The sequence below is a fragment of the Hyperolius riggenbachi genome, chromosome 5, assembly GCF_040937935.1.
Source record: "Hyperolius riggenbachi isolate aHypRig1 chromosome 5, aHypRig1.pri, whole genome shotgun sequence".
NCBI lineage: Eukaryota > Metazoa > Chordata > Amphibia > Anura > Hyperoliidae > Hyperolius > Hyperolius riggenbachi.
In genome coordinates, this window is record NC_090650.1 from 444,421,299 (window position 1) to 444,493,387 (window position 72,089).

General features: G+C 47.0%; 1 protein-coding gene across 1 annotated transcript; it reads right to left on the reverse strand.

Annotated features, from left to right (window-relative positions):
* Positions 1 to 4,438: 4,438 nt before the first annotated feature.
* Positions 4,439 to 31,362, reverse strand: LOC137519494 (ly6/PLAUR domain-containing protein 2-like). Its single transcript, XM_068238450.1, has 3 exons — positions 31,311 to 31,362; positions 9,258 to 9,362; positions 4,439 to 5,999 (listed from the first exon to the last, which is right to left on the reverse strand). The coding sequence occupies exons 1-3, from the start codon at positions 31,360 to 31,362 to the stop codon at positions 5,764 to 5,766; spliced, it is 393 nt and encodes a 130-aa protein (XP_068094551.1). The 3' UTR covers positions 4,439 to 5,763.
* Positions 31,363 to 72,089: the final 40,727 nt, after the last annotated feature.

A 72,089-nucleotide genomic window follows, 5' to 3' on the forward strand; every position in this document is an offset into this window, starting at 1 on the left:
CTCGATGTCGACTTTTGAAACCATGGTACTCAATGACATTAAGAAAATCAATAATACTAAATTTTCCAATCTAACTAAAGGAGAAAAGACAGCCATTAAGGCACTAAAAGAAGACTCAAAAATTATAATACGTCCAGCTGATAAAGGGGGGGAGTGGTTATCATGGACCGTGACAAATACATGAGGGAAGCTAATCGACAGCTTAATGACTCTATGACATACAAACCACTCAAAGGGAACCCTGTTATAGGCTTCCAGAGTGATTTGAAGCTTCTGATCATTGAGGGAATAACGGAGGGAATTTTGACATCTCAGGAAGCTGGTTATATTTTGCAACTCCACCCTAGACTGCCGGTCTACTACCACCTCCCCAAGATACACAAAAGCGTGATTGACCCACCGGGGAGGCCAATTATCTCCGGCATAGGGTCTCTGACTGCCAACTTATCATTGATCACTTTTTACAGCAAGCTGTTATTCAAACCCCAGCATATCTTAAAGACACTGGCCATATTTTGCGTATCTTGGGGGATGTGGAGTGGAAGAGTCATTATACCCTATGTGTGACGGACGTCAGTTCTCTCTACACAATAATCGACCACCAGAAGGGCATCGATGCGGTTGAATTTTTCTTGGCAGAATATACCAATATACCACAGAGTCAAATAGACTTCATTACAAAAGCCATTGGATTTATTTTGTCACATAATTATTTTGAGTTTAATGGTAATTTTTATCTACAGCTGGTCGGTACTGCGATGGGCACGCGCTTCGCACCTGGGTTCGCTAATTTATTTATGGCCCATTGGGAAGAGACAGTCCTGCGGGGCCGGGGGGGGGGGGGGGTCCCGGTGCGGAGCTAGTGCTCTGGAAACGTTATATAGACGACGTGGTTTTTATCTGGGGAGGGGATCAGGTGGGGCTGGAACAGTTCCTATCTTGGCTCAACATTAATGATTTTAATTTAAAATTTACATGCGAGACCAGTGGGTCACAAATCAATTTTTTGGACCTAACGATTTTTGTAGACAATGACCAGCTAAAGACCAAAACCTTTTTTAAGGCAGTTGATATGAACAGCTATATCTTTTTGGATAGCTGTCATCTTTTGAAATGGCTAAGTAATGTCCCGAAGAGTCAATACCTGCGCCTGCGAAAGAACTGCTCCAGCGTTGCCGACTATGAGGTGCAAGCGGGGTTAATCCAACAACGCTTTTTAGATAGGAACTACCCTTTGGGGGATATATTAGAAGTAGAACAAAAAGTTAAACAACTAGATAGAGATGAGTTAATTAAAGAGAAAGTGAAAAGAAGTAGCGATTTTCCATTATGTATCAATATGCAGTATACTCAACAAGCACCTAGGGTGAAGAAGATTATAGATAAATACTGGCACATTTTACAAAATGACAGAACACTAAATGGGATTTTACCAGATAGGCCGAAATTAGTGTATAGACGGGCCAATAATCTGAACAATATGATTGCCCCGACTGTGAACAAGCATAAGGGAGAACACTCCAGTAGTGGCAGCTTTAAGAGATGCACCCTATGTCACCCCTGCAGAAACACTGGGAGAGAAGTAATGAGAGAGACATTTCAGTCCACTAGCACAGGAGAAAGTTTCTCTATACAAGGAAATCTTAATTGTAACAGCAGGGGGGTCATATATGTGATTGAATGTGGATGCCAGAAGCAATATGTGGGCAGAACGAAAAGGAAATTGCTCGATAGAATATCTGAGCATATTAAATATATACAAAAAAAAGACAAAAAGTACCCTTTGGGGAAACATTTTAAATACTGCCAGCAAGGTAGATTGGGACTTCTGAAATTCTATGCAATCCAGAGTGTGGAGCGAGATTGGAGAGGAGGAGATTACATCAAAATGATGTCAAGACGTGAATCCTATTGGATTTTTACTTTGAATTCACTGGCTCCAGCGGGATTGAACCAGGACATAGAGCTTTTTGCCTTCTATGAATGACTCCAAGTGACGGAAAGGAGAGGAGAGGGGAGGAGTTGAGAGAGGATAAAGCACGAACTGTAAGCCAATCACTAAGCCCTGATGAAGAAAGGCGTATCCTTTTGAAACGCGTTGGCGTGATTGGCTCAGACCGTGTGTGACGTCACACAACAGTACTTCCGGCTTACGGGATACCTTCCCGCAACCACCTTTGACTTTCCATCGGACTCTCCAGCTCTGAGCAAGCGGCTGCAGCCAGGCTGGATCGAGCAGACCGCCGGATCCAATTCTCCCTCCATCTCCTCCATCCTGGCCAGTTTGCACTATCGTGACGGCCATTCACTGAAGCACGCTATGGTAGCGTGAGTATTCGCTATTGCTATCTACATAGAAGCTACCACTGTGGGAACTGACTAGTCCAATGAGGACGCTGAACGTCAATATCTGTGGAAATACGGTCTATGGTTGACTGTTCCGCCATACTGTATCAGTATTTTTATCCAACTTTATACATTTTTTACTCTTTTGGTGAGACGCCACCTATTAGCCCTCTATTAGAGATTTCTCATTTTTTAGTGGGGATTTGTTGCCGCATTTTATATATATTCATTCATTTATTCACTGTTGATTCTGTCATTGGACACTGATCATTGCAAGATTCCACTTGCACTGTGCAGCCTGGTTACCAACCAGGACACTGGGGTACGGCCGTTTTCTATTCCATTGAAACGGGCCAATTTGAACCAGTGACCGTGGGATTGGTCGCATGCTGTATATGTGCCATGTGGATTTGCTGGATTTGGATTTAGAGATCAATTTTCTGCTATACAGTGCTCGTTTAATAAATTGTTTCTAGCTTTTTAACAGATGAGGCGCAAGAGTTCTTCTTTACTACTGTGTTTTTATTTTTGGTGGGCCTAGGAATGCCAGCCCACTTTCTCTCTGCAGCCCATCATTTATTTGTCTAAATCCAAGCGCTGTGATCTTCTTGATTTCTGTTTAGTGTGATGTGTGCTTGGCAAATAGTGTTTCACTTGTCACATTAGCAATGCAGGTGTTACCGAGTCCGGGACAACACAAGTCGCGCTATTTGCGCACAGCATGCTACGTTGCCGGGGTAAGTATTAGTGACAATGCCGCCTGCGCACAGACATTTTACCTCTGGATAATAAACATGTCTAATCCTATCTTTGCAGAAACTCACCGCACATTGCTGATAAAAGGAAATCATTGCTTTATTAAAACACTAGGTGACCTCAGCCTGTTTAAAAATGGGCTCCCGGCAGTCTCGTGTACGTAAAGCGCGCAAGACCGCTAGGAACGAGCTCAGAGCTGGAGGAGGACTCAGTGCTGCGCAGCCGCACTGGTGGCTATGAGAACTGCGCAGCCGCGGCCGGACCTGGCGGTCATCTTAATTGGGGAAGCTGAGGAGTACCCGAGGGATCAGGTTGGGACCCCCAACCCCCCCTCTCCCCCGAGCCTGGGAGTTACAATAAAGGCACGGGGGAATGAAACGGGGGGTGCGGATGGCGTCCCCTGAGTCCTTTAATAACAGTATGTTAGTTTAGGCTGAAGTTCCCCTTTTAAGCAGCAAATGGCATGCAGGAGGGGGAATCAACAAAGCTGCACTAGTAGTCCCTTACTCTTCTATATTCAGGGCCGGATTTAGGCCAAGGTCACCTAGGCCATGGCCTAGGGCACCCCAGGAGCAAGGGCACCAAAGCAGCAGGCTAAACTGGTGCATTCTTGCAAATGCTGCAATGCAGGGAGATCAGGCGAGTGCCTGACTGCGGTACTCTGCTGCCAGCCCCCTGTGCTGCAGCCACCTTGCTCTCTGTGCACGTTTGCATTGTGGCCGGCGGCTATGGACTTGGGCAGCATTGGAGACGGAAAGGAAGAGGAAGCTTCTGCACTGGAGAGGAGCGGAGAAATGAGTGACACTGATAGCTGCAGCGGTGTGAAGGCGAGCTGGCTACCTATACTGAAAAGGCAGGGGGGGGGGGAGGGATTAAGGTAGTTATCTGGCTACTTATACTGAAGGAGGGAAAGGGGGAGGGGTCATCTCGCTACCTATACTGGAGGGAAGGGGGAGGGGTCATCTCGCTACATATACTGAAGGCTGCTGACAGTGGCCTTGGGCGGTAAAGACTACAAATCCAGCCCTGTCTATTTTTGTACTTGCATTTCAGGTACTCTTTAGGTCTGTGTCACCTCACCTGTGGTGATGTCACTCAGATCACATGACAGCCAGGAGAATGGCATTTTTATTAAAAGGTAATAAACAAGACAACCTTCATATTCTTGTCCCCTTTGCAGAACACGTGTAACCTGCATACAATAGTGGGTAGTGAGTTCCCCTCAGCCCTAAAGACACAACAAAGTTTGTAAAGGATACACAAATCATTACCAGGCCATTTATACCTCTCTGGCCCATAGTGACTGAGCCCTGAGAACAAACACTTCCAATAACAGTTGTGAGGGGTGTGTATCTACTTTATTAACATTATACTGTTTATGTACAGCCTGGGCCTTTACAGGTTAGAATAGAAATTCAATCAGACTTGCAACAATCAACAAAGTAATGTCCATTAAGCTGGTAAACTAACCATCCATCCCTTTCTTAATGGAACCAGAAGTTGGATATATGAATTCCATAAAGTACAGTGTGCTAAGACTAGCTCTGTGGTGCCCCCAGCCTACAGTCGTCACCCCCAGGCATGTGCCTAGTTTGCCTATGCCAGGAATGGCTCTGACTATTACTTTCCTGTAATCAGACTCTCTCAGTAAAATGAGCAAATCTGTAGTCACAGAATACTAGAGCGAGTAGAGAGAAGGCCTGCAAATTAAGAGGGAAAACAAAATACCAGAGGACTGGAGAGGAGGTCCTAGAAAACAAGTAAGTGAAGAGGATCCTATATTCCTATTGGTTGGAGCCCGCCACCACAGTTCTACAGTCTAACTCAAATTCATGGCGATAACCTCCCGAAGGACTCCATGACATCACAGAAGGAGGAGCTTCAAAGAATATTTGTTAAAGACGCATATAATCAGCTGTGACTGCTCCTGATGTAGGAACAGGTATTTTTTAAAGTGGAGCTGAACTCTTGTACAGGACAGAAGCAAAACATAGAGAAGTGCACCCTGTATGTATTTAGAGAGTTTAGCCTGTTTAATCCCCCCTCATCTGTGTCTAATCACAAGTTGTAATTTGTTCTCTCCCCTGTGTCACATGACTGCCACGGCAGAGATGGCAGAAAAGCTCATTTGAAAGCACAGGCTGTTAATATACCTACTTCCATAAAAGCAGGAAGTAGACACACTGCAGATTTATTTATTTTTTTAGGGTTTGTATCAGCTGTAACAAAGAAATCCTTTTTTAGGGCTTATTCACAGTGGGACGTTGTGTTGTAATGCGACATTAAAGTCACAACGCAGCATTACAATGCAATGCAAAGAAAAGGTGGTAATGTACATTAACTTTAAGTACAGTGAAGCATATAGGCAATGAAAAGTATGCTTCCCTGTACCTGGTAACGTGTGCGTTTAGAGGTAATGCACTGCAGCAGTACAATACTATAACGCTACACGTTACAATGCAGCGCTAACGTCACACTGTGACCGCCCCATAGGGTTAGCATTGCAGTGCGGTGACCTGCTTTATAAGAGTTTATACCGCAGCTCCCCAACGTCCCGCTGTGAATGTGGCCTAACAGTTATTATGCTGTATCTTTCAGAGCAGAGAGAAGGTCTGAGTTCAGGTCCGCTTTATTGAGCAGCAGCATCTGAGCACCATGAGATTACAGGTGGAGCATGACGCCCAGGAGACCGGCAGCAGCGGCCATCAGGAGGAGGCCGCTGGACAAGCTGCTGGCTCCATTGCCGAAGTTGAAGTTGTTGCTGCCCAGCGTCATGGTGTTGCACAGGTTGGTGGAGCAGCAGTTTTCAGTGGCCGAGACGACGGTGAAGTTCTGGTTGGAGGCGAGGCAGGCGGAAGAGCAATACTTGTTCATAAATGTCACTACTGCGGCATTAACTGCAAGAGACAACAGGGAGATCAGCGGTGAGATACGGGGAGAGGCAAGTATTCTTTCTGACATGTTTACTAGCACGTGTATGCCTGCTGGACACTGCACAGGCTGGAGGATAGGTAGGAAAAAATGGCGCACAGCTCCAATGCACCCTTCTGGCGCGCCATACAGAACATCAGTAAATCAGTATTTACCGTTGTTAACTGTAACTTTCTGGCGCGCGGCTGCCCGAAGTGCTTAAAACGCTATTTTGTGTTTTTTAATGTTAAAACATTAAATAGCCTTTTAACATTAAAACGTTATTTAATGTTTTAACATTACAACACAAAATAGCGTTTTAAACTCTTTAGCGGGGGCTCCGTGCGCCATTCTTTCCCCGCCACCGTTTTTGACTGTATGCATCCAGATGTCCCTGTATCAGTAAATAAATGTAAACACTAACACTTCAATAGCAGCACTATTCTCCTATTAGACTCAAAGCCCATTGAGGGTTGCAGTCACTTTGGACATTTACACCATATCACCTATGGGGGGGGGGGTGTAACACTCTAGGGGGCGTGGCCTATGGAAAAGGTGTGAGCCAGTGACATCATTAAAGTGGATCCGAGGTGAACTTTTACTCATTGCATGTTTGTTTTTGAGTTTTGTTTTTTGTTTGTTTGTTTGTTTCTTTTGTTTTTGTTCTTTCTTGCTTGCTGGTGACTTACATTACATTTTATTCATAAGGTGTGAAAATATCACCTGGGAGAAATGTATGAGAAAAAGTGAATTAGAATGGCCCTCTGTATCTTATTGCACACCTCCCAACTATTTGAGATGAGAAAGAGGGACACTTTAGCCACACCCTTTATCACGCCCCCGTCACACCCCTAGTCACGCATACCATAAAGATTCCATAAGAAAAATATGTTGTTTTATAAGTCAAACCACACTGGTCCTTTCTATCCTGGTTCATTTCCTTCATAGTAACATTTTATAATTAGTAATATATCAATTTAAAGGATGGGAATAAAGTTTAAAGTCAAACAAATTTTTTAATATAGAAATATATATATTTACATAGAAAGAGGGACAAAGTCCTGAAAGAGGGACAAATGAGGAGGAGAGAGGGACAGAGGGACAGGGCTCCCAAAGAGGGACAGTTGGAGATATGTGTATTGCAGTTGCACTTCTGACTGGCTGGCCGGTGGGTTTACTGTATGTAATAATTCTCCACCATCTCACTAATCACCTTGCTACTGCATATTATAGATCAGGAGGCTGCATCCATGTGTGTTTTTCAGATATGAATTGCCACCCTCAGCCCTGCATGACCTGTCTGCTATTATAGTGATTATATAAGCAGTGTTGCCCCGCCCTTGCTGTTCTGGTTATTAATATTTTTAATATGTATGCCTGTTTAAATAAAGCTCTGATTATTTTCTGATGGCGTATGGGTCTGGTGCGGTGCTTCGGACTTCCTGGTGCCGTGCTTCGGACTTCCTGTTCTTTGCTTTGTGTATTTGATTGTTTGGGTTTCTTTCTGCACATTCTTTCTCATCATAGATTCGTTATACCACCTAAAAGGTGGCCACACACAATACAGTAAAATGATCCGATTTTACAGAAATTCGATAAATATGATCGGATCTCCCGAAAAAAATCAAAAGCTTTTTTTTCATTCGACTGAAAAATCCGATCGGATTTCCGTTTTTTTTTTTTTCAATTTGTATCAATCCGGAATGCTAGAAATTTTTCTTAAATTTCCCTAAAGACTGTATGGTGTTTGTTAGATTGTCAATTTATTAATATACACACCATAATTGGGGGAAAAGTGAACATAGGTGTGTGCAGACATTTGCACAGGAGGATCTCGGGAAAGGTGGGGTAGGATGGACTGGGGTGGGAGTGTTGGTTGGGGGTAGGAGTGACTGTAGGACAGTGCAGTTTCTAGGCTAAAATGCACCCAGGGCGAGGGTGTAAAAATTGCGCCCCCCCCCCCCCCCCCCGCGAGCAAGGTATGGGTGCCCGCAGTATAGGTTAGCCAGGTCTAGTTGCACTTAGTATAGGTCCCCCCCAGTATAGGTAGCCAAGAATAGGTACCCCAGTATAGGTAGCCAGGCATAGGTGAGCCAGTATAGTTGACCCCGCTATAGGTTAGCCAGGTAGGTGCCTTCAGTATAGGTAGCCAGTATAGTTGCCCCCAGTATAGGTTAGATAGTCAGGCGCCCCCGGTATAAGTTAGATAGGTAGGTGCCCCAGTACAGGTTATTTAGGTAGGTGCCTGCAATATAGGTAGCCAGTATAGTGGCCACCTGTATAGGCTAGCTAGGTAGGTGCCCCCAATACAGGTTAAATAAGTGCCCCCAGTATAGGTTAGATAGGTAGCTGCCCCCCAGTGTAGGTTAGATTAGGTAGCTGCCTCCCAGTGTAGGTTAGATAGGTAGCTGCCCCCAGTGTAGGTTAGATTAGGTAGCTGCCTCCCAGTGTAGGTTAGATAGGTAGCTGCCCCCCAGTGTAGGTTAGATTAGGTAGCTGCCTCCCAGTGTAGGTTAGATAGGTAGGTGCCCCCAGCGTAGGTTAGATTAGGTAGGTGCCCCCAGCGTAGGTTAGATTAGGTAGGTGCCCCCAGGATAGGTTAGATAGCTAGCTGTCCCCTATAGTGGAGGGGGGAGCCGGAGCCGCGGGGAGGACAGCCCGACCTCTCCCTCCCTCTCCCGGGCGCCCTCCGTGCTCCCCCCTCAGATGCAGAGCGAGCAGCCGGGAAGCGCTGTTTGCAACTCACCTGCCTGGCTCCAAGCGCTGCTCTCTCGCCGCTGGTCTGTCTCCTCTCTCTGCATACATGCTGATACATGCGGCTTCCGGCTAAACAGGAAGCAGTGTGTATCCGCAGTATGCAGAGAGAAGAGACAGACCAGCGGCGAGAGAGCAGCGCTTGGAGCCAGGCAGGTGAGTTGCAAACAGCGCTTCCCGGCTGCTCGCTCTGCATCTGAGGGGGGAGCACGGAGGGCGCCCGGGAGAGGGAGGGAGAGGTCGGGCTGTCCTCCCCGCGGCTCCGGCTCCCCCCTCCATTATAGCGCCCCCCTCCCAACAGCGCCCCGGGCGGCGGCACGCCCCGCACGGGGGTAGAAACGGCCCTGCTGTAGGATATGTAGACACTTGCACTGTAGGTTCTCAGAGGTACGATGGACTGTAGGGTATGTAGATATTTGCTCAGTAGGATCTCAGAAGGGGGATGGACTGGGGTGGGGTGGAGGCGTTGGGGTAGGATGGACTGTACTTACCGACTGCTGTTCCACAGTAAGGGGTTGATCCGGTGCAGTTTGTCGTGGACAGGCACTTCTGGTCATCCGTTGCCATAGTACACGTGTAACACTGCAAGCAGAGACCTGGGAAACAAGAAGGTTGTAGTTAGTTGTCATATTCTGTACACTTCTAAAATGGAAGTTGGCCTAGATGCCTTCTCCAGCCCCTGGACCTCCACGTAAGGACACAATGCTGAGGAGGTCCAGCTCATTCCAGAACCTTCTGCTTCTGCAGATATTCAGGGCCGATCAAAAGCAGCATTTACACTTATCCTAGACTGGCTGTCTGCAGGATTAACACCTGTGTCTTCCTACCCGAGACCAAAGGACAGGACCACACGTTTGTTTCCATCTATCCTATACCTGAGTAACCTATACTGTGGCACCTATACCTGGGTAACCTATACTGCGGCACCTATGCCTGGGTGACCTATACTGCAGTATCTATACCTAAGTAATAAATACTGCGGTTTTACGGTTGTGATTCCCACTCGATTCCCCGCACGTGAATCCGGATGTGATTTTTCAGCCTTGTGACGTCAATAAGATGCGTTCAAATTTGCTTTTGAGGAAAACACTTGCAGCATACAATCGCATCATGTATCCGCATGCTATAGCTGTGCATGGCACCACTAGAGGGACTTGGATGCAATCTCCCATCACAGCAAGCGCCGACACTGCACCTCACGCATGCCAGAACCGTGGGATGGGCGTGGCCGGATTTCAGGCAAGGTCACATAGGCCCCAGGACACCAGGAAAGCAAGGGGCGGGCTGTGGGCAGGGTGGCAGTAGTAGTTAGTCTGCCAAACATTCGTCCTGCTACACAGAGTTTGTACATAACGATGGGCGGCTACCAACAGCTGGATCTGGCTGAAGGGGCAGCAAATGGACTGTCACTCATCGAATGTGCCGCTCGCCAAGGAGCTTACAATCGAATCCCTGCCACCATGTGACTAACTGTCCATCTTATAATGTAATCCCTGCCATCATGTCACTAACTGTCCTCACAGCAGTTTAGAATGTAATTTCTGACATCATGTCACTAACTGTCCTCAGAGAACCTCATAATCTAATCACTGCCATCATGTCACTAACTATCCTCAGATGATATTATAATGTAATCCCTGCCATCATGTCACTAACTGTCCTCAGATGAGTTTATAATGTAATCCCTACCATCATGTCACTAACTGTCCTCAGAGGATCATATAATGTAATCCCTGCCATCATGTCACTAACTGTCCTCAGAGGAGTTTATGAAGATAATCCCTGCCATCATGTCACTAACTGTCCTCCAAGGAGCCTAACATAGCTGGTGATAGAAGGCCTTGGGTGGTAAAAAGTGCAAATCCAGCCCTGGGGCTTGGGCCCTAATAGTGGACAGTTTAATGCTTTGTGCCTACTCAAAGTTGTCCACTAGATGGCACTCTAGATAAGGGAAGTTTATACAGCTGTATTGTACAGCAAATAATATAAATTATGCATTTATACAGCACTGACATTTTCCACAGCACTTTACAGGGTATTTTTTAACTATTTGCATCACTATCTGTAACAAAGAGTTGTTCGAAAGTTAATTTCTATCACAACCTTCATCTAATTCCAACTGTGGGCTAAACCAATTAACTTATCAGTATATTTTTGGGATGTTGGAAGAAACCGTTGTCCCCAGAGGAAACCCAGGGAGAATACAAACTCCATGCAGATGGTGTCCTGGCCATGATTAGACACTGGGACTGTAGTGACGCATTGCAGGAGTGTAATCCCTGCGATGCCTCTTTGCTATTATTATTAATTAATCTATATATATAAAATCGAGTGTGTGTGTGTGTGTACAGTGTGTGTGTGTGTACAGTGTGTGCGTGTGGTGTGTGTGTGTGTACTGTGTGTGTGTGTGTGTGTGTGTGTGTGTGTGTATAGTGTGTGTGTGTGTGTGTACAGTGTGTGTGTGTGTGTGTGTGTGTGTACAGTGTGTGTGTGTGTATAGTGTGTGTGTGGTGTGTGTGTGTGTACAGTGTGTGTGCGTGTGGTGTGTGTGTGTGTGTGTGTGGTGTGTGTGTGTGTGTACAGTGTGTGCGTGTGTACAGTGTGTGTGTGCGTGTGGTGTGTGTGTGTGTACAGTGTGTGTGTGTGTGTACAGTGTGTGGTGTGTGTGTGTGTGTGTGTGTGTGTGTACAGTGTGTGTGTGTGTGTGTATAGTGTGTGTGTGTGTGTGTGTGTACAGTGTGTGTGTGTGTGTGTATAGTGTGTGTGTGTGTGTGTGTGTACAGTGTGTGTGTGTGTGTGTGTGTGTGTGTGTACAGTGTGTGTGTGTGTGGTGTGTGTACAGTGTGTGTGTGTGGTGTGTGTGTGTGTGTGTGTGTGTGTGTGTGTGTACTGTGTGTGTGTGTGTGGTGTGTGTGTGTGTGTGTGTGTGTGTCTATGTGCCGCGATCACGCGAAAATGGCTTGACCGATTTGAACGAAACTTGCTACACAGATCCCTTACTACCCGGGATGATATGTTCTGGGGGTCTCGCGGCCCCCCTGCACACATGGGCGGAGCTACAAACAGCAAATCAGATTTCACCCATTCAAGTCAATGGGAAAAGTGTAAAAGGCTGCCATTCTGCCAGTAATCAAGCCAGAGTCCCCACACTTGGCACAGTTGGTCACTTGGTAACCGAGCTTACGAATCCAGGAAAAGTGGGAGGAGCATAACATAGCCAATCAAATTGCAGCTATTCATTTTAAATGGGAAAATGTAAACTGCAACCATTCTTAGACTGTTAATCGCAGGGTTCTCAAACTTGCCACACTTGGTCACTGGGTGAATGAGATTAAGATTCAAGAAAGTGGGTGGAGCCTACAACAGCTAATCAAAATTCACCTATTGATTTTCAAGGGGAATATTTAAATAGAGATGTGGCGAACGGTTCCCGAACCGTTCGCCGGCGAACATCTCTAAATTCATGGGCCTCTTACTACTTCCGGGTCGCAATGACCCGGAGTAGTACGCCTGCGCTGCCCGGCGGAGCGCGTCCTAGATCGCGCTCCCGTTGCCGGGCACTCTCTGCGCATGTGCGTGACGTCATGAGTGACGTCACGCTCATGCGCAGAGAGCGCCCGGCAACAGGAGCGCGATCTAGGACGCGCTCCTCCGGGCAGCGCAGGCGTACTACTCCGGGTCATTGCGACCCGGAAGTAGTAAGAGGCCCAGAGAGGTTCGCCAGGCGAACTGTTCGGCCCAACTCTATATTTAAACTGCTGCTATTCTTACACTTTTAATGGCAGAGGCTTCAAACTTGCTACAGTCGGTCATTGGGTGACTGGGGTTCAAATTCACTAAAGGGGCGGGGCCATAAACAGCCAATCAGATTTCCTTGGTGGATAAACTGCTTTCATTCACACATTTTGGATGCCAGGAACCTGAAAGCTCTCAAACTTGGTCATTGAGTGACTGTGTGTCAAGGTTACAAAAAGTGGGCGGAGCCAAAACAACTTTTACTGGGAAAATATAAACTGCAGCCATTCTTACACCGTTAATGGCAGGGTTCTCAAACTTTGCACAGTTGGTCATTGGGTGACAGATTAAGATTTTGGAAGGTGGGTGGAGCATACAACAGCCAATAAAAATTCACCTTTTGATTTTCAAAGGGAATATTTCATCTGCTACCATTCTCTTATACTGGTAAAAGCAGATGCCTCAAACCTGGTACAGTTGGTCACTGGGTGACTAGGGTCCAAATTCAGGAAGGGGGCGGAGCCACGACAGCCAGATTTGTTTATTTTTAAATGGGAATATACAAAGTATTGATACCAAGGACCCCAAAGCTGATAAATTTGATAATTGAGTGACTGTATGTCAAGGTTAGAAAAAGTGGGCGGTGCCAACAACTTCATTTTTTACATTGCAGGGTTCCCAAACTTTACACAATTGGCTACTGGGTGACTGGGATGAATATTCAGAAATGTGGGTGGAGCCTACAACAGTCAATCAAAATGTACCTATTGATTTTCAAGAGGAATATTCACATTGCTACCATTCTTACACTGTTAGTGGCAGAGGTCTCAAACCTGATACAGTCAGTCATTGGGTGACTGGGGTCCAAATTCACTAAAGGGGTGGAGCCACAAACAGCCAATCAGATTTGTTAGATTGATTTCAGCCATTCTGTTATAGGCAGGGTTCTCAAACGTGACACAGTTGGCCACTGGGTGATTGTGACTAATATTCAGAAAAGTGGGTGGAGCCTACAGCAGCCAATCAAAATTCACCTTTTGATTTTCAAGGGGAATATTTACATTGCTGCCATTCATGCACTCTTAATGGCAGAGGCCTAACATCTGCTACAGTCAGTCACTGGGAGACTGGGGTGAAGGGAGCTGGCCAAAAACAGCCAATCAGATTTGTTTAATTTCAATGGTAAAATGCAACTTATTGATGCCAAAGACCCCAAAGCTCATAAACTTGGTCATTAAGTGACTGTATGTCAAGATTAGAAATAGTGGGCGGAGCCAAAAAAAACCCTTTTTTTACATGGGGAAATGTAAACTGCAGCTTTTCTTACACTGTTAATGGCACGGTTCTCAAACTTCACACAGTTGGTCACTGGGTGACTAGGATTAATATTCGGAAAAGTAGGTGGAGCCTACAAGAGCCAATCAAAATTCACCTATTGATTTTCAAGGGGAATATTGAAACTGCAGCCATTCTCACACTGTTAATAGCAGAGGCCTCAAACCTGCTACAGTCGGTCGTTAAGTGTTTGGGGTTCAAATTCAGTAAAGGGGCGGAGCCAAAAACAGCCAGATTTCTTTGCTGGATAAACTGCTTCCATTAGCACAATTTTGATGCCAGGAACCCAAAAGCTCACAAACTTGGTCATTGAGTAGTGACTGTGTGTCAATGTTACAAAAAGTGGGTGGAGTTAAAAACAGATTTTTCTGGGAAATTATCATGTAGATAGGGCTTAAGCCTTACCAGGGCTGTTGATTTGGTACAAAAATCATGAGCACTGCGCAAGTAGTGTAACATATAACCGCAGTAACAATTGTGTTACCCAGGCACAACAGGTCACGCTCATTTCAGCGGTACATTGCTGGCGTTACTAAATGTTATTTTGCCATGCATTTTGCGCTACTTGTGCACAGCAATATTAATACTGCTTCATGCATCAGCCATTTAAATATACAACCAACAGCCGCCCACATGTAATCTGACTGGACACAGGCTGGCTCAGCCCACGGGATGCCAGACACAATATAAGCATATATCAGCACATAACCCCCTCTACTGACGGGAAGCACACGCAAGTCCTGTACACACGATCGATGATCTGCAGCTGAGACAGTTGTTCAGCACCATCTCAGCAGAGACCGCTATCCTGTAGAATTGAAGAAGTAACCACTGAGCTAGCTCCGACCAGAGACCGCCGCTATCTCACAAAGGTCCATAAGCCATTCACTTTTCTCCTAGGTGATATTTTCACAACTTGTCATAAGATGCCACCAGCAAGCAAAATAACTCAAAATAATTATAGTATTTTTTCACCCACTTTTTGGTACTTTTTCAATTTAAAATGCTTAAAAGCTATTCTAAAGGGAATATGAAAGATAACTCTGGAGAAAAAAGAAATTGAATATGGCCCAATTGTTTATCCTCCACCACAGCGGATTCCTAAAGCAAGCCTGTTTTGCTCATGCTTATCCACCCCACTAGATGGCGCTACCTTGTGCCCAGTCACCCCTCCTCACCACTGAACTGCAACTGGACCACATGTCTATTGGGCGCTTATTCCAAGAAGTGTCAGCCTAACGATCGAGCAACAATCCTGAAAGGAGACAGTCACCAGAACTGTGCAGAGGGCAATTCAGTACACGCTGCAAAGCATCATGAAGGATAATCATAGCACAGCAATTATAATTATGAATAAAATAGTTCAGCACTATAATCTATATATATAAAATCGGATGTATGTATGTGTGTGTGTATGTGCCGCGATCACGCGAAAACGGCTTGACCGATTTGAACGAAACTTGGTATACAGATCCCGTACTACCTGGGATGATCGGTTCTGGGGGTCTCGCGGCCCCCCTGCACACCTGGGCGGAGCTACAAACAGCAAATCAGATTTCACCCATTCAAGTCAATGGAAAAAATGTAAAAAGCTGCCATTCTCACAGTAATCAAGCCAGAGTCCCCACACTTGGCACAGTTGGTCACTTGGTGACTGAGGTTACAAATCCAGGAAAAGTGGGCGGAGCATAAAACAGCCAATCACATTTCAGCCATTCATTTTAAATGGAAAAATGTAAACTGCAGCCCTTCTTCACTGTTAATGGCAGGGTTCTCAAACTTAGCACAGCTGGTTACTGGGTGACTGAGATTAATATTCAGAAAAGTGGGTGGAGCCTAAAAATGCCAATCAAAAATCACATGTCACTTTTCAAGGAGAATATTAAAATTGCTGCCATTCTTGCCCTGTTAATGGCACAAGCCTCAAACCTGGTACAGTTGGTCATTGGGTCACTGGGGTTCAAATTCAGAAAAGGGGACAGAGCCTCAAACAGTGAATCAGATTTGTTTAATTTAATGGGAAAATACAAATTACTGATGCCAAGGACCCCAAAACTCACAAACTTGGGCATTGAGTAGTGACTTTGTGTCCAGGTTACAAAAAGTGGGCGGAGCCAAAAACAAATTTCAATAGGAAAGTGTAAACAAACTGCAGCCCTTCTTACACTGTTTGTTTATTTCAGGGTTCCCAATCTTTGCCCAGATGGTCACTGAGTGACTGAGATTAATATTCAGGGAAGTGGGTGGAGCCTATAATAGCCAATCAAAATTCACCTGTTGATTTTCAAATGGAATATTTAAATTGCTGCCATTTTTACACTGTTAATAGCAGATGCCTCAAACCTGCTACAGTTGGTCATTGGGTGACTGGGGTTCAAATGCTGGAGAGGGGTGGAGCCACAAACAGCCTATCTGATTTGTTTAATTTCTATGGGAATATACAAATTATTGATGCCAAGGACTCCAAAGCTCACAAACCTGGTCATTGAGTGTTTGTGTGTTAGGGTTAGAAAGTGGGCGGAGCCAACACCAGTCGAATACATACCCGGGCAACGCGGAGTCTACAGTGGGTGGAGACAAATACAAATTTCACTGGGAAAATGTAAACTGCAGCCATTCTGTTAATGGCAGGGTTTTTAAACTTTGCACAGTTGGTCACTGGGTGACTGGGATTAATATTCAGAAAAGTGGGGTGAGCCTACAAAAGTGAATCAAACTTCACCTGTTGCTTTTCAAGGGGAATATTTAATTGCTACCATTCTTGAACTGTTAATGGCACAGGCCTCAAACCTGGTACAGTTGGTTATTGGGTGACTGGGGTTCAAATTCAGAAGAGGGGGTGGAGCCACACACAGCCAATCAGATTTGTTTCATTTCAATGCAGATTGATACCAAAGACCGCAAAGCTCACAAACTTGGTTATTGAGTAATTGTGTGTTAGGGTTAGAAAAAGTAGGTGGAGCCAACACCAGCCAAATACATACCCGGGTAACGCTGGGCCATCAGCTAGTAGAGTTATATAATATGAATGATGTTGCGTGTAGACATCTCAGAACTGTCTGGCTGCCAATCCTCTATATGGCCTAGTGCACACCAGAGCGGTTCGGCTGCGTTTTGCGATCCGCTTGCGGATGCGGATCCGCTAGGGTAATGTATCTTAATGGGCTGGTGCACACCAGAGCGGGAGGCGTTTTGCTGAAACGCATACTCCCGGGCTGCTGCAGATTTTGTATTGCGGATGCGTTTCTGCCTCAATGTTAAGTATAGGAAAACCGCAAACCGCTCTGAAAAACGGCAGTTCAGAGCGGTTTTGCAGGCGTTTTTGTTACAGTAGCTGTTCAGTAACAGCTTTATTGTAACAATACATGAAATCTACTACACCAAAACCGCTACACAAAACCGCAAAATGCTAGCTGAAATGCTACAGAAAAATAAGAAAAAGCGTTTCACAATCTGCTAGCATTTTGCGGATCTGCTAGCGGGTTTTGGTGTGCACCGGGCCTATGAGCTTCTGTTTACTTTTTGTCGGAATTGTGTATAAATGATTTTCAGTCAATCCATGATGCTTCCAATTCATTATACATACTTCAGGGTTATCAATAAGTCATTTATCATTCCTTCAAACTCAAACATTACTATAAAGGATTGGCTACGACAAGCTGAAGTAACTACTTAAAGGTCAACTGTATTCAGAGAGATATGGAGGCTGCCATGTTTATTTCCTAACACCTGATCTGCTGCATGCTTGTTCAGGGGCTATGGCTAAGGGCCCGTTTCCACTGTTGCGACGCGATTTCGCCGGCATCCCGACGCTTGTAAAAACGCATGCGGATGCGTTTCCGCATGCGTTTTTACCTGCGATTTCGCGTGCGACCCTGCCATGCGAAATTAACCATGACTCTGCCAGGGCAAAATAACATTGAAAAAGGTGCAAAATCGCAAGCGAATCGCGGGTAAAAACGCATGTAAAAAACGCATGCATTTTTCCTATTAAATACATTAGCGGCGATTCGCATGGATTCCCAACGCAGGCGAATTCTGTGGGTCCCGTCGTGCAGATTTGGCCCGCCGCCAAATCGCTCCCGCACGCCGCACATATGGGAACAGCCCCGGCCACTTCAATGTACCAAGCGAATCCGCATGTCGGCGCCGCATGCGGATTCGCTATGGTGGAAACGAGCCCTAAATGTATTAGAGGCAGAGGAGCAGCAGGGCTGGTCAGCCTCCATATCCCTTTGGTTGCAGTTGTCCTTTCCCAGTAAGACGTTGCAGGCGCACATTAGAGCAGCCAGTAACGCAGCCTAACTCACAGCAATGTAAAATGAATGGGCTGTTCACAGTGCCCACGTTGCGTTACATGTAACGCTACACGTTCCCATAAGGTGCAGCATGCTGTGCGTTCTAGCGGCTTTAGCCGCGTTAGACTGTGTGCACATGCTCAGTGATGTGGGTTTTTTTATTTTTGGGGGCGGAGAGGAGGCGGGGAGAGTCCGCTAATGCGGCCAGCCACATGGCTATTTAATATTCACTGCACTGCAGTGTTTATTTCCTTATTGGCTGGCAGGACCACGTGACGCGGAGTGTTCCGCTCACATGGTCTCCGCAGCACATAGGACAAAACAGGAGCACCAAGAGCTGCTTAACGCAGCTCTAGGTAGCGTCCTGCTCCAACACCACCAGGCATTACGTTAGGGGCACGTTATGCGACCTATAACGTCCCCTAAAACGCAACGTCCTGGTGGGAAAGAGGCCTAAGGTGGCCACAGACGGTATGATTTTTCTGTGCAATTTTACTGCTATTGTACAAAAAAAAGGTTTTTTTTATTATTATTATTCAACAGAGAAGTCTTTGAAATTGAAAGGTTTTTTTGTTTTTTTGGGGGGGTTCTTTCCGATTGGACATGTTGGAAAACTCAGAGCAACTTTATCAAGAATTGTATAGTGTGGGATAAATTGTCAAATTGTATTCAATCTGAATAACTTGTACGTAACTATTCAGTACAAACCAAACTATATTTATTGTTTGTATAAAAAACAATAAAAGATAGAATTATGAAAGAATGTGTGTATATGTATATTGTATTTAAAAAAAATGGAAAGAGTATGGTGGTAGGTAGTGTGTAAATAATACAGGTGGAAAGTGATTGTTAGGTAGAAGGACTTGTTCACACTATCAGTGTTTGCTGATTTTTTTTTTTAAGCGCTGGCGATTGGTGGTGGTTTGATGAATAAATACCTAGATTGTAAGCTCACAAGGGCAGGGACCTCCTCCTAGTGTTTCTCATATTGCTGTAATTTTAACATATGCCCATGTACCAACTACACATCAACTATGTATGTATTTGTATTTCTACTATTCAATGTCATGACTGTACAGTGTCTGGTATTTCTTATGTATATATGTTCCCCATTATTTGTTTGTACTATGTACAGCGCTACAGAAGATGTTGGTGCTATACAAATTAAAAAAAAAAAATAATAATAATAAATACATTGTATGTATTCATTTCCGGGTTAAAGAGTTCACTTCCGGACTGACATCAGCAGGTGAAAGACACATCACGCCACAAAAGCGCTTAGAAAAGTGCTTTTCTAAGTGAAAATTGTTAGGAAAAGCAATGACAAAATCGCTCTATAAATCGCTCAGCGCGTGCGATAGCGCTGGCGATTTATAATGTGAAAAAGGCTTTAACCTCCTTGCCGGTTATCCCGAGCTCAGCTCGGGGTAACCTGCGCAGGAGGATTTCTCAGGCCCCGCTGGGCCGATTTGCATAATTTTTTTCTTCCTACACGCAGCTAGAACTACCCGCCGATTCGCCGCTACCCGCCGTGCCGAGTCGCCCCCCCCCGCCCCAGACCCCTGCGCAGCCTGGCCAATCAGTGCCAGGCAGCGCTGAGGGGCGGATCGGGATTCCCTGTGACGTCCCGACGTCGGTGACGTCATCCCGCCCCGTCGCCATGGCGACCGGGGAAGCCCTGCAGGAAATCCCGTTCTGAACGGGATTTCCTGCTTACTCTGATCGCCGAAGGCGATCGGAGTGGGTGGGGGGATGCTGCCGCTTAGCGGCTATCATGTAGCGAGCCCTGGGCTCGCTACATGATTTTAAAAACAATTTAATTAAAAAAAAGTGCTGCGCTGCCTCCTTGCCGATACACCACACAGTTTTTATATTTCTTTTCAATCAGAATTACAATATATTTTTTTCTGATTGATTGTAACATTTGACAAATCTGCCCACTGTATCACACATTCGTATCACATTTTTACCCAATTATGAAAAAAAAATTGCATGGATTTTAAGGCTGCTTTCACAGTGGGACGTTACAGGCACATGTTAGTGTAGCCTGTAACGCAGCCCAACTCACAGTAATGAAAAATCAATGGGCTGTTCACAGTGCCCACGTTGCGTTACAGTGTAACGCAGCACAGTGCTGCATGCTGTACGTTATACTGGGCTAAGCCACGTTAGACTGTTTGCACATGCTCAGTAGTGTTGGAGGAGGAGGTCTCCCCTCCTCCTCCGCTGCCAGCCACATGGCTAATTAATATTCACTGCATGGTGTGACGTGCAGTGTTTACTTCCTGGAGCACCGCTCTGTGCGGTGATTGGCCGGCGGGACCACGCGGTGATTGACTGGCGGGCGCCCAAGAGTACGCATCACGGCATCACAGGACGCATGAAGAGCTGCATAACGCGGCTCGATCGGATCTGATCCAGCTTCAACCCCACTATGCGTTGCGTTAGGTGCACGTTATGCGACCTTAACGTAGCACATAACGCAACGTCTTAGTGGGAAAGAAGCCTTAATCAAGAAAGTGACAATCTAACCTACACCATTCAATTTTCATAAAAATGTATCAGTAAAATCAGCCACTCCTGATTGCCTCTAGGTAGCCACACACCATACAATAAACTGATCCAATTTTACGGCAATTTGCAATCAATTTGCAACAATCAGTTGTACAGAACAATCAAAACCTTTTTTGTAATCATTTGAGAAATCTGATCAATTTTACATTTTTTTTTCGATTTAAATAAGTAAGTAGTGGTACATTTTTTCTGATCGATTTTTATGAAACTCTAGGATAGATTGTCAATTTCTTAATGTATGGATCCAAGAAATTTTGTTACAATTAATCTGATAAATTGATTGTAATTCTTGATTTGATAAGTGACTACCTTTAAAAAAACAAAACCGGAAATTCTAACATTTCTCACTCAAACAGAAAAAAAGCGTGACTTTTCTGTACAACCAATTGTTCTTTATCAAATTGGTGTAAAATTGGATCTTTTTATTGTATGGTGTGTGGCCACCTTAACTGTACAGTACATTGGTCAGATTTTTTAAATGTTATAATCAATTAGAAAAATTGATTGTAATCATTGGATGGAACAGAAATTTAAAAAAAATGTACGGTGTTACATTTCAAAAATCCATATTAAAAAAGGTGTCTTAAAAATATCAAAAATCTAAAAGATCAAAGGCTGATTATTAAGTGTTTTTTAATCCAACCAATTTTTTCGCCATATATGATGTTTTCTTTTTTTTTCTAAATGAAATCACAGCAATCTCGATCATGTGTGGTACCTGCACAACTTTCTCGGTTCCTTCAAAAAAAAATAAAATGAAAAACTGGATTGTTTATTGGAATTGAAGAAACTATTTAAAGGAATTATAACGTGTGGCCATCTTTAGCTACTCCCGATGCACCTGTATCATTTGCAGGCATCTGGCTGTTAGCACACGTCTAGTAAAAATAAAATCAGTTTCACAAACAATGCTCAGCTTTATTTGAGATATGGGAGGAAACCAGAGTTTCTGGAGGAAACCCATAAAACACAGGCAGGTCATACAAACTACAAGCAGACTGTCTGTTGTCCACAATTCAGAGTGCTGTCCCAGTGTGACTAAAGATCTATATTCAGCACTTGAAGGCCTCGGCAGAGGCACGGAGCTGCCTGTGCAATGCATGGCCACTGCGTGGAGGTGATCTCGCTGCTTCCTGCGCAATGCAGCCGTGGTCATGCACAGAGGGGAGCACGGGTGCAGAGACCGCTCAAGAAGCGCAGCTTAGTGCGGCAGCGCAAGTAACATTTTCAGAGTAGGCATGCTACTGCTGTATCATGCACTACTAACTTACTCGTGCTCCCCCCAAAACGAACGGCCGCTCCAGTTGTCCCACACTGGACCCTGTCAGCTCCAGTGACTTTGTAGGACGAGATCCCTGCACTTTCATTGGCCCAATAGGTTGCCTGTCACTTGACCAAAGTGCAGGGATCTCGTCCTACAAAGTGAATCAACCCCCAAGTCAGCTAGCTAATTGTACAAGCAGTTAGTAGGTATTCCTCCTGTCTGGCTCTCGGGGAAATTGCTGATTTTGCTGAAACCCAAGAGAAGCTGAAGACGTGTCTGACATTTCCGCTGCCCGGCGGATGAACTGTATACACATCACCATGGCAACAGGGATGTGAGCTCTACTGTCCCAGTTTGGAACATATTGTATGGCTCTCACAGAATTACATTTTAAATGATGTAGCGTTCATGGCTCTCTCAGCCAAAAATGTTCCTGACCCCTGATCTGGACTCTTACTGTATAAATAAGACACCAGTGTCAGGAGGTGGCTGGTTTAGGCGATTATATTCCAGACCAGAGGGATAAACAGGTCTGGTCGGTTAAGTCAGATTTTTATACTAGGTGTAAAAACAAAACACAGACTTGTAACAAAAAACACAGTCTATGAACGTTCTGCCTTTAGGTAATGACTCGGAATTCCAGCAGGTTTTCTATTGTTCCTGGTAAATATGTGTGTGGGGGCCTGGGGGGGAGGCAGGTATGGTGCTCAGGGCCTGCTGGAGTAAGCTGCGATTGCTAATATGGGAGAATTATCCCCGCCTGATTAACAGAGTTCTGAATGAGCCCTTAAAAAGAACCTTAACTGAAAATAAAAAGTCAAAATAACCATACACAGGTCATACCTACCTCCTGTGTAGTCTACTCATCAATCTCTTTCTCCTCTCCTGCGTCCCATTTGTCCACTGTGATCAATGGAATTCTCCGTCCTCCATTTTAAAAATGGCCATTACCCCATAACAGCTTTCTGGTCAGCACACTGTTACACTGTAATATCACCCACTGGAGCCATAGGGAAACATGGACATTACCTTGCACTTTAAGTTGTAACTGACAGCAGCTGATACATAACTGACAGCAACTGATATATTTCAGTTCTGAATATTGTCAGAACTGGAAAGGATCACTGTAAGAAGAAAATGGTGAGGTTCTGAGAGGAACTGACTGTGAGGTTAATACTGTATGCAATATTCATTTGCAGCTATGTCATGTGTTTATTTTAACCACTTTATCCACCACTACAGTATATCTACGTCCTCTGTGACTTCATCTAAGCCACGAGTCAGTAGATATACGTCTTGTAGCAGAAGCAGTGCTGTGCAGGACTGGGCTTGCTCCTGTGCACATTTCTGGCACTAAGGGTTACACACAGGATTTAGAAGTTCCCTGCCAGCAAAGCTGGATGTATCTGAAGTGCAGATAATGTTATCTTGTATTTAATTGTATCAAGTGAGGAATGTAAACAAACACTTCTGTGACACTGCAGGCTCTGCTGAACAAAGTCAGGCAATCAGAAAGCATTTCTGCTTACCTAAAGCTGGCCATACACTGGCCCGATTTACAGCCGTTTCGACAGCAGATTCGATCACTGGGATCGAATCTGCTGCCAATCGTTCGCGCTACACGCCGAATTTCGATCCATTTCGTCCGATCGCGCCGTGCGGAAAATAACCGTCGATCGCCCGCGGGTAAAGAGCGCATCGCTAGCGGCGTTCGAGTGCCCGACGACCGACGCAATAGAGCCGCATACATTACCTGCTCCGCCGGCGCGACTGCCCCCGGTCACCGCTGCTCTGTCTCCGCTCTGCTCTGGTCTCCGGCATGCCTTCACTTATTCCTGCCCGGCAGGAAGTTTAAACAGTAGAGGGCGCTCTGTTTAAACTTCCTGCCGGGCAGGAAGAAGTGAAGCATGCTGGAGCCGGAGACCAGAGCGGAGACGAAGAGCGGAGAGAGACCCGGGAGTCGCGCCGGCGGAGCAGGTAATGTATGCGGCGGGGGGGGGGGGAGCGGCGGCAGCACCACCACCACAGATTGTGATCAGTTTCAGGCTGAAATCGGTTCACAATCTGTTTGCAGTAAAGGCAGCCATACGATCCCTCTCTGATCAGATTCCATCAGATAGGGATCTGTCTGTTGGTCGAATCTGATGGCAAATCGACCAGTGTATGGCCACCTTTAGAACATGAATAAAGCAGTTATAAATAAAATGCAAAGTCAGCTCTCAGAGCAAAAAAAGTGTACTTTGGGAACGTATCATTTCTAAATGAATAATAATACTTATGCACAAAAGCAAATATGATAACCGTATGGCATATAGAAAGTAGGAAAACATGTTTTTATTGAATATTATGTCAGGGTTTTATACCGCTTTAAAACAGAAGGAAATGTGCAATAATTCAGCTACATCCAGAGCCGCTGGTGTATAGCAAGCCTATAGCTTTAAAGAGGAACTCCAGTGAAAATAATGTAATAAAAAAAGTGCTTCATTTTTACAATAATTATGTATAAATGATTTAGTCAGTGTTTGCTCATTGTAATATCTTTCCTCTCCCCGATTCACATTCTGACATTTATTACATGGTGACATTGTTACTGTGGGCAGGTTATGTAGCTGCTCCTAGCTGTTCTGGCCGTTACAGACAGCTGTAAACAGCCATTTCCTGCCTGTGTACATTGATACATTGTGGCAGTTTGCCCAGAGGACCGCGGTACTCAGAGCTTCTTGTGGGAGGGGTTTCACCACAATATCAGTCATACAGCGCCCCCTGATGGTCTGTTTGTGAAATGCAATAGATTTGTCATGTAAAAGGGGGTATCAGCTACTGATTGGGATAAAGTTAAATTCTTGGTCAGAGTTTCTCTTTAAGTATTACACAGCCACACCAACCCCAAGCTATAGGCTTGCTATACACCAGCGGTTCTGGATGCTTGTCTGGCTTACAAGGGCGAAAAGAGATAATTTGCATATTCAGTAGTGGTGCATTGTGGGTAACCACATATGTTCACTTATATTTGATCAAATAAATGATATCTGCACTGCAACAGACATTACAGTGAACACAACGCACAGGCCATCCAATAAGAACCCTGCAAGCTGGCACAGAGGGTTCCAGCTATTAGCCAAGGTAAAGGGTTGGCGATGGGGAAGAGGGGGATATCAGCGTTATATACCGCACCGTGCTGCCTCATAAAGGCGCATGTGAGCTGTTTTACTAGACAGACAATGGCCTCAATTCACTAAGCTTTATCAAACACTTTACCGAACTTTTGATAATTTACCTCATGGGTAAAATATAATTTTGAATTCACTAAGGTGTTATATATTTATCCAATGTCTTATCAATACAACGTTTAATAACTCTATAACACCTTAGTGAATTCAAAATTAGATCTTACCCATGAGTTAAATTATCAAACGTTCGGTAAAGTGTTTGATAAAGCTTAGTGAATTGAGGCCATTGAACTGCCTGCACTACACCAATTTCACCGCAAGCTTTACCTGATCTGCCCATCGTTTTATACCTGTCACCCTGGTGGCTGCACTGCTACGTCCATACATAATATCAGCTGAAAATATTATAACTAATCATCTTTCTTTAAAAAAGAGCCAATTAAGACAACCAGTTCATCCTTGAAAAAAATGCTGATATTCTTTTTGCATTAATTTTTGCGAAAATAATGGTAACTTTCCAGTAAATATAGCACCAAAAAATACTTTTGTAATGAGTACAACGAAACAAAACAATATTTCGCTCTAAAATCATTTTTTGCTGTAAAAAAAAAAAAAAAAATCGGCAAAAAGTGCATTGTGAATTTTTGAAAAAATGTATTTCTTGAAATAGAAAATGCTATTTTCGATGCTAAAAATGACTGAAGTGAAAATTCTCGAGCAACAAGGCTTGGACAGGATCTTCCACCCTCTCCCAGCATGGAGCTCTTACCGATCTCGGCCACGCAGAGCAGCGTCAGGGCGCTTAGTACAACGCTCCTCATCCTGCGTCTTCTCCGCGGACTTGTCCTGTAACGCTCCTTCTCTGGTGAGGATTTCACACTGAATGGGGCCGGTAGCTTCTCGCTCTGCTTTCTGTGATCAGTGTAACAGGACAGACCAGTTTTTTTCTGACACTAACACTTTTTTAGGTATGTTTTTTGTCCTTTGGTGACGTCACAGCAATGTGGGAGTTCTGGTTCCAGCCTGATGGCCTCCTGACCTTCAGAACATTGCATTGTTGGACTTCCCTGCCTTCTACAAATATCATGCTTATATCACCTGTATTTGCTGTAGGATGATTTATATTTGATGCGGAGTACTTCCAGCGGTAATGGATCACCATAACGGATTGGCCAATCACTGTCAGGAACTGTATAGGTAAGGCGCAGGTCTAGGTATGTTTACAGCACATCAATACATTTCCCAGCAGCAGAGAGGAGCCTGGTCACAGAAATGGAGCAGTATTGCATTTCACGTGGCCAGGCAGATGTCCTGAAATATCCTGTCTGGTCCTGTTTCCTGTCTGCACACCCTCTCTATGAATCAGAGTCAGAGCAATGCAAGGCATCTCTGTAAATCACATATGTGTTATCTCTTATATACTGACTTCTTTCTGCTCCGTATCACCTATGTGTCTGATCCATATTAGCAGATGTATGCTCGATGGGTATTGTACAGGCTATGGGATAGGCTGCAGCAGGCAGGCGTGGTTTGAAAATTAGTTTTAGCGAGTACAGAGAGGGCGCAAAACTGGAGTTCCAAACAGGACATTCAGCAGAAGAATAAAAAGGATGGCCGGAGGAAAGAAGGACCTGGAGGGGTCTAAAGAGTCCAGTCTTCTCCCCAGAAATTTTTTTCCAGCCGGGTGGTATGAAATAATAGCCGGGTGGCATGAAAAAGTAGTCGGGTGGGGTAATATGAGAAAATGATGGGCTGGTACTTCTGTGCGCAACTCTCCTCATAGCAAAGGAAGAGGTGAGCCGGTGACAGCCGGGTGCTCAACAAAACTAGCCGGGTGCAGCACCCGCCTAAAAGAGCCTGCGGAGGACACTGGAGTCTCTACTCTGCTTTCCAAAAATCATTATGCAAATTGTATTTAAGTGTCATAAAGATTATTTTGTTTTTCAATTAAACTCATGGCTGGTATTGTGTCTCTTTTGATCACTGAAATCAATCTCTGACGCCTCTGATAACTAGTTTGCCAGGTGAGCCCGATTAACCACTTGAGGACCGCAGTGTTAAACCCCCCTAAATACCAGGCCTTGTTTTGTCAAATAGACCACTACAGCTTTAAGGCCAAGCTGCAGGGAGCTCAGCACACAAGTGATTTCCCCCCTTTTCTCCAGATTGCCCCCCGATTGTTTGTTTGTTTATTTAATGTTATATACTTGTTTTCTTATTAAAATATCCTGTATTTTGGTGATAACATATCCCCCCCTCCCCCGCCAGCCAATCCCCGTGATCAGCTGTCATAGGCCATGACAGCCGAACACCTCAGATCCCCTGGAGGGGACAGCCGTGTCACACCCTGTACGGGTAATTAGACGGCGTTTCCGCCCACCAAGCAGGACAAGCGCGATCGCCTGCAAAACAGAGCCCCAGGACTTTATGGCGATCAACGTTACGCGGTCAGCTAGTAGTTAAAAGAGAAACTACTAAAAAAATGCATTATGAGAAAGAAAAATGATCTTTCTGCTGCCAAAAACTGTGAAATAGTTGAATGCCTTGGACTAGGTATGAAAACCTTTATATTTCATAAAGATGTAAGCATGATCATCATACTGTTAAAAGATTTGTGGCTGACTCAGGGCACACACGGGTTTCTGCAGATTAAAGCAAAATGAGGAAGGGTTCTGCCAAACAAATACGTCAGATTAAGAGAGCAGCTGCTAAAATGCCATTACAAAACACATATTTGAAGCCTCTGGTGCCTCCCGAGTCCCGCTAACATCCAAGTGCAGGATTCTCCAGAGAATTTTGGTGCATAAACCTTCTATTCAGCCTCCCCTAACCTAAGCTCACAAGCAGGAACAGCTGCAGTGGGCCCAGAACTACTAGAAGAAGAATTTCCAAACAGTCTTGTTTACTGATAAGTGCCGTGCAACGCTTCATGGTCCAGATGGATGGAGTGGTGGATGGTTGGTGGACGGCCACCACATCCCAACAAGGCTGCAATGTCAGCAACAGTGGCGTAGCAATAGGGGGTGCAGAGGTTGCGACAGCACCGGGGACCTTGGGCCAGAGGGGTCCAGAGGGGCCTTCCCTTAACCACAGTATTAGCTCTATATTGGTCCTGTGCTGGTAATAATCACTTCCATAGATACTTTAAAGTGAACCAGAGATTACTAAAATAAAACATTTTATACATACCTGGGGCTTCCACCAGCCCCATCCGCCTGGTTCACTCCCACGCTGCCGTCCTCTGCTGCCCACAGCTACGGGATCCAGGTCCCGTCACTGATGTCATCGGAGCCAGCCTACGCAGGAGAAGTGCGCCCTCTACGTATCTCTCCAGCGGCGCAAACAGCGCACTTCTCCTACGCTAGACTTGCCCCAATGATATCAGTGACGGGACCCAGTTCCCGTAGCTGTGGGCAGCGGAGGGCGGCGGCGTGGCAGCGAACCAGGCGGATGGGGCTGGAGGAAGCCCCAGGTATGTATAAAATGTTTTATTTTAGTCATTTCTGGTTTACTTTAAAGAAACTCTGAAGCGAGTCTAAATTCACTTTTTTAACTTGTAATCATGTTAAGCACTATAAGCCCTGCTAAACCGCCACCATCCCTGCGGCAAAACGAGGGGTTTATAACCCCCAAATCCCCTCTGCTCAGTCCGGGAACCAATTTCTGCTTGAGGCAGATCTTTGGTCTGTAGCTCTGCCTCTTCGCGCATCAATCCCCGCTGATCGCCGCCCCTCCCCGCCCCCTCAGTCTTCCTTCACTGAGAGGGGCGGGGAGAGGCGGAGATCCACTAGCAGATTGATGCACATGGAGGCAGAGCTGCACCCCTAAGCTCTGCCTCAAGCAGGAAGCACTCCCCGGACTGAACAGAGGGGATTTGGGGGGTATAAACCCCTTGTTTTTCCGCAGGGATAGCAGCGGTTTAGCAGGGCTTATAGTGCTTAACATGATTACAAGTTAAAAAAGTGAATTTAGACTCGCTTCAGAGTCTCTTTAAGTAGTTGTAATTGATAACAAGCTGTTCCCCATCCCCTTCTTGCACCTCTGACATTGTGGTTATCCTTGGCAGGTTGTGGAGTACTGTATCAATTGCTATCTATAGAATGCATGGGGGGGGGGGCAATGTAAACCTTGCACCAGGGCCCACAGCACCTTAGCTATGCCACTGGCCAGCAAGGAGGAGGCAGAGTAATGTGTTGGGCTGGAATCATGAGAAGTGAGCTGGTTGGCCCCTTTAGGGCTCCAGAAGGTGTGAAAATGAACTTTAAAAAATAATGTGGAGTTTCTGACTGACCAATTTTTTCCGTGAGACAAAAAGAAGAACCGTATTTTCCGTGATAAAATCATCTTCATGCAGGACAATGTACCATCTCATGCTGCAAGGATTACCTCTGCATCACTGGCTGCTTTCGGCATAGGAGAGACAATCATAGGACTTGGTACAATAGACTAAGCTGTGATAACTTATACTGTTTCCGCGCGCATTTTCATGTTTGCGCACGATTGCAAATTATTGTGTGCAATCACAAATTATCGCGCACAATCGCAAATTTTCTTGTGAAAACGTGATAGTTTTCACATGAAAATTCCTGATTCCGCGTGATAATTTGCGATCCCGCGCAAACGTGAAAATGTGCACGAAAACGACCGTGATATGAGTTATCGCAGTTTACTGAATCATGGTGTGGGCCTCATCCTCCCCTGACCTCAGTCCTATTGAGAACCTTTGGAGCAACCTCCAGCAGAAGATCTATAAGGGTGGGAGGCAGTTTACATCCAAACAGCAGCTCTGGGAGGCGATCCTGACATCCTGCAAACAAATTCAAGCAGAAACTCTCCAAAACTCACACATTGTATGGATGCAAGAATTGTAAAGCTGCTCTCAGATAAGGGGTCCTATGTTCAGATGTAATATAACCTGTTAAGATAGTTTTCATTGAAATAACTTTTGGATTTCAGTAAATATTGTAATGCTGCAGATTCAACAAATTTCCATTTTCAGTTCTTTTTACAACCTATAGGAGGTTTTGAAACTCTGTTGTGCGTAATCATTTGGAACAGAAGATTTTAAGTTTTTATCTTTGCAAATTATACCGTTGTTGTTATGAGGAAGTTTGTTCAGTAACATTCCAATCATAAATAATCAAAGGGCTGAAATTATGCTGACTGCCACTTGCATCAACTACGGTAGTTAGGAAAACCAGCGTAAACTATCTATACTATAAACTATATTGAAACACGGTGTATATCAGCGGCAGCAGGGTGGGCCACTCATCCTGACACTAAAGTGACTGGGGGGCAAATATAACATGTATGCTTACTGGTGCCCTAAACTCCGCCCCTTAAGCCCGACAGCATTCCGCTTTGTTGTAAGGGTCCTCACCAAGCAAGGACTTTTACAACACAGAAGAACGCTGCCAGCATAATGCATAACCACCGCCAGCAGGGGGCGGAGGGTGAGTGCTGCAGCCTGTACCTGTGCACCGCAGTGAAGGGGGAAAGCAGAGCAGCTCCTGGGGACATTTGCACCACAGGAAAGGAGAGCAGCGGCGTCTCCACATCAGGAGGGGTGAGGAAGGGGTCATGTGTGGTCTCTCTCACATAAAGCGCCTGTAGGCACAAGCCTACAGTGCCTTATGGTAGATCCAGCCCTGGCCATGTGTGCGGGATGGATCCAGCCATGTGACACTGAACTGACTGCACTACACCAATTTCACCGTGAGCTTGATCAGATAATGCCACCTCTCTCCGCCCATCATTTTATGTCTGTCACCCTGGTAACGCACTGCTACGTCCATACAGATTATCAGCTAAAAATATTATAACTAATAATCTTTCTTTAAAAAAATGCCAAATAAGACAACCAGCCCATCTTTGGACTAGCGATGATCAAAAATGCCAAAATTCTTTTTCGCATTAATTTTCGCAAAAATAATGTTAAATTAGACTTTATAAGAAATAATTTTGTAATGAGTTTGTGATATTTCGCACTAAAATAAATATATATAAAAATAATAAAATAAACGGTAAAAATAAAAATTTTCCCCCCAAAAAACCAATGTATTTTTGCAAAAATTTTATCGAAAATGCCAGGTAAAAATTCTCAAGCAATTCTCGAGCAATACTGCTTTGGACAGAATCTTCCACCCTCTCCCAGGATGGAGCGCTTACCGATCTCGGCCACGCAGAGCAGCGTCAGGGCGCTCAGTACAACGCTCCTCATCCTGCGTCTTCTCTGCAGACTTGTCCTGTAACGCTCCTTCTCTGGTGAGGATTTCACACTGAATGGGGCCGGCGACTCCTCTCTCTGCTTTTTGTGATCAGTGTAACAGGACAGACCAGTTTTTTTATGACACAAACACTTTTTAGGTATGTTTCTTGTCCTTTGGTGACGTCACAGCAATGTGGGAGTTCTGGTCCCAGCCTGATGGCCTCCTGACCTTCAGAACATTGTTGGATGTCCCTGCCTTCTACAAATATCATGCTTATATCACCCATATTTGCTGTAGGATGATTTGTTTGATGCGGAGTACTTCCAGATGACCCTAACTGATTGGCCTTTCACTGTGGCGTTAGGAACTGTATAGGTGAGGGGCAGATCTCTGAGTATGTTTACAATACAATTCCCAGCCCAGGTAAAAAAAAAAAAAGCACAATGTGAGTAAGGCCTAGTTCACACTACTAAACGCAATCGCTAAGTGCTTACTCATTGTGAAGCACGATTATGTTAAAGCGATTTTCAGAGCAGTTTTAAGAGATGCCTGCATTGCTCTGACTCTGATCCACGGAGAGGGTGTGCAGACGGGAATCAGGACCAGACAGGAGGAGGACATTGCAGGACATAATGAAAACTGTTCTGAATGATATATGTCCACATGTCCGGCCACATACTGCTCCATGTCTGTGACAGAGCTCCTCTCTGGGAAGGTGGGTGATTGTGAATGTATGAACTGGAAAGGGTTCAAGAGAGTCTGAAGTGAGAGGGATATGGAGGCTGCCATATTTATTTCCTATGAAACAATACCAGTTGCCTGGCTATGCTGCTGATCTATTTGGCTGCAGTAGTGTCTGAATCGCACACCAGAAACAAGCATGCAGCTAATCCAGTCACACTTCAGTCAGAGCACCTGATATGCTGCATGCTTGTTAAGGGACTATGGATAAATATATTAGAGGCAGAGGATCAGCAGGGCTGCCAGGCAATCTGCATTGCTTAAAGAGAAATATTCCAGCCTCCATATCCCTACCAGGTCAGATGTGCTTTAAGTCACTGGCCCAGAATGGGCATGCAGATCAGAGGCTGTGACTCCGCTGGCTGCATGCTTGTTCCAGGGCTGTGATTCAAAAACAACTAAAGCCAAAAACTCAGCATGACTGCCAGGCAGAAAAGGATGAAGATGTAATGGTGTCCTGGGCAAGATAGCAGTGTTTGCCCACCGCTGATGGTCACCTGGCTTTTTAGTAAGATTTGGTCGGGGAAATATCTACAGGGCCCCTGGACTTTCTCCAGGCCCTAGGCAACTGCCTAGGATGCCTTGTGGATGATCCGGCTCTGCTGCCAGGCAACTGGCATTGTTTATAAAGGAAGAGAGATGGAGGCCACTGTAATCCTCTCACTTCAGGTTCCAAGGCTACAGTTTGCCTGACTTTCTCTGAAGAAGAGGTAATAATATATTATAGGCAATATAATAAGTATTTCGGAGTCTTACGCCAAGCAGCAGATTTGTGCCACGCTGAGTTATGCTTCAGCAATCACATGAAGTCTGATAAGTGAGAACTCCGGATAAAATGTGTGGATAATGAATTAGTAACAGGTCTCTGTGTTCACTCTTATTCCGGAGGTGTAGAGAATCAATTCTATATCCGACCTGTTACAGGAGACAAGTCCACGGAAAAAAAGAACTATCTATTATTTTATTTTATTTTCTCAATCATTTAAAACACAACTATCAAAGTCTTGTTTTTTTTTTTTTCCAGAACGCCATAAACCGCTCTGCAACCACCTAACCCAGATTGGCGGCCGCAGAGTGGCTCTGTTGTTCCTCAGCGATGCCATATGGCGTGAGCTTCCGTCTGTAAACACACTGGGGAACAGTGATCAGCCTGCTAGCCCGCAATCAGCGCTGGCAGGCTGTTCTTTAGATTTATAATTTAAAAAAATGTATAAAGCGCTTGTGCAGCGCTGTACAAGCTATTGCCTTGTCACTTAACTGTCCCTTGGAGGATCTTACAATCTAATCCCTATCATAGTCATATGTCTGTGTATGTATCGTATATAGTGCATGTATCGTAGTCTAGGGCCAAATTAAAGGGGAAGGGATGGGATAAATGAAATTGCTACTTTTTGATTAATAAAAAGAAAAAAATAGCAGCAGCAATCAGATACCACCAAAAAACAACTCTATTAGTGAGAAGAAGAGGAGGTAAAATTAATTTGGGTGCTGAGTTGTATGACCGAGCAATAAACCGTTAAAGTTGTGAATTGCGGAATTGTAAAATAATCGCCTGGTCACTATGGGGTATAAACCTCTGGTCCTCAAGTGGTTAATAAATAGAAGCGACTGTAAAAAAAGGCATTTGTATGTTGTATACTAAACTACTAACTAATAGAACAACAAGCGTTAAAGAGACTCCGTAACAAAAATTGCATCCTGTTCTTTATCATCCTACAAGTTCCAAAAGCTATTCTAATGTGTTCTGGCTTACTGCAGCACGTTCTACTATCACCATCTCTGTAATAAATCAACTTATCTCTCTCTTGTCAGACTTGTCAGCCTGTGTCTGGAAGGCTGCTAAGTTCTTCAGTGTTGTGGTTCTGTGATGAATCTCCCCCCTCCAGGCCCCTCTCTGCACACTGTCTGTGTATTATTTAGATTAGGGCAGCTTCTCTCTTCTCTCTTATCTTTTACAAGCTGGATAAATCCTCCTCTGAGTTGGCTGGGCTTTCACATACTGAGGAATTACATACAGGCAGAGCTGTCTGCACTCTGCAGGAAGAAACAGCCTGACACTTCAGTGGAAGATAGCTGCAGGGGGAAAGAAACACACAAATGATCTCTTGAGATTCAAAAGGAAGGCTGTATACAGCCTGCTTGTGTATGGATGTATTTTCTATGTGTGGACATACTGTACATCAACCTACTTCCTGTTTTGGTGGCCATTTTGTTTGTTTATAAACAAACTTTTTAAAACTGTTTTTAACCACTTTTAATGTGGCGAGGAGCGGCAAAATTGTGACAGAGGGTAATAGGAGATGTCCCCTAACGCACTGGTATGTTTACTTTTGTGCGATTTTAACAATACAGATTCACTTTAAGTAAATATATAGATTACTAGCCAACCCGCGTCGTAGCATACGCCGCATCTATCTATCTAATAGAGTACGTGCCTCAACCTTGGAAGCAAGAAGAAGTAGGCTTTCCATGAGAAAATGTATGCATGCTCAAACACCAAGTTTAACCCTAGCAAGTCTGGCCTAATTGGCTATTCATGAGGCAATGCTCATGCAAATATGCATTTGCTTTCGCATGCCAAACTATGCAGGGTCAAAAAACCAATACTGCAAAGTGCTCTCTCGCTGCCTGGGAACCACAGCGGCACCCCGGAGCGGGAGGCTGGGTGGCGCAGCTGACCCCCCCCCCCCCCCCAAGCGTGGCCAGCGCTGGGGAGAGCCATCCGCACCCACCTCCTAATATTAAAAACAGCCACTTACCTTAACGTCCATTGGGTTCTGCTACATGCGCATTAATTTTCTCATGGAAAGCATTTGTGCAGTTTGTATCCTTTGGAGGCAGGTGGTGGATGGCTTGCTCCGGTGGTGCGAACCCTGGAGTGAGTGCGCCTGTCCTCCCCCCCCCCCCCCCCCCCCTCTGGAGTGCTGTATGTGAGCCAGCCCTAAACTCTAAAGCTCGGGGTGACCCATGCTTCTCTCCTTTCTTATGTGGTGGCCCCAAGTTAATGCGCATGTAGCAGAACGCAATGGACGTTAAGGTAAGTGCCTGTTTTTAATATTGGGAGGTGGGTGCAGACGGCTCTCCCCGGCGCTGGCCACACTTGGGGGGGGTCGTCCACGCCACCCAGCCTCCCCCTCCGGGGTGCCGCTGTGGTTTCCAGGCAGTGAGAGAGCCTGGGACCCTGCGGTCCCCCCAGTTGTATAAAAAGGGGGCATTGGGAATCCTAACCGTGGTGCTCCTGGAGGCCTGGAGCACACCAAAAACTGCTAGCAGATCCGCAAAATGCTAGCAGATTTTGAAACGCTTTTTCTTATTTTTCTGTAGCATTTCACCTAGCATTTTGCGGTTTTGTAAAGCGTTTTTGGTGTAGTAGATTTCATATATTGTTGCAGTAAAGCTGTTACTGATCAGCTTCTGTAACAAAAACGCCTGCAAAACCGCTCTGAACTGCCGTTTTTCAGAGCGGTTTGCGTTTTTCCTATACTTTACATTGCAGGCAGAAACGCCTCCGCAATCCAAAAAATGCCTCACCTCGGGAGTATGAGTTTCAGCAAAACGCCTCCCGCTCTGGTGTGCACCAGCCCATTGAAATACATTACCCAAGCGTATCCGCAGCCGCAAGTGGATCGCAAAACGCTGCCGAACCGCTCTGGTGTGCACTAAGCCGGATAGTGCTAATGTAGCATGTAGCAGGGTGACTGCTTTGTGGTATTGGTTTGTGCATGCATTTGCATGAGCATTGCCTCATGAATAGCCAATTAGGCCAGATTTGCAATGTCAGACTTGCTAGGGTAAGGCCTCTTTTCCATGGACTGTGAATAGGCAGTGAAATGGCTCTCAAACTCTCACAACTGCTCGCTGCTGCCTGGTAACTGCTTGCTGCTGCCTGGTAACTGCTTGCTGCTGCCTGGTAACTGCTTGCTGCTGCCTGGTAACTGCTTGCTGCTGCCTGGTAACTGCTTGCTGCTGCCTGGTAACTGCTTGCTGCTGCCTGGTATCTGCTCACTGATGCCTGGTAACTGCTTGTTGCTGCCTGGTAACTGCTTGCTGCTGCCTGGTAACTGCTTGCTGCTGCCTGGTAACTGCTTGCTGCTGCCTGGTAACTGCTTGCTGCTGCCTGGTAACTGCTTGCTGCTGCCTGGTAACTGCTTGCTGCTGCCTGGTAACTGCTTGCTGCTGCCTGGTATCTGCTCACTGCTGACTGATAACTGCTTGCTGCTGCCTGGTATCTGCTCACTGCTGCCTGGTAACTGCTTGCTGAGCACACAGCTCAACAGTCCGTGGAAAAGAGGCCTTAGGGCCCGTTCACACTGCACGCGTTTCCAGCCGCGTTTTGGAAACGCGTGCAGGTGGCCAAAACGCACGACATCAGACATTGCATAGAGTGCAATGTCTGATGTTCACACTGCATGCGTTCCGGACCTGTGCGGTCCGGGAACGCATGCTGCACGCAGATTTTGCAAAAACGCGCGGCTGTCCCATTCACTTTTCAGTGATGGGATCAGCCCGCAACGCACACAAACGCGGATGGCCATGCGTTCGTACGCGTTGCGGTCCGCACGCGTTCCGCACGCATGGCCATCCGCATTTCTGATCTGAACGGGCCCTTAAACTTGGTGTTTGATCACGCATAAATTTTCTCATGCAAAGTACTTCTTCTTGTTGTTTGAAGGTTGAGGCACTTACTCTATTATATATATAGATTGGAATGCACAACTACAACCATCAGTATCCAATTCCCAATTCCAAGAGCGTCCCAATTACTAACAAAACAATCGAAATGTGTTATTCATTGGGAAACGCACCAAAAAATGTTTCCTAAACTGGTACTACACGCCTTACAAATTAGCAAAATGTTCTCCTTAAAATGACCCTAAGGGCCCATTCACACTTGTGCGTTTTCAGAGCGATTTCAGCTTTGCTGAAAATCGCTAGCGATTTGAAAAACGTGTGCACAATGAAAGTGTTTGGAAGTGTTCTCATCTAAGCGTTTAGCGATTTGCTGAAACGCAAACGCGTTGCATGCAGCGTTTTCTGAGCGATTCTGGAACGATTAGCGTTTCAATAAAAGTATTTGAATTGAGCTAGAAATCGCAAAACGCTAATCGCTGGAAAAACGCTCTCTATACAGTGAAAAATCGCTAGGAAAAAACGCCAGAAAAACACTTAGCGTTTTGCGTTGGCGTTTAGCGATTTCTAGTGTGAATGGGCCCTAAATGCTGGAGGTGTAACCATAAAAAAGTGACTTGATACATATCTTATGGAACTGTTCGCAACTTAAATCTTTTTGGAACTATACAGAAGAGGGAAACCGAGAGCCCAATATAGTGTAGTAAGTACTGCAAAAATGGATATATGTAAACAGTACAATATATATACTCACAAGACAGGATTACCATTAGGCAACCACTATATAGGCAGGTGAGGAGATTATCCTGTCCCCACTCAGGAATAAGAAGTCGCTCTCTGTATCAGGAAAAAAGGGGTATCCCCCTCCACCAAGGGTGGATAATTAATATTATGTAGAAAGAACAGAGGCGCCAGCAGGATAAAATCAGGTAATAACACTGAGACGCCAGGTGTTACCCGGACCTTTTACTCTCCTATGTTATATTGCCTGAGGAAGCAGGTTTACACCTGTGAAACGCGTTGCGACCCCCTTGGAGTATACCAATAAAATTTATTTAGTTTTGAACTGACAGTTTATAGTGTCTACTTACAGGAGGTAAGTCCACCGCTGCCTCCAAAGCACTTTTAAACATTTTATTACCTTTTTGGAACTATGTAGAAATGATTGTTTCAAACATTGTAGGCTATCGTCTACTCTTAAAGGGAACCTGTACTGAGTAAAAATATTTAAAATAAACACATGAGGTAACTTCAAATGAACATTACATAGTTACCTTGCCATCAGTTCCTCTCAGAAGCTCACCATTTTCTTCTTACAGTGATCCCTTCCAGTTCTGACAACATTTTGTCAGTAGAGTTGGGCCGAACGGTTCGCCTGCGAACGATTCCATGCGAACTTCAGTGGTTCGCGTTCGCGTCCCGCAGGCGAACCTTTGCGGAAGTTCGGTTCGCCCCATAATGCACATGGAGGGTCAACTTTGACCCTCTACATCACAGTCAGCAGGCCCAGTGTAGCCAATTAGGCTACACTAGCCCCTGGAGCCCCACCCCCCTTATATAAGGCAGGCAGCGGCGGCCATTACGGTCACTCGTGTGCTGCCTGCGTTAGTGAGAGTAGGGCGAGCTGCTGCAGACTGTCTCTCAGGGAAAGATTAGTTAGGCTTAACTTGTTCCTGTCTGGCTGCATACCTGTTCTGTGAACCCACCACTGCATACCTGTGCTGTGAACCCACCACTGCATACCTGTGCTGTGAACCCACCACTGCATACCTGTGCTGTGAACCCACCACTGCATACCTGTGCTGTGAACCCACCACTGCATACCTGTGCTGTGAACCCACCACTGCATACCTGTACTGTGAACCCACCACTGCATACCTGTGCTGTGAACCCACCACTGCATACCTGTGCTGTGAACCCACCACTGCATACCTGTTCAGTGAACCTGCCACTGCATACCTGTTCTGTTCAGTGGACCCGCCACTGTATACCTGTTCAGTGAACCCGCCACTGCATACCTGTTCTGTTCAGTGGACCCGCCACTGTATACCTGTTCAGTGAACCCGCCACTGCATACCTGTTGTGTTCAGTGAACCTGCCACTGCATACCTGTTCTGTGAACCCGCCACTGTATACCTGTTCTGTTTAGTGAACCCGCCACTGTATACCTGTTCTGTTTAGTGAACCCGCCACTGCATACCTGTTCTGTTCAGTGGACCCGCCACTGTATACCTGTTCAGTGAACCCGCCACTGCATACCTGTTGTGTTCAGTGAACCTGCCACTGCATACCTGTTCTGTGAACCCGCCACTGTATACCTGTTCTGTTTAGTGAACCCGCCACTGTATACCTGTTCTGTTTAGTGAACCCGCCACTGCATACCTGTTCTGTTCAGTGGACCCGCCACTGTATACCTGTTCAGTGAACCCGCCACTGCATACCTGTTGTGTTCAGTGAACCTGCCACTGCATACCTGTTCTGTGAACCCGCCACTGTATACCTGTTCTGTTTAGTGAACCCGCCACTGTATACCTGTTCTGTTTAGTGAACCCGCCACTGCATACCTGTTCTGTTCAGTGGACCCGCCACTGTATACCTGTTCAGTGAACCCGCCACTGCATACCTGTTGTGTTCAGTGAACCTGCCACTGCATACCTGTTCTGTGAACCCGCCACTGTATACCTGTTCTGTTTAGTGAACCCGGCACTGTATACCTGTTCTGTTTAGTGAACCCGCCACTGCATACCTGTTCTGTTCAGTGGACCCGCCACTGTATACCTGTTCAGTGAACCCACCACTGCATACCTGTGCTGTGAACCCACCACTGCATACCTGTGCTGTGAACCCACCACTGCATACCTGTGCTGTGAACCCACCACTGCATACCTGTACTGTGAACCCACCACTGCATACCTGTGCTGTGAACCCACCACTGCATACCTGTGCTGTGAACCCACCACTGCATACCTGTTCAGTGAACCTGCCACTGCATACCTGTTCTGTTCAGTGGACCCGCCACTGTATACCTGTTCAGTGAACCCGCCACTGCATACCTGTTCTGTTCAGTGGACCCGCCACTGTATACCTGTTCAGTGAACCCGCCACTGCATACCTGTTGTGTTCAGTGAACCTGCCACTGCATACCTGTTCTGTGAACCCGCCACTGTATACCTGTTCTGTTTAGTGAACCCGCCACTGTATACCTGTTCTGTTTAGTGAACCCGCCACTGCATACCTGTTCTGTTCAGTGGACCCGCCACTGTATACCTGTTCAGTGAACCCGCCACTGCATACCTGTTGTGTTCAGTGAACCTGCCACTGCATACCTGTTCTGTGAACCCGCCACTGTATACCTGTTCTGTTTAGTGAACCCGCCACTGTATACCTGTTCTGTTTAGTGAACCCGCCACTGCATACCTGTTCTGTTCAGTGGACCCGCCACTGTATACCTGTTCAGTGAACCCGCCACTGCATACCTGTTGTGTTCAGTGAACCTGCCACTGCATACCTGTTCTGTGAACCCGCCACTGTATACCTGTTCTGTTTAGTGAACCCGCCACTGTATACCTGTTCTGTTTAGTGAACCCGCCACTGCATACCTGTTCTGTTCAGTGGACCCGCCACTGTATACCTGTTCAGTGAACCCGCCACTGCATACCTGTTGTGTTCAGTGAACCTGCCACTGCATACCTGTTCTGTGAACCCGCCACTGTATACCTGTTCTGTTTAGTGAACCCGCCACTGTATACCTGTTCTGTTTAGTGAACCCGCCACTGCATACCTGTTCTGTTCAGTGGACCCGCCACTGTATACCTGTTCAGTGAACCCGCCACTGCATACCTGTTGTGTTCAGTGAACCTGCCACTGCATACCTGTTCTGTGAACCCGCCACTGTATACCTGTTCTGTTTAGTGAACCCGCCACTGTATACCTGTTCTGTTTAGTGAACCCGCCACTGCATACCTGTTCTGTTCAGTGGACCCGCCACTGTATACCTGTTCAGTGAACCCGCCACTGCATACCTGTTGTGTTCAGTGAACCTGCCACTGCATACCTGTTCTGTGAACCCGCCACTGTATACCTGTTCTGTTTAGTGAACCCGGCACTGTATACCTGTTCTGTTTAGTGAACCCGCCACTGCATACCTGTTCTGTTCAGTGGACCCGCCACTGTATACCTGTTCAGTGAACCCACCACTGCATACCTGTGCTGTGAACCCACCACTGCATACCTGTGCTGTGAACCCACCACTGCATACCTGTGCTGTGAACCCACCACTGCATACCTGTACTGTGAACCCACCACTGCATACCTGTGCTGTGAACCCACCACTGCATACCTGTGCTGTGAACCCACCACTGCATACCTGTTCAGTGAACCTGCCACTGCATACCTGTTCTGTTCAGTGGACCCGCCACTGTATACCTGTTCAGTGAACCCGCCACTGCATACCTGTTCTGTTCAGTGGACCCGCCACTGTATACCTGTTCAGTGAACCCGCCACTGCATACCTGTTGTGTTCAGTGAACCTGCCACTGCATACCTGTTCTGTGAACCCGCCACTGTATACCTGTTCTGTTTAGTGAACCCGCCACTGTATACCTGTTCTGTTTAGTGAACCCGCCACTGCATACCTGTTCTGTTCAGTGGACCCGCCACTGTATACCTGTTCAGTGAACCCGCCACTGCATACCTGTTGTGTTCAGTGAACCTGCCACTGCATACCTGTTCTGTGAACCCGCCACTGTATACCTGTTCTGTTTAGTGAACCCGCCACTGTATACCTGTTCTGTTTAGTGAACCCGCCACTGCATACCTGTTCTGTTCAGTGGACCCGCCACTGTATACCTGTTCAGTGAACCCGCCACTGCATACCTGTTGTGTTCAGTGAACCTGCCACTGCATACCTGTTCTGTGAACCCGCCACTGTATACCTGTTCTGTTTAGTGAACCCGCCACTGTATACCTGTTCTGTTTAGTGAACCCGCCACTGCATACCTGTTCTGTTCAGTGGACCCGCCACTGTATACCTGTTCAGTGAACCCGCCACTGCATACCTGTTGTGTTCAGTGAACCTGCCACTGCATACCTGTTCTGTGAACCCGCCACTGTATACCTGTTCTGTTTAGTGAACCCGGCACTGTATACCTGTTCTGTTTAGTGAACCCGCCACTGCATACCTGTTCTGTTCAGTGGACCCGCCACTGCATACTTGTTCTGTTCAGTGGACCCGCCACTGCATACCTGTTCTGTGAACCCGCCACTGTATACCTGTTCTGTTCAGTGAACCCACCGCACCAGTGCGCATACCTGTGCAGTTAAGTGAACCCACCTACCTACGTGAGTGCACGCAGTGTGATATACCACTCCGTGCATACCCGATATGGACAAAACAGGTAGAGGAAGAGGTAGTGCCAGAGCCAGAGGAAGGCCACCCGGCAGGTCTGCGCGAGGTCGTGTAAATGTAATTTCGTGTGGACCTGGCCCACAGTACAGTGCTCGGAAGAAGGCACGTCCCATCACCTCTTAAGATTGTCAGGACGTGGTTGAGTATTTAGCGACACAGAACACCTCATTTTGCTCAGCCACCAGCGCTACTACTAGCACCACTTCCGCTGCATTTGACACTTCGCAAGAATTATTTAGTGGTGAAATCACTGATGCACAGCCATTGTTGTTACAGCCAAATGAATTTTCACCAGCTCATATGTCTGAGTTACGCGGCAACACTATGGATGTAACGTGTCAGGAGGATGAAGGACCTACTGATGGTGCAAGTTTCGATTTGTCTGAGGCAAGCGAAGCTGGGCAGGATGACTACGATGATGACGGTAATAGGGATCCTCTGTATGTTCCCAATAGAGGAGATGAAGAGGGGGACAGTTCAGAGGGGGAGTCAGAGAGTAGGAGGAGGAGAGAAGTTGCTGAAAGAAGCTGGGGCAGCTCTTCGTCAGAAACAGCTGGTGGCAGAGTCCGGCACCATGTATCGCCACCTATGTACAGCCAGCCAACTTGCCCTTCAGCATCAGCTGCTGAGGTCCCCATAGTGCCCACATCCCAGGGTGGCTCAGCGGTGTGGACATTTTTTAATGTGTGTGCCTCAGATCGGACCAAAGCCATCTGTTCGCTCTGCCAACAAAAATTGAGCCGTGGAAAGGCCAACACTCACGTAGGGACAAGTGCCTTACGAAGGCACCTGGAGAAAAGGCACAAACAGCAATGGGATGGCCACCTGAGCAAAAGCAGCAGCAGCACACAAAAGCAAAGCCACCCTCCTTCTCCTCTTCCTCCTTCATCAGGTGCATTATCTGCTTCTGCCGCTTTCTCCCTTCCACCTTCACAGGCACCCTCCTCCACTCCGCCTCTGCCCTTGAGCGCTTCCTGCTCCTCTGCCCACAGCAGCAGTCAGGTGTCCGTGAAGGAAATGTTTGAGCGGAAGAAGCCAATTTCGGCCAGTCACCCCCTTGCCCGGCGTCTGACAGCTGGCGTGGCCGAACTGTTAGCTCGGCAGCTGTTACCATACCGGCTGGTGGACTCTGAGGCCTTCCGTAAATTTGTGGCCATCGGAACACCGCAGTGGAAGATGCCAGGCCGCACTTATTTTTCAAGAAAGGCCATACCCCAACTGCACCGTGAAGTTGAGAGGCAAGTGGTGTCATCTCTTGCGAAGAGCGTTGGGTCAAGGGTACACCTGACCACGGATGCCTGGTCTGCCAAGCACGGGCAGGGCCGCTACATTACGTACACAGCCCATTGGGTGAACCTGGTGGTGAACGATGGCAAGCAGGGCGCAGCGGACCAAATTGTGACACCTCCACGGCTTGCAGGCAGGCCTCCTGCCACCTCCTCTCCTCCTGCTACATGCTCTTCGCTGTCCTCCTCCTCCTTGGCTGAGTGGCAGTTCTCCTCTCCAGCTACACAGCCCCAGCTCCGCAGGGCCTATGCTGCATGCCAGGTACGACGCTGTCACGCCATCTTAGACATGTCTTGTCTCAAAGCGGAGAGTCACACTGGAGCAGCTCTCCTGGCTGCTCTTAAGAAACAGGTGGATGAGTGGCTGACCCCACACCACCTGGAGATAGGCAACGTGGTGTGCGACAACGGCAGCAATCTGCTTGCCGCTTTGCATATGGGGAAGCTGACACACATACCCTGCATGGCACATGTCATGAATCTAGTGGTTCAAAGATTTGTGGCAAAGTACCCTGGCTTAGCGAATGTCCTGAAGCAGGCCAGGAAGTTCTGTGGGCATTTGAGGCGGTCTTACACAGCCATGGCACGCTTTGCGGAAATTCAGCGCAAAAACAACATGCCGGTGAGACGCCTCATTTGCGATAGCCCGACTCGCTGGAACTCGACCCTGCTCATGTTCTCCCGCCTGCTAGAACAGAAGAAAGCCGTGACCCACTACCTCTACAACTACAGTAGAATGAAACAGTCTGGGAAGATGGGGATGTTCTGGCCGGACAACTGGACACTGATGGAAAATGCATGCAGGCTCATGCGGCCGTTTGAGGAGGTGACCAACCTGGTGAGCCGCAGTGAGGGCACCATCAGCGACTTAATTCCCTACGCGTACTTCTTGGAGCGTGCTGTGCGTAGAGTGGCGGATGAAGCTGTGAATGAGCGTGACCAGGAACCGTTACGGCAGGAACAGGCATGGGACCAATTTTCATCAGACCCAGCTGTTTCCTCAACACCTGTGGCAGCACAGAGGGGGGAGGAGGAGGAAGAAGAGAGGTCGTGTGCAGAAGACGAGTCAGACTCAGAGGATGATGAGCAAGGTGTTTCTCTGGGGGAGGAGGAGGAGGAGGAGGAGGGGACAGCGGCAGGAGAACAACCTCAGCAGGCATCGCAAGGGGCTTGTGCTGCTCAACCTTCCCATGGTATTGTTCGCGGCTGGGGGGAGGAGGTTGACTTACCTGACGTCACTGAGGAAGAGCAAGAGGAGATGGAGGGTACTGGATCCGACTTTGTGCAGATGTCGTCTTTTATGCTGTCCTGCCTGTTGAGGGACCCCCGTATAAAAAACCTCAAGGGGAATGAGCTGTACTGGGTGGCCACACTACTAGACCCTCGGTACAGGCACAAAGTGGCGGACCTGTTACCAACTCACCAGAAGGTGGAAAGGATGCAGCACATGCAGAACCAGCTGTCAACTATGCTTTACAATGCCTTTAAAGAAAACCTGTACTGAAAATTAAAAGTCAAAATAACCATACACAAGTCATACTTACCTGCTGTATAGTCTACTCCTCAATCTCTTTTTCCTCTCCTGCATCCTGTTTGTCCACTGTGATCAATGGAATTCTCCGTCCTCCATTTTAAAAATGGCGATTACACCATAACAGCTTCCTGGTCAGCACACAGTTAAACTGTAACATCGCCTACTTGAGCCATAGGGAAACATGGACACATCAGTTCTCCTCTCAGCTGTAACTGACAGCAACTGATATATAACTGACAGCAACTGATATATTTCAGTTCTGACAAAATGTTGTCAGAACTGGAAGGGATTATTGTCAGAAGAAAATGGTGAGCTTCTGAGAGGAACTGATGGCAAGGTAACTATGTAATGTTCATTTGAAGTTACCTTGTGTGTTTATTTTAAATAATTTTACTCAGTACAGGTTCTCTTTAAGGGTGATGTGACGGCACAACGCCAGCAAGGTACCACTGCCACTAATCCTCCTCCCGTGTCCACGCAGTCAAAGACAGGACGCTCCAGCGATCTCATGGTGATGTCGGACATGCGGACGTTCTTTAGTCCAACGCCTCGCCGTAGCCCTTCCGGATCCACCCTCCACCAACGCCTAGAACGGCAGGTAGCCGACTACCTGGCCTTAAGTGTGGATGTAGACACTGCTGTGAACAGCGATGAGGAACCCTTGAACTACTGGGTGCGCAGGCTTGACCTGTGGCCAGAGCTGTCCCAATTTGCCATCCAACTTCTCTCCTGCCCTGCCGCAAGCGTCCTGTCAGAAAGGACCTTCAGCGCAGCTGGAGGCATTGTCACAGAGAAGAGAAGTCGCCCTAAGTCACAAAAGTGTTAAGTACCTCACCTTTATCAAAATGAATGAGGCATGGATCCCGGAGGGCTGCTGCCTGCCCCAAGACTAAGTCAGTCCCCGCACACACAGCATCTCTGCCTGCACGCCGTGTGACTGGCTGCCTGGCCTGCCCCAAGAAGACTAAGTCGCTCCCAGTCCCTCCACACAGCATGTCTGCCTGCAGGCCGCTTGACTACCTTCTCCGCCACCACCAACAGGGTCCGGGACTCCAGGCGGATTGCTGAATTTTTTAGGCCGCTGCTAGCAGCGGCCGCTGTAATAATTTTTCTGGTGCGTGTACATGACTGCCTAATTTTTCTGGCTGCACTGCGGGCAGCTGCAACAACAAAAGAAAAGGCATGTACATGCGCCCATTCCCCTTCGTGATCATTACCTTGCCGTGGTGAAGGGGCTTGCGTATCACAATGAAGCAATGACCGGCGCCTAGATGAGTGTCTCGGGGGGCACACCCACGATAATAAGGTCGTTGCCTCATTGTGGTCAGACCAAATTTGATCAGCTGGACAGTCACTGTTCTGTCATTCAGCTACATCAGCCAGGCGACCATATGGGCTGTAAAGCCACCAAAACCTGCACTCTCGCCATGGTGCGCACCAGTCCAGCACGGCCGTCACTACACAAACAGCTGTTTGTGGTGCGTTACACGGTGAGTTTGGTGTGTCAGTGTGAAGCAGTACCTTAATTACACTACCTGATTGATGTATACACATGCAAGATGTTTGAAAGCACTTTAGGCCTGTCATTTAGCATTCAATGTGATGTCTGCCCTTAAAACGCTGCTTTGCGTCAAATCCAGATTTTTCCCGGGGACTTTTGGCATGTATCCCACTCCGCCATGCCCCCCTCCAGGTGTTAGACCCCTTGAAACATCTTTTCCATCACTTTTGTGGCCAGCATAATTATTTTTTTTTTCAAAGTTCGCATCCCCATTGAAGTCTATTGCGGTTCGCGAACTTTAACGCGAACCGAACCTTCCGCGGAAGTTCGCAAACCAGGTTCGCGAACCTAAAATCGGAGGTTCGGCCCAACTCTATTTGTCAGAACTGAAGTATATCAATTGCTGTCAGTTATTTATCAGTTGCTGTCAGTTTAGCTGAGAGGACAACTGAAAGTGCAAGGTAATGTCCATGTTTCCCTATGGGGCAAGTGGCTGATATTACAGTTTAAGGCCTGGAACCCACTGAAATCAGCAAACGCAAAACGCAACCGCTAGCGTTTTGTCTGAGCGGTTTGCAAGTGGATTCATGCGCGTTTTTGGTCGTGTTTTGCATCATTGTATTTTTTTGCCCAGCAGGTGCGTAGCGTTTTGCGTTTTTATCCTGATTGGTCCTGTGAATTATTTTTCATTTTGTTACAGTGTGCTGAACCGCAAAACGCTAGCAAAACCGCTCAGTTTAGGTTTTGCTGAGCGTTTCTGCTAGCGTTTCAATACTTTACATTGAAGCGCTAACGCTCCCAAAATGCTGCAGGTCCTGCGTTTGCGTTTCTGGGAAACGCAAACGCTCCTGTGGAAGTTGCCCCATCCATTAACATTAGCCCAGCGTTTTGGCAAACTGCTAGCGTATCGCAGTGCTGCCAAAACGCTGCCAAAAGCGCTCCTGTGGGTTCCAGCCCTAACAGTGTGCTGAAAAGGAAGCTGTTATGAGGTAATGGCCATTTTCAAAATGGAGGACGGAGAATTCCATGGATCACAGTGAACAAACAGGACGCGGGACAGGAGAAAGACACTGAGGAGTAGACTACATGGGAGGTAAGTATGACTTGTGTATGCTTATTTTGACTTTTAATTTTCACTTCAGGTTTTCTTCAACCCCAGCTTTTGGCCAGAGATCTAATAGACGTTAACTTTATCCCCAATGTTGAAAGAACCAGAGTGATACATCTGCTATGTACTGCAAAACACTTCATCTTGGCAGATTGGGGAAAACCAGAACCACCTCCAATACAACAATTACTACCAATATGTAACCGCACACTAACACTGGAATGGTACGCAAGACATAGAGAAAACTTCCTAATACAGCTAGGCATTCATATCGCAAATCCTAATCCTAATTACCCCCATCAGAAATATTACAAATATTACAGTATATTATTATTATAGGAAATTAATGTGTTATGTTTTAAATGCTTTGATATCTTCTTGACACTTTAATGCTAAACTATGCTGCTTTGTCATTAAGTTTATGACATTTGTTACGTTTGTTATGCTGGCTACCGGTATATGTTACATGCTGGCTTACATTATTACCAGCTAACTTTCACCATCAATCGTCATCTATCATCAATACTTGTAATTGTATTTTCTACAAATATTGAACATGTTAATGCATTGTACAGATGTTCAGCTTCAATTATAATGCATGTAATATTTTTTTCAAAATACCAATAAAAAGTATATATTGGAAAAAAACTAAAAAACTAAAAAAAAAAAAACTAAAAAAAAATAAAAATAGAAGCGACTTTGTAATAAAATAATGTTGCTGCAAAAATAAAATCTTGATCTCTTTCCCCCGCCTTACCTTAGAAGTGGTGTCACATACAAGCAGTGACGGGGTTGGACAGCAGAATGGCCCAACATCACAGGGGACGCCATGTGTGGCATGATCCATCTCCTGTTCCCCCCTCCGCCCCAGGCTGAAACCTGCATGACCAGGGCAGGTCCCAATTGGGGTGGCCTGCAATGAATTTGCACCAAAACCAATAACAAAAATGCTGTGACACCAGTTGGGACTAAAACGGCCACAGCTTTATTTACATTAAAGTTAAAGAGAGTCTGAAGCTGTTTTAAAAATCAGGTTTTACCTCTTATTTACGTTAAGGATCATTGCCAGGCTTAAAACGCCACATTCCCGCGGCCGAACGAGGGTTTTAACACCCCAAATCCCCAGGGCAAAAACTGGAGGAGCATTTCCTGGAGGAGGCAGAGCTTTCTGTAGTAGCTCTGCCTCTCCTCGCATCAATCCCCGCTGATCGCCGCCTCTCCCCGCCCCTCTCAGTCTTCTTTCACTGAGAGGGGCGGGGAGAGGTGGAGATCCGCGGGTGGATTGACGCGAATGGAGGCAGAGCTACAGCGCTAAGCTCTGCCTCCCTGGGCAGCAAAATCAATAACCAAGAATGTTGTGGATTTTTGCCCTAGGATTTGAGGGTGATAAAAACCCTTGTTCGGCTGCGGGAATGCGGCGTTTTAGGTCTACCAATGATCTTTAAACTAAATAAAAGGTAAAAACTGATTTTTAAAGAGGCTTCAGAGTCTCTTTAACAATTGTAAAAGCACGCGCTCTGGAAGTCCCTTGACAAATGCCTCTATTTCTTTCCTTGATTTTAAAACACCGTACCAGGGCAGCCACTAGCCTACCATATTACCGTAATCCTTTTTTACCGTAATTACCTTCCTCATTAATTCCATTGTGCCATTCGCCAACATCCAGTGATGTTGGCTCCATCCAATTAGCTCAGTGGGTACTTCGCTGAAGGTAAGACAGCCGGCATTGTCAAGGACCCGCCTTCCGGCAATGCCTCCAGCCTTCTTCCTTCCTTTAGGCACCGTACCAGCCACTAGCCTACCAAACTTTGTGTACAATTTGCCTCCTTCTGCTTACTTTGCTTGCTCAGTGGATACATCTCTGGAAGTCAAACCAGGAAAACAAAGGTGATGCCTCTCTGTACCGCCCCCGTATCGCACCAGCCTACCTATCAGAGTATTTTGAACAAATGTGTCAGCACACCAGTATTTCCATAGTTCACGCTCTTTTATTGAGCCATGCGTTCCCACCAAAGGAAAAAGCCGACAATTGTTTCGGGGCCACACAGGGTCCCCCTTCTTCAAGGCGCGTGGTTACAAAATGCATACAAGTTCAACAAACATTATGTAGTAACATAATCCCTACTCACCCCACCCACAGTGAAATCAATCAGTGATGTCATCTCCATTTGTTTACATAACAAACATGCCCCAATATTCTTTCTCCTTTGCAATCTAGGTGCTTATCCAATTGATAATATTATTCAGTGCGCACAACGCTACTGTACCTATTGTTTAATACCTGTTGGAAGATCCACCGGTCACATCCTGTGTTGAATGTGTGGATAATTGTCCCAGCGATTTGAATGCTGGTGGTAATGGCCAGCCGTTGTATACAGCTGTAATAGGTTTATTCACCGCTCACAGCGCCGTACAGTGCCGCCCCTCAATTCCTATTGGCAGAGGGGAAAGGGCCAATGAGGGCGATCTCGCTCGTGCCAGGCGTACTTCCGCAAGCCACTTAGCTCCGCCCCTCGCGTCATGCCTGCGAACAGGCGCAGGCCTACGTAGACGCTATGTCCTCCCCCGGGGCAAGACGGGAGGCGAAGCTCCGCCTGCATTCGTCATGCGTGTGTATCTAATCACGCCGCTGCTATGTTATTTGTTGCTAGGCAACATAAAACTTGTGCTATGGGCCCATGGTTATTATAAGCGCTGTCTCCTACGAGATGGTACGTGAACTATACTGAACGAGGGAGGAAGGCACCAAATAGCATAAATTGCTGGATCAGTGGCAAACTTGCCGCTCTGATCATATATGCAGGTGCCGCAAACATCTCATACCACAACATTACCTCGCTGGGACACACTTACCCACCAGGACGTAATCATGTGTATAATGGACCATGGATCCTCAAACATGGCTGAAAAAAGCCATGGATGTGACCGGTGGATCTTCCAACAGGTATTAAACAATAGGTACAGTAGCGTTGTGCGCACTGAATAATATTATCAATTGGATAAGCACCTAGATTGCAAAGGAGAAAGAATATTGGGGCATGTTTGTTATGTAAACAAATGGAGATGACATCACTGATTGATTTCACTGTGGGTGGGGTGAGTAGGGATTATGTTACTACATAATGTTTGTTGAACTTGTATGCATTTTGTAACCACGCGCCTTGAAGAAGGGGGACCCTGTGTGGCCCCGAAACAATTGTCGGCTTTTTCCTTTGGTGGGAAGTTGGGAACGCATGGCTCAATAAAAGAGCGTGAACTATGGAAATACTGGTGTGCTGACACATTTGTTCAATGTCTTATCTGGAGATACAAATGCCTATATCTCAGTGTCAAGCACCCGATCGATTTGATTGATGGTGTGCCCTTCATAACCCAGTGAACATTACCTATCAGAGTAGCCCTCCGGGGTACACGCCTTTCCAAGCGGTGTTCCTTCTTTTTTGGCTCTGTAATGATGTGAAAGAGGAACTGGTATTGTCAGGGACCGTCCACCTGCTGTGACAAGGACGTTAGTGAGGCAACGTTAAGGGCCCTTTTCCACTATGGCGTTTGCGATGGCTGAATCGCAAAACCGCAAACCGCTAGTGATTTTTCAAATCGCTACAGTTTGCTTTGAACATAGGAATTGCGGTAGGTAATTTTCAACCACCGCGATTCGTTTTTTACCTGATCGCGATCGCATGGCGGAGCGATTATTGCCGCGATTTTGCTATGCAGTGCATAGCATAGCAAAATCGTGATCGCAAATGTCGGGAATTTTTTACCTTTTGCGATTCAGCAATTGCTAGCGTTCAGCGTGAACGCTAGCGATTGCTAGTGGAAAAGGGCCCTAAAAGAAAGTGTATATCCCTTCCACCCCCTAAGCCAACAGCGACCTTCTGTGACCATAGGGCAGGTGGGTGTCACCGATTGTTGTAACCAGTTGGAGTTCTCAGTCAAAAGGCTGAGCTCGCTGCCTGCATACAGTTTTATTCCCCTAAAGGTGGCCACACACACCATACAATTTTTTAAATATCTGCTCAATTCAAGAATTGCAATCAATTTTTCTGACTGATTGCAACATTTCAAAAATATGACCAATGTACCACACACCTGTGTTCACGTTTTCCTCAATTATTATAAAAATGATTGGAAACGCTGAGAAAATTGTTTGGGTCTGAACATCAAGAAATTGTCAATCTACCACACAACATTCAATTTTCATGAAGATATAGACCGGTATTCTTTAGTAGAAAAAAATCCACACAACAGATATGGGCATCCACAGGATAAAACTGACACTTGTCGGGTCTAAGATGTGCCTTTATGCCGGTATTCCTTATTAGTTTGATCCTGTGGATGCCCATTTCTGTTGTGTGGATTTTTTCTAATAAAGAATCCGGGTTTATGAACTCTACTGTAGCTTGCAGATCCTTATTCTGTTATTCATTTTGGCCTGGCTGAGCAGATCCACCAGGGTCGGACTGAGCCACAGTAGTACAGTTTTTTCCCTCGGTGGGCCCTGCTGCAGGCAGCTCCAATTGCTGCCTGCAGCACAAAAATTCTCTTCTCAGTGCTGTAATCACTCATGCTAAGAGCAGTGGCGTAGCTAAGGAGCTGTGGGCCTCGATGCAAATTTTACAATGGGCCCCCCCAAGCACTCTATACATAACAGTTGATACGACACACCAAAACCTGCCAATGGCAACTACAGTGTCAGAGGTACAAGAAGGGAATGGGGAGCAGTGTGTTAATGATTACCACTGTTCACTGTACCACTGTTCAAAGTATCTATAGAAGTGATTATTATGAGCACAGGACCAATAGAGAGGTAATACTGTAGTTGAGGGAGGGCCCTTCGGGGCCCCTTTGGCCCAAGGGCCTCGATGCGGTCGCAACCTCTGCGGTCGCAACCTCTGCAAAGTAGGACATTACTTTATATTGAAGGAGGGGACTCTATGCAAAGTTTTGCTGGGCAGCAGTGTCTCTGAATTACAATGCTGCTAAGATCATGTACATTTGGCCCTGTCCATAATACATCATGACCACGCCCACCTTCCGATGCATGGTCACGCCCTTTTTTCGCGCAATCATGGGATGTGTGGGCCCCAGGTTGAAATTTCTTTGGTGGGCCCCCAGTGTCCCAGTCCGACCCTGAGATCCAGCACCAGCGAGTATATGTTTCTGGGGGACTATAAGTCTTAACAAACTACGCATGCACAGAACACGCCCGGCCACAGGAGTGCAATCAAGGAGGCACAAGCGCAATTACTAGTGCCTGGCGTGCCGAGTCAGAATGAAGGATCGTGTAAATAGACCTCACAGAGGTGCGAGGCTTTCTTTGCTGAGTTAGTCATGTTGACATAAGTCACCTTTTCACAAATCATCATTAGTTGACAATCATAAGACGGGAGGCAGGGGGGGCTATATAGGTATATACAGAGGTGCTGCTTATCAGATAACATTGCTGCGAGAATAGAAATGTCGCAATGCTGGACGGTGCAGTGAATGCAATCACATGGGGGGCACAAGGCGTGCTGATTACACAGATAACACATCTACTCTATAAACTTCACACGTTGTAGAAAACTGAATAAAGAACTAACAAAGCAAGTCATCATTATTAAGGGTGACACTCCCAGGAATCTGTCACTAGAGTCACACCTGTCCTCAGCCGTGTCACTCTCAGGGGTAGAGCTGAAAACGAGATGCACAAATATTACAGCAAACTGACCAATGATTCCGTCGTTATGGACGGCCAAGACACATCCAGCTTCAGGGCCCGCTTCCACTGGCTCATACCCACTAGCAGCCTTTTCTAATCCCTAGTGATTTGTAAAGCTCTTGCTAATGCAATGCTATGGGGGAGTTTTATACAAGCACATCCCTCAGGTGGGATCTCACCTATAGCATTACATTAGCAAGAGTTTAACAAATCACAAAGCTCTCAGAAAAGGCTTAGTCATGTACTGCTAGTGGGCTCCAGGCCTTAGGCAGAGTAACGCAGCGAATCTGACGTAATGGAAACAGGCCCTGAGAGGTGATTTCTGATGAATTTTCAGGTTCAAGCTGTCCCACAGAATTTGATTCCCCTCCTCATATGAAGCCACCAGTCATATGAGCTATATGAAGTCCAGGCATGGCCGGTTGTAGAGTTTTTGCCGCCTGAAGCAATACACTGTGAGGACGCCCACATGGAAGGGACCCACCTGTACAGATCTGCACAGAACGCTCCCGGCCCCGAGTGGCCATGCATGCACTCACACATGCGCAGAAGCTGCCGGACTGGCCAGCCTGGGGGCCACTACGGACGGCACCCAGAAGAGTGGCAGCTAGCGGAGCTGCGGCGAGGGATACAGAGGCTTCTAGGGGCTGGAGGAAGCCCCAGGTAAGATCTGCATTTATTCATTTTGGCTCATGTATCCTTTAAAAGGAATGGTCTGCTAATTACCCCTATCAAAGTACATTTATAGATGTTCATTATGACCACTAGACCCAACAAATAACATTTAGATTGCACTTTTCTCCTGGCGTACTCGGAACACACAAGGGGCAAGACAAATAGCATGCCTTATCAGAGTTAACAGCCCTTATCAGAGTTGACACACCTTATCAGAGTAGCACAGCGAGCGCTACAAACTTATGCCTGCTAATTGGCAATGATGAGAGCTCCACTCGTCCTGCCCTGAGCCCCCGCGGGTCCAATCACTATAAAGGACATTATCCCCTGCACTTTGATTGGCTCAGTAGGATGCATGTCACTTGACAGGAAACTTGACAGGCAGCCTAATGGGCCAATCAAAGTGCAGGGGATAATGTCCTTTATAGTGATTGGATCCGCAGGGGCTCAGGGCAGGACACTCTCCAGGAGTGGAGCTCTCGTCATTGCCAATTAGCAGGCAGAAGTTCGTAACGCTCACTATGCTACTCTGATAAGACGTGTTAACTCTGATAAGGCGTGCTATTTGTCTTAGTGAATCAAGCCCAAGATGTAGCTTTTCATCACCATTACGTGTTGTCCTATTGTTCAGTATGTGCGATACAGCGTGTCCACACCTGTTCCAGGCTTTACACATACTCTACTTTGCACTATCTGATTTTAAGGTATTTTAGGGATACCCCGTATGTCTCCAGCATGTCTCCAGCAGTCAGCGGTAAGTCCCAGAGCTCACGCCTCCTGTAATACATTTTATCTAAACTTATTTACACAATGCGGAGGTACACAAAACTAGTACCAACCGGAAAAGGCCACAATAGCCCACCCAAAGAAATATAACTTTTATTTAGTTATTAAAATTGAGGACAACGGCATTTATCAAGTAATGCAGACTTGGTAGGCAGTGGCTGTGGTCCAATCAGCAGTATTTGCTATGTAGCATGTAGGACCCACTTCTATACAGCCTAAGTGGGCTGTATCGACAGTAAATCCAAGGAGGATAGGGGCCTCCGTGAAGTCAGGGAACATAGCCCCTCCTGGCAATACACAATGGGCCTGATTCACAAAGCGGTGCTAACAGTTAGCACCCTGGTGAAAAGCCCTTTATCATGCCTAAACTCAGTTTAGGCATGATAAGTTTAGGTGTGATAAGTTTAGGTGTGATAAGTTTAGGCATGATAAGTTTAGGTGTGATAAGTTTAGGCATGATAAGTTTAAGCACCAACTGGGTTAGCACCGCAGTGCACATCTGATCAAAAGTTTTGCGCTAGCAAAGTCTGGTGCACTTCGCATAGATTTTAATGGCGCTGCTTTGTGTGCGGGACTTTGTGCGCTATCTACACTTATCTAAACTTAGCATGCCTAAACTTATCACACCTAAACTTATCACACCTAAACTTATCATGCCTAAACTGGCTGTTCACCAGTGTGGTGCAATGGTTATCACGCCTAAAGTCTTTTAGGCGTGCTAACTGGGTTAGCACCGCTTTGTGAATCAGGCCCAATCTCTCACTCTGCACACCTCCTTCTACGGTTCATAGGTAAATGACAAGGCATACTCTGCAGGCATTGGGCCTGATTCACAAAGCGGTGATAACTCAGTTATCACGCCTAAAAGACTTTAGGCGTGATAACCTTTGCACCACACTGGTGAAAAGTCAGTTTAGGCATGATAAGTTTAGGTGTGATAAGTTTAGGTGTGATAAGTTTAGGCATGCTAAGTTTAGATAAGTGTAGATTGCGTGCAAAGTCCCGCACACAAAGCAGCGCCATTAAACTCTATGCGAAGTGCACTAGACTTTGCTAGCGCAAAACTTTTGATCAGCTGTGCACTGCGGTGCTAACGCAGTTGGTGCTTAAACTTATCATGCCTAAACTTATCACACCTAAACTTATCATGCCTAAACTTATCACACCTAAACTTATCACACCTAAACTTATCATGCCTAAACTGAGTTTAGGCATGATAAAGGGCTTTTCACCAGCGTGCTAACTGTTAGCACCGCTTTGTGAATCAGGCCCATTGGGCTCGATTCACAAAGCGGTGCTAACCCAGTTAGCATGCCTAAAAGACTTTAGGCATGATAACCATTGCACCATGCTGGTGAAAAGCCAGTTTAGGCGTGATAAGTTTAGGTGTGATAAGTTTAGGTGTGATAAGTTTAGGCATGCTAAGTTTAGATAAGTTTAGATCGCGCTCTAAGTCCCGCACGCAAAGCAGCGCCATTAAACTTTATACAAAGTGCACCAGTCTTTGCTAGCGTAAAACTTTTGATCAGCTGTGCACTGCGGTGCTAACGCAGTTGGCGCATAAACTTAGCATGCCTAAACTTATCACACCTAAACTTATCATGCCTAAACTTATCACACCTAAACTTATCACACCTAAACTTATCATGCCTAAACTGAGTTTAGGCATGATAAAGGGCTTTTCACCAGGGTGCTAACTGTTAGCACCGCTTTGTGAATCAAGCCCATTGTGTGAGGACATAACACCCTTCACACACATAATCACAGGAAAAATAACAACATGTTTCACCCAAGAAAGGATTCGTCAGGGGTACAAATCATATTTACAGTGTATAATGTGAAAAAAAATTAAAAAAACAAACTACCAAACAAAGGGCCTGATTCACAAAGCGGTGCTAACAGTTAGCACCCTGGTGAAAAGCCCTTTATCATGCCTAAACTCAGTTTAGGCATGATAAGTTTAGGTGTGATAAGTTTAGGTGTGATAAGTTTAGGCATGATAAGTTTAGGTGTGATAAGTTTAGGCATGCTAAGTTTAAGCGCCAACTGCGTTAGCACCGCAGTGCACAGCTGATCAAAAGTTTTACGCTAGCAAAGACTGGTGCACTTTGTATAAAGTTTAATGGCGCTGCTTTGCGTGCGGGACTTTGCAAGCGATCTAAACTTATCTAAACTTAGCATGCCTGAACTTATCACACCTAAACTTATCACACCTAAACTTATCACGCCTAAACTGGCTTTTCACCAGCATGGTGCAATGGTTATCATGCCTAAAGTCTTTTAGGCATGCTAACTGGGTTAGCACCGCTTTGTGAATCGAGCCCCAAGAATACAGCCAGCAAATAGGCCAAGTCAGAGGATGTGCAATGCTGCATGCATAGGGTGAAGGGACCCTCACCTGTTCCAGGCTTTATACATACTCTACTTTGCACTAACTGATAACCCGTATGTCTCCAGTAGTCAGCGGTAAGTCCCAGAACTCACTCATTCCTATAAATACATGTTGTCTAAACCTCTTTACACAATACAGAGGTAGTATCACTAGTTACAGTCATCTGACATGCAGTAGAGTGCCAGTGTTGGGTGTCACCGTTACCTAACGTTATGATAGACGAGTTATATTGTGATTCCAGAGAGACCAAGCGGACACAAGAATGTCTGTCGCCAACAAACTGGTTTATCTGGTGAAAATTCCATTTCCTTCTATATTTATCTGAGCATGAACAGAACAAACGCGATTACAAGGTGAAGGAGTCACCGTGACTAGGGTGGAGCAAATCAGTTTGGAGTCGTCCAGCCGGCGGCGTTTGCCCGCTGTACCTGATCTCTGCGATCTGGAAGACCTGGATACAAACCTTACCTTGTGAACTGTTAAAGGGACCCTCAGGGGCCTTTCACACCGGGGCGGTGCAGTTTGGTTTTTTACCGCACGCCACCTGAGAGCAATGAAAGTGTATGGGGAAGTTCAAACTTCCCACGTTGCGGTACACTGCGCCGAAAGTGTCCGAATTAACGCTACAAACTACGTTACGGTGTGGGATCCGCGGCACCTGCATCGGCCCGGAAGTCATGTAAGTCTATGGCGACGCAGGATTTTTTAAATATCTGACGGCGCGGTGCGCATGTGCGGAAGCATATATTAATAATACTCTTCCACATACCCAAAGCAGGAAGTAACCGCAAGCACGCGGCCAAACAGGGAACAACGTGTACTAACGCGGTGTTGCCTGAAGGCCTGTTTTTGGCGATGTGTTGCGGTGGGTGCAGCGCACGGCATCACTACCGCCAATTTGCAGTCTGAAACCGGACTTAAGGTGGTCACACATGTTATGGTTTCTTCATTCCTTCATTATTCTACAAAACCGATGCAATTGTTTACTTGACTGAAAGTTGTTCGGGTAGCACATACGAGTGTTTGAGATTGCCGCAATTTTGTAAGAAAAGGCCGTATGTGGCAAAAAAAGTTGTCTGGATTGGAAAACATTACACACAATAATCAATTTTTTTATATTTTTTATTTTTAATATGAATACATTTTTAATATGGATTTTTCAAATGTAACATCTCTGTACATCCATCAGTATCTCCTGCCATCATCATTCTCTGTTTAGCATTACAATTACCACTGATCACCACATTGCTGCTTACAGGGGGATGTAACATCTCTGTACATCTATCAGTATCTCCTGCCATCATCATTCTCTGTTTAGCATTACAGTTACCACTGATCACCACATTGCTACTTACAGGGGGATGTAACATCTCTGTACATCTATCAGTATCTCCTGCCATCATCATTCTATGTTTAGCATTACAGTCACCACTGATCTCCACATTGCTACTTACAGGGGGATGTAACATCTCTGTACAGCTATCAGTATCTCCTGCCATCATCATTCTATGTTTAGCATTACAATTACCACTGATCACCACATTGCTGCTTACAGGGAGATGTAACATCTCTGTACAGCTATCAGTATCTCCTGCCATCATCATTCTCTGTTCAGCATTACAATTACCACTGACACCACATTGCTGCTTACAGGGGGATGTAACATCTCTGTACATCTATCAGTATCTCCTGCCATCATCATTCTCTGTTTAGCATTACAATTACCACTGATCACCACATTGCTGCTTACAGGGGGATGTAACATCTCTGTACATCTATCAGTACCTCCTGCCATCATCATTCTCTGTTTAGCATTACAGTTACCACTGATCACCACATTGCTACTTACAGGGGGATGTAACATCTCTGTACATCTATCAGTATCTCCTGCCATCATCATTCTATGTTTAGCATTACAGTCACCACTGATCTCCACATTGCTACTTACAGGGGGATGTAACATCTATGTACAGCTATCAGTATCTCCTGCCATCATCATTCTATGTTTAGCATTATAGTTACCACTGATCACCACATTGCTACTTACAGGAGGATGTAACATCTCTTTGCAACTATTAATATTGATTGATGCAAAATGAAGCTTCAGAAATCAAATCTCAGCTGTTGTGAAACATTCCTTCTTTCACCTAAGAACATTGCAAGGATTAAACACCTCATACCTCCGTCTAACGGATCTTCTAACCCTAGTTCACACCTTCATCACATCAAGGCTGGACTACTGCAATGTTCTCTGTACAGGCCTTCCAAACAAAGACCTACTCCGCCTGCAATTAGTACAGAATGCCGCCGCAAGGCTGTTAACGAGCCAACCCCACCATTGCCACATAACACCAACCCTGTGTTTCCATTCCACTGGCTACAGATAAAATGGAGAATTTTGTTCAAGATTGGCCTACTGGCATACATATCCTTGCACAATCTGGGCCCTGAATACCTGAAGGACTTGCTACAAATGTATCAAACCTCAAAACCTTTGGAGACAGAGCCTTCTGTCATGCTGCCCCTACACCTCTGAACTCCCTGCCACACCCAATCAGGACAGCCCCATCCCTGGAAGCTCTGTATTTTGTATATTGGTGTACACCATTGTCTGTATTATTATGTACCCCATGTTGTTTCTTACTTTGTACAGCATGGTGGAATATGTTTGGAGCTTTATAAATCAATAAAAATAATCATATACATTGTAAATCCTAATATATATAAAATATGGCCACTAGATGGCGACAGAGCCCAGGATAAACTGCTTTCAAGCATAATGCGTGACAGATAATATATATCATATCCCAGCTATGCCTGTAGCTAGGTAGCTATACACATTATGGCATACCTCCCAACTTTTTGAGATGAGAAAGAGGGACATGTAAGCCACACCCCTGATCACGCCCCCATCACACCCCTATTAACATTTTAAAATTAGTAATACATCAATGTAAAGGATGGGAATAAAATTTAGAGTCAATCAAACACATTTTTAGTAGAGAAATATATATAATTACACAGAAAGAGGGACAAAGTCCTGAAAGAGGGACAAATGAGGAGGAAAGAGACAGAGGGACAGAGCTCCCAAAGAGGGACTGTCCCTCCAAAAGAGGGACAGTTGGGATCTATGTATATGGGGTATCCCTGGTCACAGACATAGGGGGGTAATGACTGACACCCTTGTCACAGGAGCCCTCGTGGCTGACCGCACTTAGCCTTCTAAACGGTGCCAGCGCACAGATCGTGCGAACTCTGGTCGCAGTCAATGCGCAGGAACCGTTAAGAATTAGCCGCAGACAACTCAGAAGGGAGCCTGTGAGACACGGGTAATTACAACGTCACCTACTGGTTCAGAGTAAACTGCCACCACCGCGGTTACTATGGGACCGTGGGGCCCACTAACTGACTGACTAATCCTGCGAATAAAACGGTTAAACACACGATATTCTGTCTAGCCAACAACAAACAAACAGTAGCGTATCTTCAGAGACCCGGGATCATTTCTGTGTGTGCTGATAAGCAGGGTAGCGAAACAGTGAATGACTTGGGAAAAGTCGTTTATTCACGCAATATAAATAATTAATATATACAGACAATTATGAAAATCAACAATTATTAAAACAGTAATAGCCAGTATGAAAAATAAAAGAAGGGAGAAAAATACTTAGTTCCTGGAAAGATGTCCTTATTGTGGGAAGAATCATAAAGTCCTTGGTTTCAAAGTCCAGAGTTCAGAGTTCAGACCAGGTGGATGCCAGCATATCCTCAAGCTGGCATCTGATGAGTGCAAGATGGTTCAGTGTGGAGGACTCCAGCCCGCCTGCTGGCTCTGTGCTTTTGATGAAGCTGGTTTGGGGGTGTGGCAGTGCCAGCCCCCTCTGAGCTACCAGCAAATGACAGTTCATTCCCTCTGAGAGATTTTAGAGCTAAACTTATGAATTGCTGTAACTCCTGAACCATACATGTTACATTTAGGGGGGTAACAGCTTCAGACTTGTTGGAAAATACAGATTAATATGACATCAGACATGGCTAAGCCAGCGGGTCAGGCTCCTGAGAAGATTCATATCTCGATAACCGGACGGTCTATCCCAAGGAATTTCATATCAGCACGATGGCCAGATTTTACCGGACAAGACGATATGAATTTTATAGCTGTGCGACATACGGTTTTCGTATGCCGACAGGAAATCATATCACCCATGCTTTCCTTATGGCCCATGCTCGGTGCCGGATCGGCTGGCTTTCTATGGCCCCCCTGTGGAGACAGTTTCCTGGTCCTTTTCATTTGGACATCTGCTGTAGGGGGAATGAGCTGGGCCCCACAGGGAGTCCAGCCACGTGCGACATTCCGGAGGGGTGAGGGGACTGCTTTGGCTCACAGGGGAACAGATCTCTGGATTTAAAACAACACAAAAATGTCATTTTCGGATCGCTTGCCTGACTACACAGATCCGACAGGGAGCGATCAGGAAAGCGACTGTGAATTCTCTAGATTCACCTGCGTTTCTCACGGCTATTCCGTGACACCTCCCTTTCCTGACGCTGTGTAGAGGGTTGTCAGCAAGACATCCGTCGTAGCAGCCATTGGCGCTGTTGGGCCTAGTTCCCCCTGACACCAGGACAGCCCATCAGCGTTCCGGTGTCGGCCAACCTGGCTGACGGGTCTCGGGTTGCCGGTGCGGCAGGGAAACCTATTGGAGCCTGTGGCTCGGTTCCCCTGGACCGGTCGCGGTCTGCTACCCTCAGGGTTGACCCGACATGGACCGTTCTGGACAGGGCGTTTGCGCCACTGCAGTCGGACGTGGTGTCTGCCGGGACTGCTGACAACGGGCAGTGGGTTGGTTAGGTCAACAGCCAGCCCACGCAGGGTTCCTGTGCTAAGTGGCTGTGGACCTAAGGGAACCCCGCGGGAATCCCTGGACCTTCCCAGCTCCTGACAGACGGCACATGCTCCGCAGTAGTTTGCTACATCCCTGTTCATCCGGGGCCAATAAAACTGTTTCCGAATACCGGCAAGTGTCTTGCGGACCCCTGAGTGCCCTGTCAGAGGATTACCATGTGCGGATTTCATCACATGTCCCCTGAACGCACTCGGGACCACAAGCCATTTGGTATTCGCGTGGGATCTACCTGCAGGGGGCTGTACAGACTCACTGTACAGTCTCCCACCTTCCCAGTACACCTTGAAAGCGGCCCCGTCTGCGAGGGGCTCAGCGGCTTGCTGCCTGAGCACTTCCAGGCTTGGGTCACTTTGTAGTGCGGCTGAGAATACGGCGCTGTCAGTTTCAGCCAACTGGCTCATGTCACACGAGGGCAGCGGCGGAAAGGTCTCATCCCTGCGGTCAGAGGAGGGGGAGGAGGCCGGAACCCCCTCCACCTGTTCTGAGCTCGGGTTCTGAGCAGTGCAGCTGCGCGGTACTGCTAGCACAGGTACACTGTCAGAATGGCACAGACGGACATTACTCAAGTCATCATTGCATGCAGTAATGACATTGACAGGTATAGACATTTTTCCATTACAGACAGGTTGTACAGTAAACTCAGGTACAGTTACAGCATCATCACAGCAGACAGTCTGTACATCAAACTCAGGTGCCTTTGAAGCAGGCACTATTGAACCTGGTACCCTTGAACTGGGCACATTCAACCCGCCTCCCCCTGGTGCTCCCCCAAGTGTATAAAGTACCTGGTGGTGGGTGGAGAGTCCGTCTCCTTCCGTGAGCGACAAGGCGGTCGTGGCAGGTTCATAGTAGGACACAAGCTTGCCCAAATCAGTCCCCAGCAACACAGGGACTGGGAGATCCTTCATAACCCCAACAACCCTTTCTTGGACCCCTCCCACTCCCCAATCCAGCTTCACTCTGGCGTGGGCTATGTGAAAAAGGGTGCCTTCTACTCCAGTAAGGGCAAGGGATCGGCTGGAGCTGATGCTCTCCTTTGGCACAAGGTGTGAGTGAACTAACGTGATGTCAGCTCCGGTGTCTCGGAATCCGGTGACAACTTTGCCGTTCACTCTAACAAGTTGCTGCTGGTCGGTTCGGTCGCGGATTTCCTTTCCGCGGGCAAACAGGACAAAATCGGATGATCCAGGCTGTGGTTCGCTGGCGGGTTGCCTCTGCTGTGGGTGAGGTGCAGGTGATGCAGATGATCCAGGTGCTGGTGGTGTCTGTCTCCGCTCCGGACAGTCGAATTTCATGTGTCCGGGCTGGCGGCAGTAGTGACAGGTGACCTCTCCAGGCGCTGCAGGCCTGGGTGCAGCAGCTGCGCTGGGTGGCCTCTGTGGAGGACGGCTCACAGGGGCAGGAGGGTCTGCCGAGGTATTGGGCTGACCTCCTCTCCAGCTGGATGGGACAGTTCTGCGGGTATCAGCCACCCAGGTAGTTGCAAAAGTCTCAGCAAGGTCTGCAGCGACAGTGGCTGAAGCCGGCCTGCGTTCTAACACAAACTGTCGTACATCAGCAGGGCAAATGTTCAGAAATTGTTCGAGGACTATCAAGTCCTCCAGGACGCCATAAGACCCTTTGGTGAGGCCTAGTGTCCACTGGCGGAGTGTGGTGAGCAAGCTGCTGGCCACATCTCGGTACGAATCAGAAGACTTTTTCTGCCAGGCCCTGAACTTCTTCCGATAGGCTTCTGGCGTCAGCTGGTACTTAGTAATGATAGCGTCTTTTATAGCAGCATAATCATTATCCTTCTCCGCAGGCAATTCTGCGAAGGCATCAAGCGCTTTGTAGCGCAGCAAAGGTGTCAGATGTCTGGCCCACTGGTCTTGGGACAGACGATACTGACGGCATGCTTTTTCAAAAGACCGCAAAAACAAGTCAATGTCTGTGTCCTTTTCAATATTAGCAAATTTAAATTTTGCACTTACGGGTGCTGCAGCTCCTTCAGCAGGGAGACTGGGCGGTGAACTCCGGCTGGCCTGTTGAACCTTTGCCATGTTGAGCTCATGCTGTCGTCTCTCCCGCGCCTCTGCGGCATCCCTCTCCGTGTGGCGTTCTGCAGCAGCAGCAGCAGCCTTGCGTTCTGCAGATTGGCGTTCCCGCTCCTCGCGGGCTTCCATGTACTGCATGTACTTTTCCAGGTCAGTCTCCATCAGCTTTTGTAATGCCTGCTGCATTACCGGGTCAGCACCCATGGACAGTCCAGTACTGGCCAGTTCCGGGTGAGTACTGTCAGAAACTCTGGGGTTGGGGTCCACACTGACATTCTCCTCCGTAACTGTTGATGCAGGGCCCTCAGGATGCACAACCTCTGTACGGTCAGGAGTCTCAGTCTCTGGTTCCCCTAGACTGTCAGATGGGCTGGTATCCACTTCAGCGGACACTCCCGGCTCCCGCAGTTGCTGGGCATCCCATCTGGACAAGTCTGCTATCAGGTCCCGTTTGTTCTTGCGGAGGATGCCAATGCCCCTCTCTTCGCAAAGATTTTCCAGGTCTGCTAGGCACATGTTCTGGTAGTTCCCGGACATTTCCATGCCAAATAAAATAAAACTTTTGGGGAGGGGTACTGGCTACACAGTCTCTCTGTATATATAAAAAATATATTGCCTTCCAGCTACACCAACGAATTAGTTCGTTTCTCGATAGCGCTAGCGCTATCGTAGATACTTTCAGCACAACACAGGTCCCAACCGCTGCCTAACACTGTCACAGGAGCCCTCGTGGCTGACCGCACTTAGCCTTCTAAACGGTTCCAGCGCACAGATCGTGCGAACTCTGGTCGCAGTCAATGCGCAGGAACCGTTAAGAATTAGCCGCAGACAACTCAGAAGGGAGCCTGTGAGACACGGGTAATTACAACGTCACCTACTGGTTCAGAGTAAACTGCCACCACTGCGGTTACTATGGGACCGTGGGGCCCACTAACTGACTGACTAATCCTGCGAATAAAACGGTTAAACACACGATATTCTGTCTAGCCAACAACAAACAAACAGTAGCGTATCTTCAGAGACCCGGGATCATTTCTGTGTGTGCTGATAAGCAGGGTAGCGAAACAGTGAATGACTTGGGAAAAGTCGTTTATTCACGCAATATAAATAATTAATATATACAGACAATTATGAAAATCAACAATTATTAAAACAGTAATAGCCAGTATGAAAAATAAAAGAAGGGAGAAAAATACTTAGTTCCTGGAAAGATGTCCTTATTGTGGGAAGAATCATAAAGTCCTTGGTTTCAAAGTCCAGAGTTCAGAGTTCAGACCAGGTGGATGCCAGCATATCCTCAAGCTGGCATCTGATGAGTGCAAGATGGTTCAGTGTGGAGGACTCCAGCCCGCCTGCTGGCTCTGTGCTTTTGATGAAGCTGGTTTGGGGGTGTGGCAGTGCCAGCCCCCTCTGAGCTACCAGCAAATGACAGTTCATTCCCTCTGAGAGATTTTAGAGCTAAACTTATGAATTGCTGTAACTCCTGAACCATACATGTTACATTTAGGGGGGTAACAGCTTCAGACTTGTTGGAAAATACAGATTAATATGACATCAGACACGGCTAAGCCAGCGGGTCAGGCTCCTGAGAAGATTCATATCTCGATAACCGGACGGTCTATCCCAAGGAATTTCATATCAGCACGATGGCCAGATTTTACCGGACAAGACGATATGAATTTTATAGCTGTGCGACATACGGTTTTCGTATGCCGACAGGAAATCATATCACCCATGCTTTCCTTATGGCCCATGCTCGGTGCCGGATCGGCTGGCTTTCTATGGCCCCCCTGTGGAGACAGTTTCCTGGTCCTTTTCATGGGGACATCTGCTGTAGGGGGAATGAGCTGGGCCCCACAGGGAGTCCAGCCACGTGCGACATTCCGGAGGGGTGAGGGGACTGCTTTGGCTCACAGGGGAACAGATCTCTGGATTTAAAACAACACAAAAATGTCATTTTCGGATCGCTTGCCTGACTACACAGATCCGACAGGGAGCGATCAGGAAAGCGACTGTGAATTCTCTAGATTCACCTGCGTTTCTCACGGCTATTCCGTGACACCTCCCTTTCCTGACGCTGTGTAGAGGGTTGTCAGCAAGACATCCGTCGTAGCAGCCATTGGCGCTGTTGGGCCTAGTTCCCCCTGACACCAGGACAGCCCATCAGCGTTCCGGTGTCGGCCAACCTGGCTGACGGGTCTCGGGTTGCCGGTGCGGCAGGGAAACCTATTGGAGCCTGTGGCTCGGTTCCCCTGGACCGGTCGCGGTCTGCTACCCTCAGGGTTGACCCGACATGGACCGTTCTGGACAGGGCGTTTGCGCCACTGCAGTCGGACGTGGTGTCTGCCGGGACTGCTGACAACGGGCAGTGGGTTGGTTAGGTCAACAGCCAGCCCACGCAGGGTTCCTGTGCTAAGTGGCTGTGGACCTAAGGGAACCCCGCGGGAATCCCTGGACCTTCCCAGCTCCTGACAGACGGCACATGCTCCGCAGTAGTTTGCTACATCCCTGTTCATCCGGGGCCAATAAAACTGTTTCCGAATACCGGCAAGTGTCTTGCGGACCCCTGAGTGCCCTGTCAGAGGATTACCATGTGCGGATTTCATCACATGTCCCCTGAACGCACTCGGGACCACAAGCCATTTGGTATTCGCGTGGGATCTACCTGCAGGGGGCTGTACAGACTCACTGTACAGTCTCCCACCTTCCCAGTACACCTTGAAAGCGGCCCCGTCTGCGAGGGGCTCAGCGGCTTGCTGCCTGAGCACTTCCAGGCTTGGGTCACTTTGTAGTGCGGCTGAGAATACGGCGCTGTCAGTTTCAGCCAACTGGCTCATGTCACACGAGGGCAGCGGCGGAAAGGTCTCATCCCTGCGGTCAGAGGAGGGGGAGGAGGCCGGAACCCCCTCCACCTGTTCTGAGCTCGGGTTCTGAGCAGTGCAGCTGCGCGGTACTGCTAGCACAGGTACACTGTCAGAATGGCACAGACGGACATTACTCAAGTCATCATTGCATGCAGTAATGACATTGACAGGTATAGACATTTTTCCATTACAGACAGGTTGTACAGTAAACTCAGGTACAGTTACAGCATCATCACAGCAGACAGTCTGTACATCAAACTCAGGTGCCTTTGAAGCAGGCACTATTGAACCTGGTACCCTTGAACTGGGCACATTCAACCCGCCTCCCCCTGGTGCTCCCCCAAGTGTATAAAGTACCTGGTGGTGGGTGGAGAGTCCGTCTCCTTCCGTGAGCGACAAGGCGGTCGTGGCAGGTTCATAGTAGGACACAAGCTTGCCCAAATCAGTCCCCAGCAACACAGGGACTGGGAGATCCTTCATAACCCCAACAACCCTTTCTTGGACCCCTCCCACTCCCCAATCCAGCTTCACTCTGGCGTGGGCTATGTGAAAAAGGGTGCCTTCTACTCCAGTAAGGGCAAGGGATCGGCTGGAGCTGATGCTCTCCTTTGGCACAAGGTGTGAGTGAACTAACGTGATGTCAGCTCCGGTGTCTCGGAATCCGGTGACAACTTTGCCGTTCACTCTAACAAGTTGCTGCTGGTCGGTTCGGTCGCGGATTTCCTTTCCGCGGGCAAACAGGACAAAATCGGATGATCCAGGCTGTGGTTCGCTGGCGGGTTGCCTCTGCTGTGGGTGAGGTGCAGGTGATGCAGATGATCCAGGTGCTGGTGGTGTCTGTCTCCGCTCCGGACAGTCGAATTTCATGTGTCCGGGCTGGCGGCAGTAGTGACAGGTGACCTCTCCAGGCGCTGCAGGCCTGGGTGCAGCAGCTGCGCTGGGTGGCCTCTGTGGAGGACGGCTCACAGGGGCAGGAGGGTCTGCCGAGGTATTGGGCTGACCTCCTCTCCAGCTGGATGGGACAGTTCTGCGGGTATCAGCCACCCAGGTAGTTGCAAAAGTCTCAGCAAGGTCTGCAGCGACAGTGGCTGAAGCCGGCCTGCGTTCTAACACAAACTGTCGTACATCAGCAGGGCAAATGTTCAGAAATTGTTCGAGGACTATCAAGTCCTCCAGGACGCCATAAGACCCTTTGGTGAGGCCTAGTGTCCACTGGCGGAGTGTGGTGAGCAAGCTGCTGGCCACATCTCGGTACGAATCAGAAGACTTTTTCTGCCAGGCCCTGAACTTCTTCCGATAGGCTTCTGGCGTCAGCTGGTACTTAGTAATGATAGCGTCTTTTATAGCAGCATAATCATTATCCTTCTCCGCAGGCAATTCTGCGAAGGCATCAAGCGCTTTGTAGCGCAGCAAAGGTGTCAGATGTCTGGCCCACTGGTCTTGGGACAGACGATACTGACGGCATGCTTTTTCAAAAGACCGCAAAAACAAGTCAATGTCTGTGTCCTTTTCAATATTAGCAAATTTAAATTTTGCACTTACGGGTGCTGCAGCTCCTTCAGCAGGGAGACTGGGCGGTGAACTCCGGCTGGCCTGTTGAACCTTTGCCATGTTGAGCTCATGCTGTCGTCTCTCCCGCGCCTCTGCGGCATCCCTCTCCGTGTGGCGTTCTGCAGCAGCAGCAGCAGCCTTGCGTTCTGCAGATTGGCGTTCCCGCTCCTCGCGGGCTTCCATGTACTGCATGTACTTTTCCAGGTCAGTCTCCATCAGCTTTTGTAATGCCTGCTGCATTACCGGGTCAGCACCCATGGACAGTCCAGTACTGGCCAGTTCCGGGTGAGTACTGTCAGAAACTCTGGGGTTGGGGTCCACACTGACATTCTCCTCCGTAACTGTTGATGCAGGGCCCTCAGGATGCACAACCTCTGTACGGTCAGGAGTCTCAGTCTCTGGTTCCCCTAGACTGTCAGATGGGCTGGTATCCACTTCAGCGGACACTCCCGGCTCCCGCAGTTGCTGGGCATCCCATCTGGACAAGTCTGCTATCAGGTCCCGTTTGTTCTTGCGGAGGATGCCAATGCCCCTCTCTTCGCAAAGATTTTCCAGGTCTGCTAGGCACATGTTCTGGTAGTTCCCGGACATTTCCATGCCAAATAAAATAAAACTTTTGGGGAGGGGTACTGGCTACACAGTCTCTCTGTATATATAAAAAATATATTGCCTTCCAGCTACACCAACGAATTAGTTCGTTTCTCGATAGCGCTAGCGCTATCGTAGATACTTTCAGCACAACACAGGTCCCAACCGCTGCCTAACACTGTCACAGGAGCCCTCGTGGCTGACCGCACTTAGCCTTCTAAACGGTGCCAGCGCACAGATCGTGCGAACTCTGGTCGCAGTCAATGCGCAGGAACCGTTAAGAATTAGCCGCAGACAACTCAGAAGGGAGCCTGTGAGACACGGGTAATTACAACGTCACCTACTGGTTCAGAGTAAACTGCCACCACCGCGGTTACTATGGGACCGTGGGGCCCACTAACTGACTGACTAATCCTGCGAATAAAACGGTTAAACACACGATATTCTGTCTAGCCAACAACAAACAAACAGTAGCGTATCTTCAGAGACCCGGGATCATTTCTGTGTGTGCTGATAAGCAGGGTAGCGAAACAGTGAATGACTTGGGAAAAGTCGTTTATTCACGCAATATAAATAATTAATATATACAGACAATTATGAAAATCAACAATTATTAAAACAGTAATAGCCAGTATGAAAAATAAAAGAAGGGAGAAAAATACTTAGTTCCTGGAAAGATGTCCTTATTGTGGGAAGAATCATAAAGTCCTTGGTTTCAAAGTCCAGAGTTCAGAGTTCAGACCAGGTGGATGCCAGCATATCCTCAAGCTGGCATCTGATGAGTGCAAGATGGTTCAGTGTGGAGGACTCCAGCCCGCCTGCTGGCTCTGTGCTTTTGATGAAGCTGGTTTGGGGGTGTGGCAGTGCCAGCCCCCTCTGAGCTACCAGCAAATGACAGTTCATTCCCTCTGAGAGATTTTAGAGCTAAACTTATGAATTGCTGTAACTCCTGAACCATACATGTTACATTTAGGGGGGTAACAGCTTCAGACTTGTTGGAAAATACAGATTAATATGACATCAGACACGGCTAAGCCAGCGGGTCAGGCTCCTGAGAAGATTCATATCTCGATAACCGGACGGTCTATCCCAAGGAATTTCATATCAGCACGATGGCCAGATTTTACCGGACAAGACGATATGAATTTTATAGCTGTGCGACATACGGTTTTCGTATGCCGACAGGAAATCATATCACCCATGCTTTCCTTATGGCCCATGCTCGGTGCCGGATCGGCTGGCTTTCTATGGCCCCCCTGTGGAGACAGTTTCCTGGTCCTTTTCATGGGGACATCTGCTGTAGGGGGAATGAGCTGGGCCCCACAGGGAGTCCAGCCACGTGCGACATTCCGGAGGGGTGAGGGGACTGCTTTGGCTCACAGGGGAACAGATCTCTGGATTTAAAACAACACAAAAATGTCATTTTCGGATCGCTTGCCTGACTACACAGATCCGACAGGGAGCGATCAGGAAAGCGACTGTGAATTCTCTAGATTCACCTGCGTTTCTCACGGCTATTCCGTGACAACCCTATAGCTGACTTTTATAACATTTCATTACAGCCTGAATTGTTGCTGTACAAATGGCTTTGTGAATATTCTCTGTAATCCTGCCTGACCCCAATTCCTGCCTCCTTTTGTGGCTGAATAAGAGAAATGCATCCAGAGGCGTGCATAGGCCTGTGCAGACCATGCAGCGCACAGGGGCCCCATGCCCTCTAGGGCCCATGCAGCTGCACCACAGTTAGGACATGGTTATTCTGTAGGATCTTCTCTGTGTATTTCTCTCCAGGCAGAACAGTGATATTTCCTTGGGCCCCGTCATACACAAGTATGGAATGTGTGCTCCATACACAGCGCCTGCACAAAGCGTCATACACAAGTATGAAATGTGTGCTATATACACAGTGCCTGCACAATGCGTCATACACAAGTATGAAATGTGTGCTCCATACACAGCGCCTGCACAATGCATCATACACAAGTATGGAATGTGTGCTCCATGCACAGCGCCTGCACAATGCGTCATACACAAGTATGGAATGTGTGCTACATACACAGCGCCTGCACAATGCGTCATACACAAGTATGGAATGTGTGCTACATACATGGCGCCTGCACAATGCGTCATACACAAGTATGGAATGTGTGCTACATACACAGCGCCTGCACAATGCGTCATACACAAGTATGAAATGTGTGCTCCATACACAGCGCCTGCACAATGCGTCATACACAAGTATGGAATGTGTGCTCCATACACAGCGCCTGCACAATGCATCATACACAAGTATGGAATGTGTGCTACATACATAGCGCCTGCACAATGCATCATATACAAGTATGGAATGTGTGCTCCATACACAGCGCCTGCACAATGCGTCATACACAAGTATGGAATGTGTGCTACATACATGGCGCCTGCACAATGCGTCATACACAAGTATGGAATGTGTGCTACATACATGGCGCCTGCACAATCTAACCTGGATTCATCTACTTTTCTGTTATCAACATTATTTGGATCCAACCGGAATCTGATTATAGCCACTCACATGGGGCCCCTTCATTTATTCTGCACAGGGGCCCTCAGTTGGCTTTGTCCGCCACTCAATGCATCTCTAGGCACAAGTCTCTGATCAGAGTCATTTTCTGCTGCCATGACAGGTCCTCACCTGCTGGAGATACTGCAGTGCTGCCATGACAGGTCCTCGCCTGCTGGAGATAATGCAGTGCAGCCGTGACAGGTCCTCACCTGCTGGAGACTGCAGTGCTGCCATGACAGGTCCTCACCTGCTGGAGAGACTGCCGTGCTGCCGTGACAGGTCCTCCCCTGCTGGAGACTGCAGTGCTGCCATGACAGGTCCTCACCTGCTGGAGACTGCAGAGCTGCCATGACAGGCCCTCACCTGCTGGAGATACTGCGGTGCTGCCATGACAGGTCCTCACCTGCTGGAGAGACTGCAGTGCTGCCATGACAGGTCCTCACCTGCTGGAGAGACTGCCGTGCTGCCGTGACAGGTCCTCCCCTGC

Coding starts and splice junctions, on each gene's coding strand:
- LOC137519494 (XM_068238450.1), bottom strand. CDS start 31,362: ATGAGGAGCGTTGTACTGAGCGCCCTGACGCTGCTCTGCGTGGCCGAG. Junction 9,363..31,310: donor GCTCTGCGTGGCCGAGATCG/GTAAGCGCTCCA, acceptor CTTGTTTCCCAG/GTCTCTGCTTGCAGTGTTAC. Junction 6,000..9,257: donor TTACTGTGGAACAGCAGTCG/GTAAGTACAGTC, acceptor TGTCTCTTGCAG/TTAATGCCGCAGTAGTGACA.